This window comes from Myotis myotis, unplaced genomic scaffold (assembly GCF_014108235.1).
Source record: "Myotis myotis isolate mMyoMyo1 unplaced genomic scaffold, mMyoMyo1.p scaffold_m19_p_5, whole genome shotgun sequence".
Taxonomy (NCBI): domain Eukaryota; kingdom Metazoa; phylum Chordata; class Mammalia; order Chiroptera; family Vespertilionidae; genus Myotis; species Myotis myotis.
The window spans coordinates 11589298-11661386 of record NW_023416357.1 but is presented as its reverse complement, the minus strand read 5'-3'; the positions used below and the strand labels follow the sequence as shown (position 1 = coordinate 11661386).

At 40.5% G+C, this 72089-nt stretch overlaps 1 protein-coding gene across 1 annotated transcript; it reads left to right on the top strand.

The window, feature by feature from the left end:
* The first annotated feature begins 19720 nt into the window (after positions 1–19720).
* On the top strand, positions 19721–46831 carry EMB (embigin). Its single transcript, XM_036309625.1, has 9 exons — positions 19721–19955; positions 29499–29588; positions 34739–34925; positions 35142–35230; positions 39286–39413; positions 41679–41958; positions 42750–42783; positions 45759–45813; positions 46392–46831. Exons 1-9 carry the CDS (start codon positions 19847–19849, stop codon positions 46407–46409), a joined length of 990 nt encoding a protein of 329 aa, XP_036165518.1. The 5' UTR covers positions 19721–19846; the 3' UTR covers positions 46410–46831.
* The last annotated feature ends 25258 nt before the right edge of the window (positions 46832–72089 follow it).

The window sequence follows — 72089 nt, the reverse complement described above, 5'->3', positions numbered from 1 at the left end:
CTCAGAGGGCGTGAGCAGCTTTCCCAAGGTGACATAGCTCAGTCGGATCCCAAGTTAGTCTCCCAGCCCTTCTTCCAGGGGACTAGAAGAAGACTGGCCATCCAGCCAGTCTGTTTAAAAAACTAGGGGTTTAACTTCCCACTAGGGAAGAAATACAAATTTCACCACCTCACACCAAAAAAAAAAAAAAAAAAAAAAAAAAAAAAAAAAAAAAAGTGCAAAAAACCTTAACTATAGTTGAAAAAGAGCTGCAGGTGTATTTGAAAATAATGCAAATGTTGTCTCGGGGCGCCATCTAGTGGAAAGGTCATGATGGGTTTCCATTTTCCTAAATATATCAGAATCTCTTCAGCGGTTCTCAACCTGTGGGTTGCGACCCCTTTGGGGGTCGAACGACCCTTTCACAGGGGTCGCCTAAGACCATCGGAAAACACATATATAATTACATATTGTTTACAGTAGCAAAATTACAGCTATGAAGTGGCAACAAAAATAATTGTATGGTTGGGGGTCACCACAACATGAGGAACTGTATTAAACGGTCGCGGCATTAGGAAGGTTGAGAACCACCGTTAGAGAAAGTGACTCCCTGTTTTGTATAAAATCATATAACCGAAAACCTTAACCCAATATTGTTAAAATGATTAAGGGTGAGACTTTTATTCTTAATGTCAAATAAACATAGTCAATAAGCTATGGAAACCGTCTTACTGCATATCATCATCAATAAGAACAAGGGCATTTGCCTAGAACTTTATAATCTCAAAAACAGTATCATGCACCTTCTCTGTATCTATAGAACATTTCCTGATAGTTTCCCCCCTTCTGTCTATAATACCAGATCAAGTTTGCATAACCCACACACGAAGGAGCAGAAACATCATAGTGTGTATCGGAGGAGAGAAATTAAATCTGTAGAAGAGGACCAGGGCCTCAGAGGGATTTAAGGCCTTGCCCACATGGTTGCCACAGCCCACCTGGAACCAGCCCTGCTTTTGGGGGGTTTACGTCCCGTGATGTCCCTCAAATTGAAGCCTAAACGTGCACATTCACAGTCTTTCCACAGTCATCCCACACCAGGGAGCCGAGACACACAACTGCCCCTGTGTCATTTCTGACAATATTTATCCCCATCCATTTCACAATGAATACTCAAACCAATTTGTAAGTGATCGCACTGAAAGGTCCCCGCCCCCGATCTGTGTGTCCAGGTTCGCCCTGCCCAGTCCAACCCCTTTTGACCATTAAGAAGGCAAAGATGCAGGAGAGCGATAACCCGCTGCCATTCCAGCCTGTGCATGTGGCCCTGGTCTTGTGATGGTAGCTGACTTATTTTACTGAGAAACTTCTTTCAAAGAAATTACACAACTGTCTCACTTCCCCTTGAAAATACTGAAGGGGGGAAAATAATCAACCTACAGCTATGTTCTGAAATAAAGGCAGAATTTAGTGGCGCTTGTACACAATGAAGCCGTGCTCTTTTGTCCGAGTCATCCATCTGGAAAAATAGAAACATGATTTAGACCTTCTCTGAGCCTCTCCCTCCACCTGTTCACCTCTGGAAAGTGAATTGAAGCTGGGAAAGGTGCTGCGTTAACAGAGATTGAATCAACGGCCCTGGAGACAGATGCACGTTCTGGAACCGCACAGTGGAAGGGGGACTTGCCAGGGGAACGAGAAACATCGAAATGACCTTGCCACCGTCACAGGCGCCTCTGAGAGTCCGACAAGGCCCACACATGCAATGGTGCTTCGGTAGGAACAACTGTGGATGGGATAGTAACAGAAGCGGCAGTAGTATTCATAATAAATACTAACATATTTAAAAAAATATTTTTGTTGGATTCAGAGAGGAAGGGAGAGGGAGAGAGAGATAGAAACATCAATGATGAGAGAGTCATTGTTCGGCTGCCTCCTGCACACCCCCTACTGGGGATCGAGCCCACAACCCAGGATGATCCCCTTGACTGGAATCGAACCCGTGACCCTTCAGTCCACAGGCTGATGCTCTATCCACTGAGCCAAGCCAGCTAGGGCAATACTCACACATTTTAGAGGCTTATTTTGTATCAGGAATAGATCTAAGCACTTTACATGTGTTAACCCATCTAATGGGCCATCACCAACATTCCTATGTGTTTAGGTGAAAACTCCTACCCGGTTTCTAATATTGATGAAGATGTAATAATTTCCCCCGAAGGTAGATGACGGGATACAGGCTTTCACAGAGTCTGCCTGTCTGAGTCTTGTCCTGGGAAGGCAAACAGACCAAGAGGCGTGTGTATCCTGAGGCTTCGCCCCTGCTGTTACTTAACTAGAGCCTCTAACTCAAAATGCTGTCGGAATGTTTTCAGAGGGGAAGAAAAGAATTAGAAGTGTCACTCTGTATACATCATTAATTTTGTGATTAATCACTGAAGGCATGCTGTGCAACAGGCCTCCTCTTGCTCTGTGGGAGTGGAGGAGTGTGTGTGGCCTCTTCAGAAAAGCCAGACCCAGGGGTGGTGGTGTGAACAGAGTGTGAAGCCATCAAGCCCCAGGAGGTCTCCACGCACTTTAAAGCCAGGTTCGTCGCTGGCTGGGTGTGTTTGGTGGGCGGGGTGGCGGGGGAGATAAATGATGAGTATGGCACTTGTCCTTGGCAATATTTCAACAAAGATCAGTTTTGATTGTATGTATCTGAACATTGAAATTTAAAAGGGTGAGTGCTCAGAAATTAACATGTAATCCATACACACAGAAGTACCATTAGGCATGTTCCCTTCAATTTAAGGTGATTTGAGAGGCACTGGGCAGTCCCCTTTGCAACAAACAGAGCGGCGATGACACTGGCGGTATCTTACAGTCCCCGAAACGGGTCCCAGCTCACACTGCCCACGGGAGACTCAGGAAGGCACATGCCTGCTGTGAGCGATCTCCTTCTCCCTCGATTTCTCTGGGGGGCGGACGGCTCCCCCAGGGATCCTGGGACCCACGTGGCCAAACTGCAAGTTAAGGGAAACAAAACTTTTCGGACCCAACTCCTCTTCCTTAATGTCTGACAGCAGCCTGACGTGATCCCTGCAGCCTCCTCTCCCCCTCGGAGAGGCTGAGGCACTGCACCAAGCTAAACAATGAAGAAGGAGCTTCCCCACCCCACCCCTCACCCCCAAATGAAAAAAAACAGTGAAAACGAAGGAACGACAGTCATATGCTGGACATTCTGCATTCCAGTTTCTGCATTTTAACGTAGTGAATGTACAACAGGTTAAGAAAATGGTAAAATCTAAACATGTTTTTCTTTTCCTTTCATTAAGTAGACATTTTAAGCCTTGAATACAGTTTGAGGGATTATGGGGGTAGGTTAAATTATGTGGAAGAACTAAAAAAACATGCCAAAAGGAGCAGAAATGAAAAGATTCGGGTGGGGGGAGAGGGAGGAAAAAGAGACTAGTTTTAATATGAGATGTCCTTGCTCACAACTGTAAAATGAACGCACATTTCCCTAAATTCTGGAATTGTGATGTTAAAAAGTAACTGTGATAAATAAATCATATGTCAGAGTAGAATTTCAAAATAGATTTCACATTTCTAGGATCACATACACACACACACAAATCCCCTATAAGCATCACCTTAAAATAATTTTTATCAGAAATACAGTTAATTAAAATGAACATTTGATAAAGTAATGGGAACATAATCAGATGCTCTACATGTGTAATTTTAATATACATTCCTTATGGTGCATTTCATATAAGAATGATAAATTATGTTTACATTATTTAAAAAAATGCCAACATGAGTTCACATTCAAGCTGTCCAAGAAAATACAAAATATTTGTAGTCATTATGCTATTTTTATTAAACTGCAATTTCTCAAAGACTTGAGATTTTATGAGTCCTTCATGGAGATTGTTTAAATTTTTAAACTTTCTCATTATCTGATTTTTACAATCTCAAAAGCACATATGTTTACGCATCGATGGTATGCCTACTGCTCTGTGATACAGTGGAATTATGGGATACACACATCATCCATTCCACAATTAGCTTGCTCAGTTTTATTTGTTAGAAAATTGTCCCATTTGTCCATAATTAATTGATACATCAATAAAACATTTTCATCACTTCCCACACATGTACTGAGCATTGAAAATGAAAAGCACATGCAAGCGCATGCACACACACACACACACACACACACACACACACACACACACTCTTTCCTGCCTTTACAGAGTTTGCGGTCTACAGGGGTTTTTAAAGACTTTAAGTTGAACATAAAAATCAAACTTCCTGTGGCATTTTAACTGCTATCCTCTGCAGCAAACCAAACAACGTGTTACCTTCCACATGAGAGTTCTTCAAAAGTCTGACTCCCCAGCGCCTTCCTTCCAGTATCATGAGTGCATCCTCAGATCACATTTTACATTCTCCAAGGCCCTCTTAAAGTGCAAACCACAGGACTGAATGCAGATATTGTCTACCGGAGACAGTGAAGTGGAGTCTGAGAAAACAGACGGGGTGTGATTGTAAAGCAAGGACACATGTCAACTGTCTGTCATCATTTTCAGGCAAGGTGTCTGTGCTGAACTGCATTTTCCGTGACAGCCCTTTTTTCCCTTAGGGGGAGCACTTGGTACATTTGGAGAAGCATCAGCTTCGTGGCTCACTCACAGACCTTGTTTCTGATCTGCTGACTCACCTCCTGGGCGGAAGGCGGGCCCTGCTCTGGCTTGCCCTGCAGCCAAGTTCAGCTTCTCTCACCCCTGGGTCAGGTGTGTGTGTTAATTCTGTGACAAAGAACCCAGAAACTCTGCAGGGTACCCTTGCCACCAACGTCCAAGGCAAAACTGACCTGGATTTCGGTCCATTGTCTGGGGTTCTAGCTCCTGCTTATGGGTCCTGACCTTCCCTTGGTCTCCCCACTGCATGTCCATCCTCCCTGCCTCCCTGCCTAGCGGACTCCATGCCCCAGCCTCAGAAGCAGAGACAACCGCCTCACGGAGACTGCTCCACCTGCCCCCACCATCGCCCGATTCCCTGCGACAAATGAGGTATATTTATCCCCTTGTGGTTCTGCTTCTCTAGTCGAATAGCTACAAGGACTATTTTAATGTCATTTTTCAAATTTAATTTTGAAGTTATTCACACACACACACACACACACACACACACGCTCTGCCACTCCTGCAGCAGAACATGACTGGTCCATTTGATGCTGAAGCCCTGAGCTCCCATTACTCTTGGGCATGCCCCACCCCTTAGGCAGCCACTGTTCGGAATTTTATGCTTATCATCCCTTTGCTTTTGAAAAATAATAAATGGGGATTCAAGAGATGAATTAGGTGGGAAGGGATGTTTTAGGCAGTGGATGCAATAAAGGGTCAGGGCACACTGGGCAAAATTAGTGATAAGCCAGGTTCTGCTAACTTTCCTTGAAGGAATTCACGTTCTAGAAACATAGGTAGGCAAATACACCAACCCTCAGACTGGGCCTTCCGCTGAAGCAGCTCCAGAAGTTTCAACAAAACACCATAAGACAATTACAGTGGGGACCACTGACCCTTGCAAGAAACACTTTTATTTTAAAGGCATAAAATAGGGGCTGTCTTTACTGGTCTCACATCAGTTTTTGGACAGTTTGGTGCAACTTTTACATGAGTTGGATAAACCATCATATTTTTCATTTCAAAAACAAACTCAGACCTAAGATATTTGAATATCTGCTTTGGTCTCTTAAGCCAGAATTTTTGAGACTGGTTTCTTTTTCTTATTAGTTATTCCTTTGTTTCTCTCTTTCATCTTACACCAATGGTTTTGTCTTTGTAGTATTATAATCACAGGGAGGGAGGGAGGTGGGAATGAGGAAGGGAGATGGAGGCAGGAAGGAAGAGAGAGGGAAAAGGTTTATAGATTTTCTTTCCCAGGATTCTGATTCAGTAGATCTGAATAGGACTGTATTGAAAAAATGTATTTTTAGAAACTTCCACAATCGGTGGTGATACACAACTGGGTTTGAGAACCACCATCGAAGGAGTATGATAATGAGCTGATAGACAAATGGACACAGAAACCACAAAACAGTATCTATAACATGAGTCTAATGTAAGCTAGTGATCCACTACTAGAAAATTAGTGACACCTACAGGCAGAATTGCATCAGCAAATGTGTCCTGGTTCCGGTTCACATTTTTCTGCAGTAAATCAACACTAATACATTTTTGGATTTGATCCCTGTGCCACAAACTGACCAATTCCTTGAAAAGGTGTTGCTATCACACTTTCAGTGTTTCTCAATATATAGTTTCATCTGCAATTAGAACAATGTTGAGGCATCACAAGTTTTTTTCAATTATATGTCTACTGATCTATTTCCCTTCTGTATTAATTTGATTGTAGGGTTATAAATTCAATAGTGACATGAGACAAATATTACAACAGGGGCTGCCTGCAAGAAAAAACGAATTGTGGAGACTGAGTGGGGATAGATGGGCGATCTGTCCAAAGGGACTGGAGATGACTCAAAATTAGAAGCCCATCTCCTTCAAGCTCATTTGCACATTGAGAGCCACCTGGAATGCTATTCCAAATTATTCCATAACAAAACATCGGAGATAGGAAAAGCCTAAGAAAACAACTACTACAGAATCTGAAGCCATAAAAAATGTCAATCAATGGTGTCTTGGATAGAATGTAGGATCATTAAAGGAGAACATTATATATTCAAAATCCTGATTTTTAAACCAAACGAACTACAATTGACTGCAATGTTAAAGCTGCACATGGCTGCAATGGTTATATTTTGAGACACCTTTATTATCAGGGGTTTAACATTACTTTCTAGTAAAATACTTTAAAAATTAACTAGTATTGCTGTTTTAGTTTTCAAACTAAAGTGCTTTTTTTTAGTAGATAGCTTGATTTGAGAAAGACAAAGCCTAAAATAAGCTCAGTTTTTATCATAGACTAAGAAAGTTCAAGTTTAGATGAAACAGCCACTTCTATTACGGCAGGACTGTGTTGCTCTTTTAGTACCACTGATCAGTTCACATACAAAAAAGTTCTGACAATTTATCAGTTGTATATATAGATTCATAATATAAAGAGTAATACACATTGAATTTTGCTTTTTCATGAAGAATTTGGACTTTAGTAAAATATTTCTGACTTTTCTAATCACATTTTTGGAGATATAGGTTTATTAAACTGAAAAATTTTGTCACATACATGTAATTGAACTAATATATAACATCGATATAGAGAGATAGATGTATAGGTGTGTGTGTGTGTGTGTGTGTGTGTGTGTGTGTGTGGTACAGAATCCATGCATATTAAGGCCATTTCATGTACTTCCACTCGGAGGCACTACTGGTTTGTTGTTGGAGAAAGTCTCTAAATATTCTTTTCTTCAGACAAAACAGAATAGAAGAAAATACTCTAGACAATAAATTGTAAAAGTGTTTTGGTGATTAATTATAATTCAGATCAATAAAGGGTATTAACTAGATAACTAGAAATAATACTAAAAGCCAACGTCCAATGATGTGAAATTATTGTAATATAACATAATGTTGATGAAATTCCCCATTAGATGGCAGTAGAGAGAAAAATACCATTTTATATTTCAAGTCCATTTGTGTACAGAATATAGCAGTATAGCTATCTGGCGAATGAATATATGTAACACTGAAAGTTAAATATCATAATTTTGATAAAATAATTTTGCATTTACTCTCCTTAAAATTGGTAACAGATATATAAGACACAGAGCCTACTTTATGGAGAGTAATCAGTAATTGCATATATTACACATATGTATACACATTTTCAGTAAATATGTATGCATACATTACACACCACCCACACACATACAACTACACATATTTAGGACCAGACTCTATCTGAAACTTTGGGAGATAAAACTTTTGGAGAAAAAAATGTGTCTATTTCTGTGAAATAAACAGTAGCTCCACCTGCTAACCCAGTCCAGTTCTACCTCTAATGGAAACGTCTGTAAAGTGAGTGGAACAGCTGAAGTTGCGGGAGAAAGCAAATTCAAATGAGGAGCTTCTTCAGAGGGACAGATTGGCAAGCCCGTCTTCTCTCTGCCTTCCTCGTTCCTGTGTGGAGAAGGTGTACCCATCTCCCCATCTCCAGACTTGAGTGGGCAGAGAAGTGAAACTGGAAGACAAGTGTCTAGAATTTCAGCTCCCGGAGGAGAGATGACACCTGATCTCCAAGGACTCCACCTCTGAGGGCTGTGTTGACCAGCACACAGGTAATGTAAGGCCACTAGCGGGCACATCAGTTATTTCAAAAAACTCCAAAAATTGCAAAATACTGTCGCTTTTAAAATGAGATCGAGGTCATTAAAAAGTAATCTTTGCTCTATATTTTAAAGAGCGATTTTGAATCATATTTTAAAGTAAAAATGCCTACTTAACTTTAACGCATTTTCTTTATAGTTTCTAAAGTTTGATTATACTATACAGTCTTTACTAAAAATAAAAAATTCTGTAAAGCTATGACACTGTTTTATAGATAGTACATATAATAATCAACAGAAGATAAATTTTAGCCCTACCAATCTATGAGGAATTGAAATTAGTCTTTCACAATGCATTCTGTTGAAGTTTTGGAGAAAGTTGTATGTGTGTGCGCGCACACACACACACATGTTCACATGTTCACACATATGTTCACATGTTCAGCATATTTAGCTTTATCCATAAATAACTTATTATGTTTTTCTTTACAACCTTGTGACTCATATTTATTTAGGAAAAGAATCAGATATTGAAATACAATGTTAATTTATTGTAGGTACATTATAATCTTGTAAAGATTAATCTACCAAGTAACCTTCATTAATAAACCCTGGATGAAAAAAAAATGCATCACCTTCAAAATGAATGCAAACTGTGAATGGTCATGAGTCACTTATACGGAAAATGACAGAAGGAAAGACAGGCCACCCTCCGTTCCTCCTCCTTTCAGTCCTCCCTCATCAGCAAGCTGAGGGCAGAGTGCTGGGGGGATGTATGTGTGTCAAGAAGCAAAATATAACAGCCGAGTTGCCTTTGTGCAGCATTTCCAGTACTTTGTAAGAACAAAATACATATGCATGTATAAGCTAGGAAATATAAATGGTGTGACTTTGGGGGTCATGCATATGAGTTAAATGTTCTTATATTTATTTGCGTTTTATCTGATATTGCACATTATAAAGATGAATGGTAAAATTCTTAATTATGAAAATGTTTTCTTTAGTTAGAACAACATTAAGTAGCAAATATGTAACTAGTCAAGAAAGGGCCCACGAAGACAAGTCAAACTTCATGGCTCAGTCCTTGCAGTGGAATTTCTTCCTCCTCCTTGAACAAGGGGCCCCGTGTTTGAATTCTGCACCAGGTCCTACATGTGTGGGAGCTCTCTCTCTCTGCCAAGTTTACTCAGGTTCCAGAGAGGACCCTGGGGTGGCAGACAGGCCAGCGACAGTCTTTTCAGGCACTGCAGCTGCTTCTCTGACTACCCTTCCTGACCCCACCACACTGGCAACCCTCTCCAGGGTCCCTGTGCCGGCTTGCTGGGGTCAACTCGCTCAGACTCACACCACTGCCCTGGCTGCCCTGTGTACTTGCTTCTCCAACAAAGGGGCCAGCATTTCTAAAGTGTTTTTTCAAAAGTGTTGCCAAGAAAATAGAGCTCTTTTTCCTTAGCTGTGGAGCCATGCCAGCCACAAAGATGGGAGAAAGTAATTCATCCCCTCAAAGGTCTGGAAGATGCTGAGATCCTACAGCAATGCTCCTCCGTGGACCCCACGAGCTGAAAGGACTAGCTGGTTACTTCTCAGGCTGTCTCTGTGCCATCACTTTGCTGATGGTTCTATAAGTCATTTTTATTTCTGGTGCAAGTGAGAGCTTATGATAGAAGCCACAAGCTGAGACCTATGGTGTTTAGAGCTTAGCAAAGAAAACTGAGAAATGGCAATAGACTCCTTTACCCAGATTTTTAAGACTAAGCCTAATCCATCTATATACTGCCCCAAATGCATTTCATCTCACATTGTTTTCAAGTGGAGTCTTTATCTTTTAGACTGATGTATTGGTGCTCTTTTATTTAAAAAAAATGTTTTTATTGACTTCAGAAAGAGAGGAAGGGAGAGGGGGAGAGAGAAAAACACTGATCAGCTGCCTCCTGCATGCCCCCTACTGGGGATCAAGCCCACAACTTGGGCATGTGTCCTGACCACGAATCGAACTGGTGAAGTCTTGGTGTATGGGACAACATTCAACCACTGAGCTACACCAGCCAGGGCTATTGGTGCTTTTTTAATATTAAGGTTACTAAACCTTTGTAAATGATACACTGCCCATGTTTTCTCCCAATCTGTGTTGTGTTTTTATTTTGTGGTGTCTTTCATCATGTATAATTTTGTTTTTTAATTTTATGCAGCTTTTGAACAATTTTATAGCTGTATCTTTAGAACGCTAATCAATTTGGAATTTATTGTTTAAGAAGATGGGTGAGATGGGGATCTAAATGTATCTATAAAATGGATAACACATTGGCCTCTAATTTATTGGGTTATCTTTCTCTCCTCCACTATTTTAAATATCATATTTGCTGTAAACCAAATTCTCATGAAGATGCGCATCTTCTTTTGTCCATCTTCTTCACTAGACCACTTGCTTTTCCTGTACTAATATAACACATTGTAACTCTTCGGCCTGCATTTCCTTCTGTTTTAGTTAATGTTTGGATTATCTCATTGTTCATGTCCTCCTTCTGCTACCTCTGTTCTATCTTTCTGTTATTTGGATGTTGGGCCTCCTGGACTAATCACTTAATGTTACCTTCTTTCTCTTCTCACAGCCATCTCTTTGTCCTTCTGCTCCACTTTCTCTGAGACCTTTCTCAGCTTGATTTTCTGAAACTTCTTTTGTTTTTTCTATTATGGTTTAACATCTGATCTCCTTTTCTTTCCTAAGTGTTTCTTTTTATAATAGCTTGTCCTTTTTTTTCTTTCATAGATGCAATATCATCTCTTAATCTGAGGATTTTTATGACACATTTCTATTGAAATTTCTTCTCTCTGTAAATTTTTCTTTTACTTATAAATTATATTCCTCTTGTTTTGGTTTCTCTTTCCATATTACATCTTTTCCTTGGGAGTTTGGCCATCTTTACCTGTTTATTCTTGTTTAAAATTGTAGGGATTAAATGTTTAACAGTCTGAGCACATGTATGGAACTTCCTTGACTTGGAGCTTGAGTATTATTTTAAATATGTTTTTAAGGACCCTTGGTCTGATCATATGCACCTGAAAATGTTTTTTCAATCTCCCATCTGGAGAGTAAAGGTGGGGACCCATTAGTAAAGGTCCTCTGCATTTAGCATTCAGAAAGGGTCTGACCTTCCTATTTTCAGTGAAGTAGCCATGCTGCCGGCTCCACGGGGCAGCGCCACCTTGGATAGTCATGCTGAGCCCCGAGGAAGGCCCCACATGTGGTTTAGTTCTCCCCTGCAGTCATCTTGAAATTAGTATTTTTGAACACTAGGCATGCATTTTAATTCTACTTTTGCTCTGGGCCCCACAAATCATGTATCTAGTCCTGGGTGACTACGCCCTCGTGTCTGCAGATCCAAGGCCAAGCAAACCCCTCAGCTTTGCCCTCTCCTGCTTTCTCTGAGTGGGAGAGGGTCATCTCCATGAACATACAATTCAGGTGCGGAGCTAGGGATCCACCTGTTTCTAAACCAGACTTCGCAAAATTCGCTACACCGCCTTTCACTCTCCTTCTCGCTCTCTCCTCAACTAGGTGTGCCTGAATCTAGCTTTCCATGGGCACCATGGAAAATCCAGCTTCTCATAGCATGCTGCTAGCTGATTTTTCCTGCCACCCTGCATGTGGCTGGCCACCCAAACCCAGACTTCCTGTTGATGAGCAACCTTCTACTTCTCCGCCAAAGAGGTTGCTCTTTACCAATACTGTGGTAGAGCCCTTCCCCTGAATGTTAAACTGCACAGTGCATTAGCAACCTTAATGGCCTCTTTAAAGACCCATTCAGTGGGGCACCCTTCCCCCTTCCCCGCTCCCCGCCCCCAGAGCATGAGCATACCTCTCTGTGATGTGGGGATGTAATGGGAGACCTGTGTCTTTCTTTCTGGTGATCACACCTTTTACCCGTCTCACCAGTGAAATCTGTCCCTTAACCCAGTGGTCGGCAAACTGCGGCTCATGAGCCACATGCGGCTCTTTGGCCCCTTGAATGTGGCTCTTCCTAAGCCTTAGGAGTACCCTAATTAAGTTAATAACAATGTAGCTACCTATATAGTTTAAGCTTAAAAAATTTGGCTCTCAAAATAAATTTCAATCGTTGTACTGTTGATATTTGGCTCTGTTGACTAATGAGTTTGCTGACCACTGCCTTAACCCTTCAGAGTGGCTCGGTAGCATTCTTTCTGAGCTCAGTATACAACAAGGTACAGCTCCAAAAGGGACGCATTTGGCACAAAACTGTCTCAAAAAATATATTATTTTTGTGGAAATTAATAATAAAAATAAAAGTAATAGCAACAAAAATCACTACACCGAACACTCACATGTTTTTTTTATAGTTTGCAATACTGCCAAAACTTTTATTTTTTTCTGTACAACAGTGGCAGATATGTATCATTTCCCTATTTTATAGGAAAGGAAGTAGAAACTTGGAGTGATTCAGTGATTATTTTCTTTTTATTTTTTTTATATTTTATTGATTTTTTACAGAGAGGAAGGGAGAGGGATAGTTAGAACCATCGATGAGAGAGAACATTGATCAGCTGCCTCCTGCTCACCCCCCTACTGGGGATGTGCCCGCAACCAAGGTACATGCCCTTGACCAGAATCAAACCTGGAACCCTTGAGTCCGCAGGCCAACGCTCTATCCACTGAGCCAAACCAGTGAGGGCCAGTGATTATTTTCAAGTTCACCGAAAGATTAAGTGGTAATGCTCAAAAATAGAAGCCATTTTTTTTTTTTTTGAAAGAATGGTTAACCTGGCTACATAACAACTAGTTTTCGGTGATAATGTCACAAGACAAAAGGTACCCTGGGATGAGTCTTTACCTAAAACTAAACAGACAGTGACAAATGACGGAAGCAGCTTTGATCCCCCGAGGCCGCTCTCCTTGGCCCGTGGGTGGCCGCCTCCTCTGTGCCCTCACTTGGCCTTTTCTCTGAGCGCCCATCCTCAGTGTCTCTGTCTCTTCTTATAAGGACTCCATTTGGATGAGGTCCAAGATCAGTCATATTAGATTCTGGGTCCACCCAGATGGCCTCATTTAATTGTAATTGCCTCTTTAAAGATCCTATCTTCAAATACAGTCCCATTCTAAGGGGGTTAGAGCTTCCCAGCATATGAATTTTGGGGCCACACAATTCACTCCACAACACCTTTGATCTGGTGAAGGCATCCTTTTCCCTCCCTATCAACTCACCTCCGTGCCAAGTGACAACAGGGCATCCAGATATGGTCTGTTACTCTTTGCCTTTACGTCGAGATGCCCAGGAGTGGACTCAGTGGCAGTGCTGGGGAACCCCAGCACAAGGTCTGAATGCCTTTGAGCCATTTCTAAACTGCACGGCTAACTATAATCTGTCTCTGTACTGAGGGGACTGCAGAACACAAGACTACATTGTAATACATAGATATTGCATATTATCCGCACAGCAAAGATGAGTCATTGAATCAGGAAAAAGAAGGAGAATCCTATGTGGGGACAGAGCACGGGCCCTGGTCCAGTGTGAGGCTTTTATGGACACTAAGGCAGGATACAGAAAGTCCTGGGCCAGCTGCCATCCAAAAAGTCCAAACAGTGGTGCTGGTCCTGGACCTCTGGCTATTATGCTTGCATAGGCCTGGAGGCAGGCATCTCAGGGCTGGGCAGCAGCTTGGTGAGACCCTCCAGAACCCAGGTGCTTTTTCCCTTTTCCTCTGCTACTTTTGGGAAAGTCTGTGGTCACCACATGACTGCACACCCACCACGGCCAGTCCTGGCATTAAGGCTCTGTTCATCATAGAAGGAGTCAAAGAGATGATGCAAAATCTTTCTCTACGGCTCTTTATCTCTTCGGTGAGAGAGATTATTCATAGCAGTTTTGCTCTATTATCTCATTAGCTATGCACCCCCTGGAAACCCCATTGCTAAGGAGAATAAGATTATGCTCATTGGCATAGGCCAGTGGTCGGCAAACCGCGGCTCGCGAGCCACATATGGCTCTTCGGCCCCTTGAGTGTGGCTCTTCCACAAAATACCATGTGCGGGCGCGCACGTACAGTGTGATTGAAACTTCCTGGGCGAGTCTATTTTGAAGAAGTGGCATTAGAAGAAGTGGGAGTGTTGGTCGGTCAGTCAGTCAGTCGACAGGAGATGAGACACAAGCGGCTGTGGGATACGCAGCATGGGGGAGGCGCCAAATATCAACAGTACTTAAACTATATAGGTAGGTTAATAACAATGTACCTAACTATATAGTTTAAGTTTAAAAAATTTGGCTCTCAAAAGAAATTTCAACCGTTGTACTGTTGATATTTGGCTCTGTTGACTAATGAGTTTGCCGACCACTGGCATAGGCCAATTGTGATGTATCTCGGCAGTGGTTCTCAACCTTCTGGCCCTTTAAATACAGTTCCTCATGTTGTGACCCAACCATAAAATTATTTTCGTTGCTACTTCATAACAGTAATGTTGCTACTGTTATGAATCATAATGTAAATTTCTGATATGCAGGATGGTCTTAGGCGACCCCTGTGAAAGGGTCATTCGACCGCCAAAGGGGTCGCGACCCACAGGTTGAGAACCACTGTGACCTAGGGTGTGGTAGAGGACTTCCATCCTTGAGATCAAGGGATCTGCATACGTTGCTGAAATAACTTACTTAATTAAAAATGTCATTGTATATCTTCCAGAGAAGGAGAGCAAATGAGTGTCAGTTGGCCACAGGTCCCAATTGAGAAATACAACAACCTTCCACGTAGCTCTGGAGTTTGTCATCCATTCTTTTTATTATCCAGAGGTGACTAAAGCAGTTTATTCTTTTTCCTTCCATGTCCACTCCTGACCTCGTTCAAGTACAGCATTGTTTTCTTACAATGTGATTAGGATCACATCTGATGACCCCCAGTATTAGTTTTCTATTGCTGCACAACAAATCCCCACAAACTTAGCTGTTCAATATAAATTTGTGATCTCACAGATTCCCTGGGTCAGAACTCCTGGGTCTCACTAGGCTGCAATCAAGATGTTGGCTGGGGCTGCATCTGAGGCTGTGGGGCTACTTCCAAGCTCACTGGTTGTTGGCAGAATTCAGTTCCTTGGGGTTGCAGGACTGATGTGCTCAGTTCCCAGAAGCTGTTCCTCTCCACAGACAGTTCACAACGTGGCTGTTTGTGTCTTCCAAACAAGCATGAGGGCCTCTTTCTCACCAGGAATGTTTCCCTGCAGGTTGCTAAATGGAGTCTCATCAAATGTAACCTAATGGAGGTAGTGACTATGCCAGCTTATTCACAAGCCTGCCCACATTCACGGAAACCAGGGGGTGTGACCAGAGGGGCGGGAAACTTGGGGTCAGTGCAGAATTTTGCCTACTATATATCCCATAACATACATTTGTACCGTTGGCATTTTCTTTGTTCTAATCATCAGTAGAAAGTTCTCACCTTTATTTCTAGCACTTTATATATTACTGTCTGACATAATGCTTTTCTCCAATAATTTTTAAATGACATATTATTTCCAATAAGAGGTAACCTCCATCTCCATTCTCAATCTCACTTTCACACCTTTCCAGGAACCTGTCTGTAACATACTTTTTATTCAATGATAGCATGCATCTTAAAAGAAAATAAATTAAAATTCTATGGTATTATTTTATAAACACGAGTTTATTTTTTAAAAAAAGATTTTCCTTACACTAATTTTCTAAGTAAAAACAACCAGAAGGAAAGGAGGGTGGGGGCAAGTAGAAGATCATAAAGGGGGAATAAATGGTGATGGAAGAAGACTTGACTTAGGGTGGTGAACACAATACAACATACAGATGATATCTTATAGAATTGTATACTTGAAGCCTATATAATTTTATAACCAATGTAACTCCAATAAATTTAATAAAAATATTTTTAAAAACACAGAGCCCACTAAAAGTACTATGTTGAGACACTGCAGGAAATAGAAAGAGTTATAGAATATTTGCAGGTACTGAAAAGAGTAATGTAGTTCAGAAAGCCAATAGAAACACAGAAGTTGAACACCAATAAAATATTTAAATGGAAATGTAAGCCAAGAAAGAAGGCCAAGTTACAAGCCTATAAATTAATTATTAATTGTCAAATTAATCCTAGGGAGTTCAGAGGAGGCTGCTTGGGTTATATTTTTATGGTAACTTAAACTACCCCCAAATGTAGTGGCTTAACACAACAGTGGTGCTGTTACCCCTCACAACTGAGTGGGCCAGGGGTTCAGGAGGGGTGCAGTCAGGCAATCTCCCACCCTAAGGACCATCACCTGGACCCTGCCAGGTTCCCAGCTGGGCCCGGCCTTGTCTGCAGGCTTCCGGAAGGGCGCCACATGAATCTAGCTGACAGGGGTGGGCAAACTTTTTGACTCGAGGGCCACAATGGGTTCTTAAACTGGACCGGAGGGCCGGAACAAAAGCATGGATGGAATGTTTGTGTGAACTAATATAAATTCAAAGTAAACATCATTACATAAAAGGGTATGGTCTTTTTTTTTTTAGTTTTATTCATTTCAAACAGGCCGGATCCGGCCCGCGGGCCGTAGTTTGCCCACGGCTGAATTCTAGCACCTTGTTCTGCCTCGGTTAGCCTCTTTCCCCACATCTCACGGTCCTGGCCCTGCATGTGGTTTGAGCTTCTCATGGCAGGGTACTCTCATTTCTTTCCTGACAGCTGCCGGGTAAGAGTGAGGGGAAAGGAAGTAGACACTCTTGTGGTCTGGATCCGGAAACTCACACAGGGTTAGTTACCTAGGCAATATCCAATAGGTCACAGAACCCACGCACCTGCACAGAAGAAACCGGACCCTCCTTCTTCCTCCGCAGTCCGCGATGAGGAGAGGGTCAAGGCGTTCATGGCTATGTTTAGTTCACCATGGAGGGAAAGGTCAACTTGGACCAGAAAGGTCAGAAAAAAAACCGCACAGGGAAAGATGGTTTGAAAGGGTATTGAGCGTTTGAAAAAAGAGAGTGAGAATAAGATCGCACATATCAATCAATATCTAAATTTAACCAGTAACAGGGGGAGCAAGACTTTCAACTGCTTAGCAAGACAGGAATTCTATTTCAACTTGTTTTGCTCTAACAACAAAAGTGACAGTGGGGCCGAAACCGGTTTGGCTCAGTGGATAGAGCGTCGGCCTGCGGACTGAGAGGTCCCGGGTTCGATTCCGGTCGGGGGCATGTACCTGGGTTGTGGGCACATCCCCGGTGGGGGATGTGCAGGAGGCAGCTGATCGATGTTTCTCTCTCATCGATGTTTCTAACTCTTTCTATCTCTCTCCCTTCCTCTCTGTGAAAAATCAATAAAATATATTTAAAAAAAAAAAAAGTGACAGTGGGAATTAGCCTCAACTTGGGCAAGTCACTCCTTCCTGTTCATAAACAGGCTAATTCAACTGAAGACATAATTTTCTTTTACATGAAGTCAGCTTATTTGAAAAAAGGTGAGTTTGAGCTTACGGATATTATAGGACTAACTGGGGAAGGTCGGTCAGAGCTCACTGACTCTCCGAAGGTGATGGGAGCGCTCAGTCAGTGCTGTGACGGATGCGGGGCAGCAGCACGGGCCCTGGCTCAGCAGCCCATGACCTGGCACTTCGGGTTCAGAAAGTGGGCCGAGGTGAGAGGGCCGTCCTGTTAGCCATATACTCCTTCCGGGTCTCTCATAAGGCTTTGTCAGAAAGGCTCAGTCCTTAGAACCATAACTTCTGGCTGAGAAGAGGCTGTCTTAGATTTGTAGATTGAAGGTCAACAGCTCTCAAGATTAATATTCACTGTGTGTGTGTGTGTGTGTGTGTGTGTGTGTGTGTGAGTGTGAGAGAGAGAGAGAGAGAGAGAGAGAGAGAGAGAGAGAGAGCACTCAACATAGTACACATAGCCTACTTGCCTCCTTTGAACACCACCTGGCACGTGGTAGACATTTAATATTGGTTAATGAACCGTATTGCTCATATTCTCTCAACACCAATTTAAACAATGTATATTCTTCCTCCCGGTTTTGCCTATATAATATTATACCAGAAACAGGAGACGCTCTTAGCAACACCCACCAATTAAAAATTAAGCACTCCTGCCTGAAGTGAGCACAGCTCTGGTTTAGCATGTCAAGTTTTAAAATGTATATATAACATTTTCATCTAACCCTCTATTTTTTGGACACAGATATATTTTGAATTTTTAATATGAAACCTGACGTCCAAAAACAAAGGAGGAGAAAACAAAACACATGAGATATACTAAAAACAACAGCAACAACAACAAAACAATAAGACATCTTTTTTTTTTTAATTGATTTCAGGGAGGAAGGGAAAGGGGGAGAGAGATAGAAACTTCAATGATGAGAGAAAATCATTGATTGGCTGTCTCCTGCATGCCCCCTATTGGGGATCAAGCCAGCAACGTGGGCATGTGCCCTTGACTGGAATCGAACCCGGGACCCCCTGGAGGCCAACACTCTATCCACTGAGCCAAACCAGCTAGGGCAAAACCCACATATTTTAATGTTAGAGAAGCCTGGGAAACCATCAGGTCTTATTCGTCTTTTATATTATAATGGAGATTCCTCCTCTCTAAAGCCCTAGGGTTTAGTTGTTTCCTTTTATCTGGTCGAGAGCACTGAAAATTCCAAGCTCCAGCCTTGCTGAGTAAATAGCATCCTAACCGGGTCCGGTCCCAAGCAGGCCCACGGCTCTGCATGGGTTACAGGAGGGATTTTCAGAAGTTTTTGTTTCCAGAGCTCTGGGTGGCTCCTCAAATCTGCTAGGCTTGGCAAACAAAAGGAAAAGAAAAACAGACACACGTTAGGGCCTTGGCACGCCCTCTGGAGAGAACCGTCAAGCCTCCAGGGCCTGGAGGGGCGGCTGTGTGCCACTGGTGCTCCGAGCAAAGAAAGAGGAGTCCAGGACGCAGGCAGCTGGCTGTGCCTCTCCCAGCACAGACCTAAGTCCCCCTAATACCCCACAGGTGCGGGGGGCAGAACGGTGTTCTCACACTCTCATCCGTCCCATCGATGGATGTAAACACGGGAACCTACTTCAAATGAAGTGCAAATAGTCTGCAGACATTATAAGGAATATATTACACTATAATATTACATATACTACACATACGTATACAGGCATATATACATGCGTATATGTACATACATAATTTCAACGTCTCCCCCAGGAGATGGGTCCGGACATCCCCTGCCCCACATCTTGAGCAAGTTCGCTCCCCCTCCCAGACCTGCCAGGTCCCACAGGGTAGAGGCTGGCCGGGCTGCACTGGGCAGTGGCCACCGCACATCCGAGTGCGCCTGCTGCAATCGGGCTGCGGGCTGTGAGTCACATGTAGATGGAGGCCCTGCGCAGTTATGGATCTGCGGGCCTGGTGAGAGGCCCTCGGGGGAGGGGAGGAGGGCAGGGCACTGGGCAGGGCACCGGGCCGGCCCCTCCCACTCCGCCTTTTCTTGCGCTTCCTGCCCCCGGACTGGCGTTGGGCGCTGGGCCACTGGCGAGTGTGCGCAGGTGCTCCGGGCACCTACGGCCGCCAAGGGACCTGCCTTGGCGAGGACCGAGGGAGACCCCGGGGCACCATGTGCGCCCTCCCCGGCCTGCCGGGGCCCAGGGCGCCGCCCCAGCCGCTGCTCCTCCTGTGCCTCCTGGCGGCGGGGTGCCCGAGCTCCGCGGATGACCATCCCCCAGGTGTGAGGGGTGCAGGACCGGGAGGGGCGGAGGGCGCGGAAAGGGGGTGCAGGACCGGGAGGGGCGGGGGCGCAGGAAGGGGCGGGGGAGGTGTGCATGGCCCGTGCGCGCACCGGGCACTGGGTGGGAAGGGGCGCGAGGATGCTGGGGATGCAGGTGGACAGTGAGGGCCGCGCCTTCCATTGGCCAAGCGGGTTATCTAAGCTGGAGGAGGGGACGGGGGCGGGTAGGGGACCTCCCGTCCAGGGCGTGAATCTGGAACCCACAGCGCCTGCGAGTGGGGGCGGTGGGAGGAGGGCAGTGTCTCCATGTTTCGGAGAAGAGGGCGGGTGGGCAGGCACAGGCAGGGACTGGCTTCTGGGAAAGTGCGGTCTGTATTCTGAAAGCCACATTCACCCAGGCCAACTCCCTGCACTTGAATGCATAGTAAGGCGGAGATAGCACCTACTCTCTTCCAGCAGGCGGGTTGGCTTTGAGGGTGCGAAACAGCAATGCAGCAACAACCAAACAATCAAACAAAGCCACACGACTGAGAGGGAGGGAGGGAGGGGGAGGGGGAGAGAAGAAGAGAGGAGAAGAGGGCGAGAGGGGGAGAGGGAGACTGTCTTTGACACCATGGTCTTTGAAAGTGAAGTTTTATGTTTGGTTATTTTGTTAAAGACAAATCGAAAGAGGTATTTGTGGGCAAAATATTATCAAAACCAAGGCCAAATTTGCCATCTTTAGCTTCACCTGTTTAGAATTACTTTTTAGTTGAAAAGCATTCCACCTAACCTGTTTTCTAATGCCCGCTCACTCCTGTTATAAGTGTCAGTGTTAGCGGCCACTTAGGATAACAGACCACCCCTCTAGCTGGCAAATACTGCCCATCAGTTCACTGAAATCGGAGTATTATGCTACACAAGTTTTCAGCTTTCCGTAGGAATTCATTTTTATGGGCTTATAGCAGATTTTTCATCAGATACTTGGAAGATGGAAAGTTAATCAAAGGACATGATTCTTCTTTTTTTTTTTTTTTTTTTTTTTTTTTTTTAATAAAGGTCCTTTCAAAGGCCCAGTTGTTCACAACTTGGACACAACATTTTGGGCTGCTTCAGTTTCGAAATGTCCTTGCCCCGCATCTCTTTTCCATTCACACCAAGCATAAAGGACTGTCCAGGCTATTTCATCCCTGCCTCTCTCCTAACCACCCCCCCCCACGCCCCCCAGCTTTCCTTGGTTCTCCATCCCTGCATCACCCTTCATTCACCCCAGAACACTGGGTTACTCCTGGAACTTTGCTGCGGGATTTGGCTGTTTGTTGGAATTTCCAGGGAACTTATTGGTAAAAGTGCTCCCTGGATTCTGCCCTCAAAAATTCGGATTCAGGCCTAGCCAGTTTGCCTCAGTGGTGGAGTGTCAGCCTACAGACTGAAGGGTCCAGGGTTCGATTCTGGTCAGGGGCACATACCTCAGTTGCAACCTCGATCCTGAGACAACCAATAGATGTCTGTCTCTCTCACATCAATGTTTCTCTCTTTGTCTCCCCCACCCCTTTCCACTCAATGGAAAAATCAATGGAAAATATCCTCATGTGAGGATTAACCAATAAATAAATAAATAAACATTCGGATTCGGTTGGCCTGGGACTCAGCCTGGACACCTGGAGTTTTTAAATTCCTCCATGTATTTAATCACGTGATCCCGAGCAGGTGGAAACCCTGGGCTTTACAGGGATATGTTATCCTCAGGAGTGCACTGCTGGGCAGTTAGTTATTCTCTTGGCACCAAGGAGCCCAGGTTTAACCTCACATGCAGAGGGGACTTCTAAAGAGAAACAAGCAGGCAAAAAACAACCGTGGAATACATTAGCAAATAAAGTGTATGCATGTATGGCAAACATCTGTGTATGTACAGTGTCAATGTTGTCCTTTCAGCTTCTCTTACGGCAAAATTATGCCACAGAAAAGGCATGCAGTTAGCATCTAATTTTAAGGAAGAATTAAAAGTTGTCAGGCAACTTCATCTTGTTTTATAGATTCTGCATTGATCTCGATGAGATTCAGTTTCCTGTTTGCTAAAGGACAGTGTGAAGTTTCCTGCCATTTTTTTTTTTAATCGAGATGCTTAGAACTACTTATGTACAGCTGTTCTATAAACCAAAGACTTTTGGCTAAATTTTAATGTTAAAAATGGTTATACTTTTTCCTATTAACTGTGTAACAACTGTGTGCCTTGCATAACTGCATTATGCAGTTTATAACACTGTGTGTTGGCTTTTATTGACCCTGACTTTGAGATGAGGAAATTGGAACTTAGTGAAGTTAAATCATTGCCAAAGCACACTTAATTAATTAAGTAGTAGAGCAGGAAACTTAGCATTGTTCAGCCCAATTCCAAAGCTTGTTTTCCTAAACAGAGACTCGGTTGTGGCTCTGGGGTGACTGGGTGTGTCTAGGAAAGATTGGAACCACCAACAGAGAGCACAGTGTGTGAATCTAGATGCTCCTCTTGAGCTTGCTGACACAGTGCAAGTCCTAGAATAAAGTTAGGCACAAGGATTCATCCTAACTTGTAGACTGTTTCAGTTCAATAAGAAATGTAAAATGCCTTTGTAAGGGAGAAGTATGATTTGAATAGTAATATTCAGAAATCATTGTTATTACTATTACATGGAACAAATTAAGAGAATGGGTCCTGTTTACCCTTTGAAAAATGTTTTCAGGGGAGTAATTTGAAATGATCACTTTTAACTTCAAGAGTTAGATGGCCTATATGCTTCTTCCATCAACCCCCTGCTTCCTTCCTATATGCTCCCCTCCCCCACCCCAACCCAAGCAACTGCTTAGTAGTAAATATTTGTTGGAATAAATATTATTCGAGTACCTAGATGTGCTGACATTGCGTAAGTCTGTATCTGTGTAGAAAACTTTACCAGTTTTTAACCTTTCAAGGTGTTTAAAGTGTTTAAAGGAACATGTGAATTGGAATCATATCTTTAACAGGGTTGTATCTGATGCATCAAAATGTTGACCCTAAATTTATCATCACATTAAACATTATATGAACATTTTTTAAAATCCTCACCCAAGGATCTGTTTATAGATTTCTAGAGAGAGGAAGTGAAAGAGAGATGAGAGAGAAACTTCAATCTGTTGCCTCCCATACCTACCCCAACCATGGATCAAATCAGCAACCTGGGTATATGCCCTGACCGAGAATGGAATCTGCACCACAACCTTTTTTAAAGAATTAATTTAACTGTCGTCTTTTCCTCTTCCTGGTCTTCTGCCCCGCCTCCTATCCTCTTCTTCCTTCCCTTCCCAAAATGCTGCCCTTCCTGTAGCTGTGCAGAGGGGAAATGCAGAAAGTATCCTCCCTTGTTGGACTGTAGGAGCCAAAGGGGCCCAGATCAGGGAATTAGAGGCCTAGCCCAGTCAGGATGGTGTCCAGGTAGGAGAGCAGCCTCAGGTGGTGTGTTAGGGTCTGAACACAGTAGGGTGGATGATCTCACAGAGAATGGCCTGGAACTGAGCAGTGACCAGGGCTTTTTGCAAGCCCAGCTGACACATGTTTCTGGCCCTGATCGGGATGAAGGTGAAGAGGCAGGAGAGCAGGCAGGACCTCTTTGGGGCCTGGCGTGGTAGTAGAAGATTAGTTACATGTAGGGGATGGATGGATCACATGAGTAAAGCTAGTAAGGAGAATAGGACCAGACTTTTCACTAGAAGAGAAGGAAATATACAGATCATTCATCATAGAAGTGTACAGTTGAAATGTACATAATTTTATTCACCAATGTCACCCCAATAAATTGAATAAAACATTTTTAAGAAAGAAAAAGGAAACTAGAATGAACCTTGGGTTGTAATTTGTAGCATTAGTATGAATTCATAACTTTAAACATCTATTTCACTCATGTCTACATCTGTATAAGTAAATACATAGATATGAATGTGTGTATAACTCTAGGTATGATGCATATGTTGTGTATTTAAATGCAGATATATTTTATATCCACTTTATACCTATAGTATGCATGTGTATAAATGACCATGCATGTATTCTTAGTTCTGTCCTCTGAGATGGAGTGGAGATTTCCCAATAGCGATAACCATACTTAGCACTGGAGTCGAAATACCATTCTTTACTAACAGTAGCTAGGGCTTCTTGGAGAAATGGCTGATTTCAGGACTGGGGTGGGGAAAATATAAGATGAGCCTGGAACATCTTGTGCCAGAAACAATGAAGTGCTCAAGGCATGATGGGTCATGCCAAAAGGATACAGGACCAGAGGGAAGGGGCTCCCACTGGACAAAGCTGGGCCAAACTGGGCATCAAAATAAATAGTAATACTAATGGACTAGTACCATTAGTACCCACTGAGTAATGCCCATTGAATAATATGGGTATTCATGAGTACATACGGATATAAATTAAATGAATTAAGTAAAAGTTTGATGAATATTACATAGTTTCAAAGTCACATCACACAAAATGCTTACTGATGAAAGGAGAAAAAATACATTTATAGTAGAGAAGCCTGCCAGATACGGCTTTAATCAAATGATCAAAGTGAAAATTATCAGTAAAGAGAGAAGTAAAAATGGCGTGCCATCCGACAGGATGCAAGGAGAAGAACACGGTCACCCCTGAGATATTCCTGCCAGAGAAGCTGCCTCTGAATCTAATCACATTACAAAGCAGCTCTCCTGTTCCTCTCACAAGCATCAAGGTCGTAAAAGGTCAGGAGAGACTGAAGTGTCCAAAGTGAAGGAAAACAGAAGGACATGACAACTGATGGCAACACATCAGCTGAGCTGGAACCTTTTGTTAAAAAGTACATTTCAACAAAAGGACTTCTGTTGAAACTCAGATGAGGTGTGGCATGAGGGAGTGCACACATGCTTGTTTCTCTGTTTTCACAGCAGAATTGGGAAGATGTGAGGTAGATCCTCTGTGGAAAATATGCAGTAATGTCTTAGAGGGGAATGGGCCATCAGGGCACCATTGTTTCACCAACTTGTTTTCAAATGTTCAGGGGAAATGTTCACTCTGCACTTGAAACTTCTCTGTTAGTTCCAGATTATTTGAAAAGAAGCCAAAAGAATTTCAGCTCTTTCTGAGAAAGTTTAACATTAAACCATAGGGAATAATTGAGAAATGGTCATAAGTGTATGTAATTAGGTACATTTTCCAAAGGAGTGTTTGTTCTCAAACAGCAGCAGGTTATGTGTTAAGGCAGTTTGTCCTAAACTGTCATCTATTGAAGTTACTTCTGTACAGCTGCCTCACATATTTCATAACATTATGTGAACCATAACAAGAAACAATTTAGGACACACACAATGATATAGAAGAAAAACCTCACAATGCTTTGTTAAAAATAAACTCTCCATTTTAATAATAGTCACTGTTCACACATAACAAAATGACTCAAATAATGCATTGCTCCCATAGAAAGAATAGATGCTGTCTTTAAAAATGGTGTTATTCTTTTAATTGAAAATTATTTTTCTGGCATTTTTAAAGTTATTGTGTCCATGTCATTACTAATGTATCCCTACTCCCAAGATCAAATCTTTTTTTTACAGCTTTATAATTACATGAGAGGCCCAGTGCATGAAATTTGTGCACTGGTAGGGTCCCTAGCGGATGCTGGCTGGGGCCTCCCTCCCTTCCCCCAACCTGCTCCACCCCCTGGTCGAATGCCCGGATGAACTCCCAGTGGAGGGGACAATTTGAATACTACACTTTTATTATATAGGATAATCCCAAGATCCTGAAAGAGAATTTAGATGTAATATTGGATTGATCTCGAAGCCTGAAGTGCTTCTGTGATGGAGCCAAGAGCCTGAGCTAGCTAGTAGCCAGGGCCGGCTTCCTGTTTTGCATTTCAAAACTCCATCCAGCAATTGGGGCTTCTTCTTAAGTGGTCACCAAAATAGACCCTTTCTGGAGGGAGGTGTGGGGAGCTGCCTGCACTCTGCTTGGCTCTGCCCCTCAGCTGTGGCCTGGCTGCTGGGGGCAGGGCTCATGTGCAGTTGGGTAGAGGAGGCTGCCGCTGGAGAGGAGGAGGGCATGGCCAGGCCTCACAAAGGTTCTGCTAGGGGTGGACTACTTTGAAGACCAAGAAGCACCAGCCCCTTTCTGTTCCAGTTCTAAATGAATGTTTAGTTTTGAGGAGAGGAGAAAAGGCAAAGAAGGATTGCAAGAAATGTCACAACTTACTAGCAAAATCTCTGCATCTAAACGATGCAGAACAGGAACTCAGGGCCACAGGGCCATGGATGATGACAGAAAACCACACTGTTGAAGAATCAGGGTGGAGGATGTACCCTTTTGGAAGTGAGGGTTCCACAGCCTTGGCATTTTGGACTGGATAATTGTTGTGAGGGACTGTCCCTGTAACAGCATCCCGATGCAATGGGCAAGCCGTGTACCACAAAAAGAAATGGTCAAGCCCTGACCCTTGGTACCTGTGAAGGGGACCGTATTTGAGAGTCTGGTCTTTGCAGAGGTAATCGAGGTAAATTGAGGTCACTCTGAATTAGTATGAGTCCTCACCCTATGACTGTGGTCTTTGTAAAGGAGGGAGATGGGAGATTTGGATACAGAGACACCGCCACAGAGAGAAGAAGGCCGTGTAAAGACCACAGAGGGAAGACGGCTGTGTAAAGATGGAGCCAATCATGGGAATGATACAGCTCCAGCCACTGCCCCTGCAGAGGAAGGAAAACAAACCTTTCATTTCTGCCACAACTATCAGATGTTGGCATTTTTGTTACCACCTGGGAAATAATGCCCCGTGGACAATTTCCAGCAATGACTAGGAAATGGGAGCGTATCATAACTGGAGGAGTGCTTGCAAGTTCTTGGCACCATCACTCAATATTATATAACTTTGCTCACCCTTCTTTCTCCATGAAGTGAAACCCCAAGTAACAAGTCAGTAGTGGAACTTGGGTTAGGATACAGAATTCCTGCTTCTCCATTTTGTATTTCTTTTTGTGACAACCTAATCCTTTTAGGGAAGTTTTTAAGCCACGTCTGCCTGCATTTCCTGCCAGTTTCCTTCAAATACCAGAATCTGCTAATCAGCTTCCTGCCAACTGAAAGCAATAGGTTTACTGTTCTCCCTGCTTTGCTTAAAAAAGACCTCTGCTGAACAAAGAGCTCCTTGATTTTACTAGTCTAACACCTTCTACAGGTGGCCCTGCTCTTGCACTTGGGATGTTTGTATATGTTGCCTCTTAAAGGGATTTCCCCAAGACAAAAATCACAACAGTCATGCATATTCTTTTGCACTTGGGGCTTGTTCAAGCCTGATCAACATGAATGCTTTAAAGGGAACAGGACGTCAGGAGGCAGGTGAAAGCTGGTTTATAGACATCGGATTGTACTTTTGTCACATGATCTGGCAATTGGAAGTGGTCAGGATGGCTAGTATATTCTGGAACTACCCAAACTTTCCTATTCTCAAAGCTTGGTTTTTCCTTTTCCTTCTCTTCCTTCAACTTCTCTACACTTAGATTTTGCCCAGCCCAAGCCTAGACTCCTCTCTCTCCTTGTTCTAACTCAGGACCTAGGTGAGCCCTTCCATCCAGGTCCTGGTGAGAACCACAGCCTCGGAGCTCATCTCCTTATCTCCTCATCGTTAGTCCTCCCACGCCCTCCCCCCCAACCCCGCCACTGCACCGCCACAGTCCCTTGAAGATGTAGATCAGACTTCCCACTCTGTAGCTCCCACTTGTATGAAACATGCAGGCTGGTTACAGTCAGTACTACCAATGAGGGCTAGTCTTACGCCCTAATGACAATCTGACACACACTGAGGTCTACACTGATGTTGCTATGATTCATGCAACCTCTTGGAACCCAGCTCACTGAGCTTCACGCTCATCAGCGTCAAGCATGTGTCAGGTGCTCGCTACAGTCATTTACGTCAAACAAGAAGAATGACAACAATTTTTTTTCAGCTTCTGTCACTTATTGTTGCTTACAGGGTAAATAATAATAATAATAATAATAATAATAATAATAATAATAATAATAAATGACATCAGGCCTTCTGGAAAGGATGCTGCTTCAGGGATAAGGAGTGTGTGAACCCCTGTCTACTGTTCTGCCTGGGCTGGGTGGAGAAAGCAAGGAGGCAGAGCTAGAGCCCGTGCTGTGCAATCTCCCTGGGGCCGATGCTGGAGTAGATCAGTTCCTTCCTTCCCACCCCATCTGCCTGGACCTTCCTGAGATATTTTCTCTTTCCCAACATCTCTTGGTGCACTAGGCCCAAGAAGGAAAAGAAGCATTTTCATTAGGAAAAGACAGCCTTTGGGCAACAAGGATGTGCGCATGTGTGTCTGAGAGGCAGAGAGAATGATGAATATTAAATGTGGGTGGAGGAAAGGTCTTGTATTTCTGGCAGCCCAGTGAGACCCTCAGGTATCTTCTCCTACATAATCACTGCCAGAAGGGAGTATGATTTATGGCTTTCATTCGTTAAGGATGATTTGATGGGAAAGTGCATTCCACATTCCAAAGCTGCAGGAGAAGGGACCACGCCTTCAGAACACCCTGTACCAGGAGAATTAGGTTCTGCTGGGTAGATATTTTTTCCTTAGGCAATATTGTAAACGCTATGTGCAAGCTGCAGCGACAAAAGCAACTGCTCACTTTGATACCATTTCTCATACAGAGAAGAAAGGGAAATAACTGGAAATTAATTTTGAGCGAAGGACAAAAAAGTGAAGCAAAACCAGCCAGGGTTAATGTAAACTGAATGAAGTTTAAGGAATGCAGCCAAACTGACAATAATAAGCCTTTACTTTTCTTCTCTGAGTTGTTTGATGGAGTTGGAGTAGTTTTCAGAGGAGGTCAGGTCTGGGGCCCCGATGTCAGAGAAACAGTAGCCAGTGTAAGAAAGGAAGTTCCAGGCCAGTGAGAGAGGCTGAAATGCAAAACTTGTTTCTGTGCTAAACGTTTTCAAAAGAAGATGCAAACGACAGAGAAAAGTTGATTTCGAGGAGGCCCCTGCACTGGAGCCGCAGCTGGAGAGGAAGAGAGCTGGACTCACTGGACATCGCAGCGTCCTCTGTCCCTGGGCCCAGTGTCCCCGTGCTCAGTGCTCTCTGTGTTCCTGCTAATGCCCCTGATTAGGGCCATCCTGTGCTTCCTGTTCTCTCATCTTCTCTGCCTACGCATGCCTTGCTTTTTCCTTCCACTCTTATCTAATCCCTCAATGTCTTCATTTATATTTTATAAAGAAACTACAAATTGTAGGATAACAAAATTAAAGTTATTTTTAAAGCCACTTGGTGTAAATCAATAGGTATTTTTCATTTAAAAAAATAAAGACCGTAGAAACAATTGAAAATTTGATCACACTTAATAGCCCGATATATTTCTGAATATCTGTGGAGCATATAAAGCTAATCAGATCTTCCTGAAAACATTATTTTTCATGACTAGTATATTACCTGTTAGCTGTTAGCTGTTGGAAACTGGCTTTTAGATAGTCACTTAATCTTGATAAGAATATATAATCACCTGTTCTTTTTCTCACAGCTTCACCTTTTACAAGTCTACCTGCTCGAGAAGAAATGCTGGCCAGATACTCCAACCTTTCCTTGGAGAGTCACAACCTATCCCTGACTGGTAAATCTATCATATTTCATATTTCTTTTCTTTAAATATGTATGTTTTTTAAAATTGATTTTAGAGAGAGAGGAAAGGAGAGGAAGAGATAGAAACATTGATGAGAGAGAAACATCAATCACCCACCTCTTGCACCCTCCCCCCCTTATTGGGGATTGCATAGAAGCTCAGGCATGTGCCCTGACTAGGAATCAAACCAGTGACCTCTTGGTGCACAGGAGGACACACAACCTACTGAGCAACACAGGCCAGGTTCATATTTCTAATAATACAATGAGGAAATAAGCTTTTATTTTTCATTAAGCCACTGCATTTTATCTTGTGAAGTTCTAATCCATGCCCGTGGTCTGCTGGGAGAAACACACCAGGCCCTTATACCAGTGGTTGGCAAACTGCGGCCCCTTGAGTGTGGCTCTTCCACAAAATACCACGTGCGGGCGCGCACATACAGAGCGATTGAAACTTCGTGGCCACACTCAAGGGGCCAAAGATCCTCATGTGCCTTGCGGACCGCAGTTTGCCAACCACTGCCTTATACAATCACAGTATCTGTACAGTATATATAGTACCGTATAGCAGAATGGGGATTCTGCCATGAGGATGCTGGGCTCTGGGTGCAAGGAAGAGGCAGCTTGTCTAGACATGGGAGCTGAGAAAGGCTCTCCGGAAAAGGGACACTGGGAGGAGAGGAGAGTACCTGGCTTGCAGGTACTCTGATACAGTTCTTGCTGGTGTATCCATTCAAATCACTCTGCACTGAGAGGAGAACTCAGGTATCTTGTGAAAGACCTTTTAGCAGCTCATTTGAAGATGCCCCAGGGAGCCCATGACAATGCAGGAGAAAAATGAGTAAAGAATTCTGGGCTAAAACTCAGCTCTGCTTCCCCTTTTCATGTTTTTTTTGGGTTTGACCACCAGTGTTTCAAAGCAATCTTAGAGTTCTTTAAATGAGTAAGAAGCATTATCTGTTTAAGTAACAATATTAAAAGTTCAAGTAGCATTTAAAATACTTTAAACCTGTTCAGTGAGTCAATAACGAGTTTTATCCAATTATATGTCTTCTCATCTGAAAAACTGTTCCTGTACTTTTGTTTATCAGGAAAGGTGAGCTTTTTCCTCCCCAATCTGATTCCAAAGGGATGTTTGCACTGCACTTTATCATAGAACATTTTTATGACATTGTGCAACTTCTGTTTGCCCCCAAATATCCCCATTCCAATATTTAGGATGTATTCTTACTTGCTTTTTTACTGTTTGCATGTTCTACTGGTGAGTTTCCCCGTTGGGATGAAATGTTTAAGGGAATTCATGTGAATAATACGTTTGCCAATCCTTTGACCAGCCCGAGGATGTTGGCAGCATCACACCCTTCAGCTTCCAGTCCAGCAGGCAACTGGGGAAGGAAGGTGCTTGGGGCGAGAGCAAGCATTGACTTTTTAGTTGATGCTGGGCTGGTTATTTACTTACTTAACCTGTTCGGAGGGCTTAACTCCTAACTACTCTTTCATTCTGCAACTTCTATTAAAACCAGTATCCCAACTGTTACGAAGGCATCAAGTGTTCACAGTACATTGCTTGCTTACCTTCACGTTGGCCTGATGAGCTTGAGTCAGGCAGTTTTCTCTTTTTCATAGGCCCCTGAACTTGGGCTTGCCCAGGTCTGAGCAATCACTAAGTGCATGACAGCCCAGTCATGTTGTGTGCTTCCCCCACTAGTTTGTCCAATGTCCTCTCAAAATCTCCTGCTAGCGGGCTTTCCCTCCCTATGAGAAAGGCCTATTTGTTTTGATTTTGAGATGCTTGCAGATCCAACGTCGGGAGCATGCTCATAGTGCAATAGACTTTTTGAATCTAGTTTTTCCTTATTTAAGTCCAGATTTGTTTTTATTTGACAAAGCATTTGACATTCATTTTGAAACACTGGTTGTCAAGACAACGACATTTACATGCAGGTTGTTGTTCTGTTGCCTTCTCATCAGAAAGTTGGGTTGTAGGAACTGTCTTTTGTGAAATACAGAATTCTAATCTGAAGATGAATTTATGGTGACTAGGAACCTTAGGTTTATTCTCACTGCTATCACTGGGATTTTTAACCCACTTTATAAATGGAATATTTGCAACAATATTGATTACTCAGGTTCGTCTGTATATGGTGCTTACAACAGTTACTTTCAATATTATTTTCTTTTTCTTTTGGGCCATTTTATAAGTTGGTGTCTCTTTTAGAATAAAGTTTTTCTTATAAGGAAATTCAGATGCAATACATTAGTTGCAAATTTTGGACCAACATGACAATCATCCTCTTTCACTGAATCTGTAGATTAATTTGGGGATAATTAATGTTTTTATGATATTGTGTTGTATTCCCACCTGTGATTTAGATTTGCATTTGAGATCTATTATTTTTTTAAAATATATATTTTTTTAAATTGTATTTAAAGTGTACATGTTTAACATGATGATTTTATATATATAGATAGATAGATAGATAGATAGATAGATAGATAGATACTAGAGGCCCAGTGCATGAAATCATGTACTGTGGGGGTGGGGGTGGGGGTAGTTGGACATCTTTAGCACTGCCATGGAGGTGGGAGAGGCTCCTGCCACCGCCGCTGCGCAAGCCAGCCTTGAGCCCCACTTCTGGCTGAGCAGTGCTCCCCTTGTTAGACCACACTGACCACCAGGAGCAGCTCCTGCATTGAGCATCTGCCCCCTGGTGGTCAGTGCATGTCATAGCGACCAGTCATTCCACTTTTCAGTCAATTTGCATATTAGCCTTTTATTATATAGGATAGTGAGATGATACCATAGTCAAGCTAATTAACATATCACCTTCTCACAGTTATTTCTGTGTGTGATGAATGAACCTGAAATCTACTCTTAGATTTCAGTAAAATATTATCAAGTATATTAATGAATATAGTCTTCATGCCTGTACATTAGCTCTCAAATCTTAATTCATCCTACATAATTGCAACCTTGTACATTTGACCAACATCTCATTTCCCCTGCTCCCATCGTCCCTGGTAACCAACTTTCTACTCTTTGCTTCTAGAAGTTCAACTTTTTTTTTTTTTTTAAGATTTTACAAGTAAGTGAAATCATACAGTGTTTATCTTTGTCTGGCTTATTTCGCTTAACATAATGTCTTCCAGTTTCATCCATGTCATTGTAAAAGGCAGGATTTCCTTCTTTGTCATAGCTGAATAATATTCCACTTTATGTATACCACAACTTCTTTGTTCATTCTATTGATGAACACGTGGGTTGTTTTGCTATGTTGGCTGTTGTGACTACACAGCAGCAAGCATGACAATGCATATATCTCATTGAGATCTGATTTCATCCCCTTTAGCTAGGTGCCCAGAAATGGGATTGTTGGATAATATGGAAGTTCTATTTTTTTTTATTTTTTGAGGAATCTCCATACTGTTTTCCAAATGGCTGCACCAAATGACATTCCCACCAACAGTGTACAAGTGTTCCCTTTCCTCCACATCCTCACCAATGCTTGTTATCTCGTATCTTTTTTATAATAGCCATCCTATCAGGTGTGATGTCTCCACTGTGGTTTTGACTTGCATGTCCCTGATGATCAGTGATGTTGAGGACCCCGTCATGTATTGGTTGGCCATTTGTAATTCTTTTCTTGAGGAATGTCTATTCAGGTTATTTGCTCATTTTAAAATCGAGATGTTTTATTGCTATTATTGAGTTGTATTTATTTATTTATTTATTTATTTATTTATTTATTTATTATTATTATTTTTTAATCCTCACTCGAGGATATTTTTCCATTGATTTTTAGAGATAGTGGAAGAGAGACAGAAACACAGAGAGAAATAGCAATGAGAAAGGCACATTGATTGGTTGCCTCCTGCAATAGCCCTGACCAGGGCCCAAGCCAGGGAGGAGCCTGCAACCGAGGCATGTGCCCTTGACTGGAATCAGACCCAGGACCCTTAGGTCCGCAGTCTGATGCTCTATTCACAGAGCCAAACTGTCTAGGGCTGCTACTGAGTTTCACATGTTGTAGTGCACTTAACTATTTTTAATAAGAGTTCCTGATTTAAACCATGTCCTATGTAATAAATTTTAAGAGGCTTTCTAAATTTTTTACTTTTTTGTAATAGGTCAAAGTAGACTTTTATTTCAAGTGAAATGATACCCAATTGTACCCCTTAAGGTCTAACTTGTCATTTTTTCAAAGATCACAATTTGCTTAAAGGTCCATACACTTTAAAATTTTTAATGATAAAAATAAGACTATTTAGGCAGATGTAAATTACTATGATTTTAAGAACAGCCTTTAAAAAAAATATAGTTCAGATACTGAGCAAATGGGTAAAAGTCCTGGAAATGTACATGCCATGGCTGCTTTTGTAACACTCTAAGAAAGCAGAACTACGTTACTGCAGTTGTGGAGTTCTGGGGAAGCTTATACATTGTGCACCAAGTTCAATGGACATATTAGTGTGTTGGCTAACCACAAAGTATTTTAGACTTAGAGGTAAAACTCTTTCTAAGTGTTTTATGCTTGTGCTTTGCTGATAGGAAAGCAAGCAAACTGTAGAAGCACCTGAAAGTATATGAAACAGGACACCACTCACAGGTTGCTTCCTCCTCTACCCTTCACAGCTACAGATTTTAAGGAGATTAAGATCACAGCCTATCCCTAGCCAACTTGGCTCAGTGGATAGAGCGTCAGCCTGTGGACTGAAGAGTCCCAGGTTTGATTCCAGCCAAGGGCACATGCCTGGGTTGTGGGCTCGATCCCCAGTAGGGGACGTTCAGGAGGTAGCCGATCAATGATTCTCTCTCATCATTGATGTTTCTATTTCTCTCCTTCTCCCTTCCTCTCTGAAATCAATAAAGAAATATATTTTTTTAAAAGAAGATCACAGCCTAAGGCTTTTGCAATTATGTTAATGTTTTAACACAGCTTTTCCTCAACAGTGCCTATGAAAGAGAATAACAAAAGGAACCACATAGGTGTTAACAGAGAAATAATTCCTGAAAGGAATGTCTGATGAGGAAATGGTCTTAGTAGAGCACTACTGTTGATTTAAACTGTTTTTTATATTGGATTTCCCCTCTATGTAGCTTTTACAATATCATTTGGTTTTGTTTTCTTTTGTGGCTAATAGAATATTCCAATGTTGCAGTAGAAAAAAATATCACTTTGCAAAGACCTTCTAATGTAGAACTCACGTGCCAGTACACAACATCTGGGGATCTGAATTCAGTAAACGTGACTTGGAGAAAAGATGATGAACTTATTGAGAATAATTATCTCATCAATGCAACAGGAAACATTCTGTATACCCAATACATGTGAGTACACTAAGTTTTAAGCTGGTTGGTTACATAAAATTACTAGTTAAATTCTAAATATTTTTGTGACTGGCATTTTTTCCCCATTGTTTTCACTTGAATGTTATTACAATTTTTTTTTCTTTTTTAAAATTTTGATTAATGGCTAAGTCTTTTCATTTTCATTGAAAGTATTTAGAGAACTAAGCTCATATTAATAACTTAAATTATCTTTAGGTTTACCATCATTGATAGCAAACAAATGGGAAGTTATTCTTGTTTCTTCCAAGAGGAAAAGGAACAAAGGGGTACATTTAATTTCAAAGGTCAGTACTAATAATTTATAGAGTTATAACTTCAGTGCTCTATTCTGAGACTACTACATCCCCCAATTTTTATATTACTACAATACTAAACATAATGCAGCTGAAAGAAAATTATATGCTTTCCATTGAGTCATAAGTGGCAATCTTTAAAATAGTGCTTCCCAGTGTAGGATTTGTATTTCCCAACCCACTTCCACTTGGCTTCCCTGCCCTAGTTTAAAGCACAGGATTTAGTTAGAAAGACCAGGCTGCCAAGTTCTTTGTAAATCACAGCAGTCTCTTGAACCTATCTATCCATCTATCTTAAATCAACCAATCTATCATTCATCCATCCTTCCATCCATCGCTCTAAACTCAGAGCTTTCATAGTAGCCCTCCAGGTAACTGAGTCACTGTACGCTTAGACTGTGAAACTGTGTGTCCATCAGTGGCTCTAGGACTTGGAAATTTAAGGATACATAAAATTTAAAAATACTATGAAGATGCACACAGGGTTGCCTGGTTTTGATCTCATCAAGTAAGGACAACCTCAGAATATAACCCACAGCTTTCCCTGTGGGAATGGACAAATCAAAGTATTTTACTCTTTCTATCATTAAACCAAAACTTTAAAGGTCTCAAACTCATAATAAAGATTAGCCATTCAAGCTGGATAATTATCTTCATGAAAAACCCCACATTCTGTGATAGATTAGTGAACGCAATGTCCATGCTGCTATTTCGGAAACTCCGTCTGTCACCACATTAACTATTTGGGGCTTTGCTTCACAATAATTTCCCAGGATACATGAGAAATCATTCTCAAGTATGGCTAGCTGCCCTGACAAAATGTGGATACTGTTCCCAAGGCCCCATCAGTAGTGGAATGGCCTGCTTCATCATTACCGGGATTTAAGATGGTTCACTCCTGTATTCCTCCTTGTATTCCCTCTGTACTCACTGACTCATTTCCTTCATGTGGTTCTATAAATGTTCTTTCTTGGTAAATATAATAAATTCTTATGTTTATGCAAATCGGTCTCTGCAAAGGCAGAAACTATTATCATCCTTTGATTATTTTGATCATATACATTCTCTTTTAACTTTCCTTAATTTGCCTAATTTAACTTAGTGAAGGATAAACTACAGTTCCTTTCATTATTCCTTTCCTTCTTTTTCATTTTCCTTTCCTTTTGTCCCCCCCCCCACTTTTTTTCCTCCCTCATTCCACAATGAGTTAAGAGTATTGAATACCTGTACACACACATGCTCATGCACACACAGTCCTTGTAAACATTGTATTGAGCCTCTTTAAAATAAGTAAAGAAGACCTGTGGGTCTTAAGAAGATACTCATCAAATCTTGAGACTTGATGTGATTCTAAGAAATACAACTTTAAAAATTGCTTCTCCTCTTTTAAATGGCTATTTTCTGCATACTAGTTATGCCTATTGAGAAAGTTTAAATATTAAATAAACTGCATTTTTTCTCATTAGCTCTCTTATAAGAAAGTCCCTAAGCTATTACTTGAAGTGATCATTCTTACCTCTGATGTGAAGATTAGCAAGGGCATTTTACCTTTCCATATACCAACAGGTTTAATGTCAGGTGGTCTTGAAGAAGGCTTCTTGATTTCCTATCTATTTTGAGAGAACGAAGCTGATGGAGTATCAACACTAAGCCTAGATCTGAAATCAAGTGCTTGAGGAATGAAATCAGCACTGAATATTTAGAATCTTTGAAAAATAGTTTTCTTGAAGCAGTTTAGCTCAGTTTATTAGAGATTTTTTTGTTTTTATTTTACAAATATATCTTTATTGACTTCAGAGAGAGAAAGAGAGAGGGAGATAGAAATAGAAACATCAGCCCTAACCGGTTTGGCTCAGTGGATGGAGCATCGGCCTGCGGACTGAAGGGTCCTGGGTTTGATTCCAGTCAAGGGCATGTACCTTGGTTGCGGGCACATCCCCAGTGGGAGGTGTGCAGGAGGCAGCTGATCAATGTTTCTCTCTTATCAATGTTTCCAACTCTCTATCCCTCTCCCTCTCTGTAAAAAATCAATAAAATGTATATATTTTTAAAAGGAAATAGAAACATCAATGATGGGAAAGAATCATTGATCAGCTGCCTCCTGCAAGACTCACACTGGGGATGAGCCCACAACCTGACTTGGAATTGAACTGTGACCTCCTGGTTCATAGGTCAGAACTCAACCACTGAGACACACCAGCTGTGCAGTTTATTATTTTTGAATGCCCACTTAACATTAATGTGACTTTTTAGCATGTACTATATCATGAAGATATTTATAAAAATAAGTTGAGCCCTTCTAGATCTTTTTTTGGTGAAATAATAATTCTTTGTAATTCCTCTAAGTTAATGTTGTTTAGAGAAATAATTTTATTTAATTACACTTTAAAGATGTGTGGCTTCTGCAGAACAACTAATATTATAGTTATTTAATTAGATCTATAAGGCTTATAGAATGGTATATATTTCTATCGATGCCTTATTATGCTTTCTGCAGATGGATTGCTTATGACTTTTCTTAAGAATAAGGATTATCTTTCCTTAGCAGCACTATAGTTGAGTGTGGATGAAAAGCCTGCTTTATTCTCTATTTTAAGTTGAGACCAAAAAAATTCTTCTGTTGACTACATGAGTCAGCTATAGTGCATGAGTCTGAGTTCTCAGAATAATTCATCAGCACAGTTCCTGCTTCTGCCTTTATGAGAGCTGGTTGATTAATTACTACAAGATTATAAAAGGGCCCACATCACTGATTAGTACAATGCAAAAGCTCTGCTGACTTCGTGGTCTGGCTAGTGATGCCAGTTACAGGGGCAACAGCAAATGTCGCAATTACTTTTCACCCTGGAAAGATGAGTGATGGTATAAAAAAAAGACCAGAGATCGGTCTGAAGCAGCAACTTCACCATCTTTAAACATGGCTTCTTCCAATCCCAAGACTCTCATGTGCCCTAGAGTTTATCCAAAGTTCCAAAAGGTCATTCAGACACATTGGAATACCGTATCCCTGCCCTTGTAGTCATAAATATTTCCAAATGTAAGCAGCATCCCAGAACCATGTGTGATCTCCAGAGCAGTTCTAACAAGTTATGTTCCCTGAGAGTAGTACATTTTATAATTTAGGTCCACACGGCTGGTATCAGCCACGTAAAGCATGGCAGAGCCGTGGTCACTGTCATCTTGACCATTAATCCAGAGGACAGTAGAAAAGAAAACCAACAGAAGAGATGAAAAGAAAGCAGAATTTTGGTTTTGTTCCCCTCTGGTGTCACTGTCACTTACCTACAGTCTATACCCTGACCTTCACACTTACTTGAGATAGTCTAATAGCCCAACAGGGTGTCCCACCCCCAAACTTCATAAAATACCCAAGATTTTCTTGAAAAGCCCCTCTCAGCTAGCAGCTGTGCTTCCCAGGCCTGTACCTCTTAAACACTTACTGGAAAAGGGTATCTTCTACCGTGTTTCCCCAAAACATTGCTTTTCTTCCACTTTGCTTCCTAGCCTGAGTAAACGTCAGTGTTTTGATCATATTTCACCACATAGCTTCCTGCTGAATCATGACCTAACCTGTTTCCAGAAAGAGCATGCTGAGATTGCGACTTAGAGGAGATATCGGAGAGATCAGCCAGCTGGGGAGGCAGAAAGGCCCTGGACTGGTGCCCAGCACAACCAGCTTCAAAGTAGCCTTCAGAACAGCGTGCGTTTAAGGCGAGCCCAGCCTGGCTCTAGAAGTACCTGCATCACAGCCGCGTTGTTAAAATGCAGTGCCTACCACGTGCACGCTGTGCCTCACCAGGTGATACCCAGGTGTAGCTCCCTGCCCTCCATGGGTTGGAAGGAAACTGTGGCTTCAGAAAAGAATCCCTGTTTTAGCCACACTCAGATCTCTACTTCATCTGCAAGGCTTTCGTGGAGGCTCCTCCTACAGCAGGTTGATCTTTCTCATGTTAATGAGAAAAAATGAAAGAAACTTACTTCAACTTAAATACATTCTCCCTACTCAAACTCTTTCAGTAATCTACGTTTCTCTACATTTTTCTTAGTCCCCGAACTTCATGGAAAAAACAAACCAGTGATCACTTATGTGGGGGATTCAACTGTATTTATATGTAAATGCCAAGAGTGTGTTCCTTTAAATTGGACCTGGTACAGTATGAATGGGAGTGTACAGGTAAGGTCGTATTTCTTTAATTTGAAGAAAACAAATAAAAATTTTATTTTATAATAAGATTATAATAGACTTAGAATTGCAAGGACTATTTATATGTCTGCTATCTTTTTCTGTAGTATGTGTTCATAAAGAAAGAACAGTGATAAAGAGAGTTGTCATTTGACGTTTTTAGCTTGTTACATTACACATTGGAAGATACTCTTAAATGTTCCATTATCTGTTTTTTGTTTTTTACATTTAGCAATCTATTTAAATTCTTTGAATAAAGTTATAATTCACTTTTACTTGACGACTTTATAAATAACCCCAACAACAACATGAAAATAACTTTTCATGAAAATAACTGGAAAAAAGGCTGTCTTCCTTTCCTGCTGCTGTCTCCCTCCAGACACACTTGTGATAGGAGGCAGTACAACTGCACCATCTCAGAAAAGAATGACAACTTGGTCCTTTGAACTTAGGTTCTTCCAGTAACTGGCCTTGGCTTCTTTTGGCCTCCCAGAGGCTTAAGGGAAGCCAAGTGCTTAAAATTCCTATTAAGGAATTAATGGGTACTCAAAGATCTGATTTGGAAAAAAACAAACAAACCATAAAACACACTTGAGTATTCAAGAAATCTTTTTGGCTCTTTCTTCCTCCAAGATAGCCTCTAATAGCATGGAAATGTAGGAAATGATCCCATTGCCTGCTGCTAATGGTCACAGAAATTCAATTCTGTAAAGGCAAGCTGTAATTCTAGAAGGAACAGTATGAGACAGTGTACACCTTAACTGAAACAGTAAGTTCCGTCTTTGACAAAGTTGATGCTATCATAGACTGTTGAAGGAGAACAGGGAGAGTGACTGATTCTATGAGAACCTTAGTTTGATTTTTCAAAGAAACAGCTCCCATCCACCTAGGAGTAGACAAACCATTAACATTTCTGCTTCTCTTCTTATTGATTAGGAAAGGCAATCATTTTGTATATGTAAATAATTTTTTAAAAACATGTAAATATGTAAAAATTATAATTGTGATATTGGAAATGTCCAGTCTAATTTATTTATGCACATGTGACACTGATGAAAATACCCTAAATCTAATTATATTAAACTTCTAGAAGGTAGTCTGTGCAGCTCTCCATTTGCTATACTCATTTTCTCTTATAATTTGGCCCTAAGCATGGGTCAGATTAAGAAGTGAGAAAAGTGCAGGGAAGAAGGTGCAGGGAAGAAGGTGCAGGTCAAAACTTTAGGTCAAGTGTTTTTTTTCAAAGTGTGGGCCAACCCTCTGCATCAGAATACCCTGGGATGCCTGTTACTCTACACAACCCTCAGATTCGTCAGCTCCGAGTTAGAGAAGACACATGGGTAACAGCATCACAGGCAGTGCTGCGCCCAGGGAGCAGGCTACTATAATTTTGGGGGCACATAATAAACTCACAGAGAGTGCTTCATCAGATAACCTCTGGGAATATTTGTATGCAGGTGAGCATATATTGAGCAGTGCAAGTGAATGACAGAGCAGTGAAGGAATTAAATACTAGTAGCCTGAGAATAAAATTGAATTTAAATGGATTAAATAAATAAGCCCCCAAATAGCCTAGCGTGACTCTTGAGTGGCTGGGAAAATCCAGTGAATATCAGAAGAGAGAGAGAGAGAGAGAGAGAGAGAGAGAGAGAGAGAGAGAGAGAGAGAGAGAGACTGATTGATTCAGGTATGAAAGGACAGAGAGTGCCCACACCACCACGTACACCAGCCTCACCAGGGATGTCCACCCATCCTTCCACATCATCTTTCAGGACAGAAGATTTCATCTCCAGTCGCTGTCAGAGGAACTCCCAATCTCCAGAGCCAGTGATCTTCCTTTATAGGAACGATCAGATTTAGCGGCTTCATTCATTTAATAGTTGGTTGAATGTATTCCTGTGCTTGAGAAGGGAAAGTTCTTTGAACAGCTAGTCGGGAATTAGAATGTGAAATCCAGCTGGCTGTTAATTCTCATATAATATTTACCCATGATGACCCGTGTGCTGTGGTTTCATTCAGTGGTAAGTACTGACAGCAAAGTATACTTCTCCTTTGCTTGTTACCTCTTGGAGATCAAACTCTGGTGAGATGAGCTGTTACTAGTACGTATAACTTCTCACAAGTTTTAACATGCCTTTCTCTGGTAAGTGGTTCTCTTGGCCTTATCTTATAGCTTTTGCTCAAAACTAGATCATTTAGAACATGTCTCTTGCATGCAATATGATAGGAATGGATTTTAATGTCTCCTTATATTAGGTTCCTCTTGATGTTCAAATGAGCGATAAGTATGTGATCAGTGGAACAAATGCTAATGAAACAAGGCTCAAGATAATGCACCTTTCAGAGGAAGATCAGGGAGCTTACTGGTGCCATGCAATATTCCAATTAGGCGAGAGTGAAGACCACATTGAACTTGTCGTGCTGACTTATTTGGTGCCCCTCAAACCATTTCTTGCAATAGCTGCTGAGGTTGTTCTTTTAGTGGCTATTATTCTGCTTTGTGAAGTGTACACCAAAAAGAAAAAGAACCGCCCAGGTAGGAGTTATTTTTTTAGATAACGTTCTCAAGTTATGACTTAACATATTACAGGGGCTTCAGAGTTTTGGGGAAACATCTAGTTTTTGTTACCTGGAATGATATTTATGTTAAAATCAATGGTGACAGTGAGCTATGAGCTTGTATTGATGATCTTCCTGTTTCAATTTACTAAACTATTGTAGTACTAAAATATATCTTTTCCACCATTTTCTTTGGTGTTACTGGTACCTACGTATCAATTAGGTAGTATGTGCTTTGGTCCTGGAATATTGGGAAATTCTGTGATAGCACAATAGAAAAGATTTCAAAGACAAATAATTGCTTTTTCATTTAGATAACTCACTTAAAATATTTGATCAAACATTTTAGAGTTCTCATATAGAGACTAGGTCCTGTCAGTTTCCTAGTTTTGTAGCCTATACCTGATGGATTATGGGTTGAGAAACCAATGTTCTTCCCGTAAGATAATTTATCTTAAATTTTGTATTCTCTCTTGATTTTGTACTAAACCTTTAATAACTTAAATAAATTTGTAATTAATCTATCAATCAGTCCTGTTTTGAGAATTTGAAGCTCTAGTCTAGACTATGCTTGATAGAAATTTTAGGTACAAGAGGAGGACAGGATGGAGGTGCGGCTGCCTAAGGGCGCTCATCTCTCTTTCATTCCAAAGAGGGGACATAGCACAGTGCATTCTTAGCTGGGGGTGGGGGGGTTGAATTAAACATACATGCTCCATAAGAATAATAAACCAATCTTAATATGCATATTCTTCTTTTGTCACACAGATGATGGGAAAGAATTTGACCAAATTGAACAGCTGTAAGTAGTATTTTTTTATAAATTTTCACTTGAGTGAAATACAGATAAATATGAAATAGAATAAATGCTTACAGTTAGGCGAAAATCACGTGTATATTATGTATGCTACTCGCCGTATGTGTCCGTGTTGTAGTGACCATCTGGAGTTTGCCTGCCAACATTGGAATCCTGTTTTCTCCTGGAAAAGTGGGTTTGGTGGTAGTACCTACAACATAGGGCTGTTGGGTTAAATGATATGCTATGTGTAAAAGGGCCTAGTGTGGGCTATGAACACCTAGCGTGGGTGTTCAGTGACCATAAGGAAGTATTATTTGTGTGAAGCACTGATTCTCAAACCCGGCTATATTTTTGATCACTTAGGATGGATGCTCCTTAAAAATGCAGTTACTCAGACCTTACTGGATCTCCGAATCAGAACCTCTGGGATTGGTGCCTAGGCTTCCGTCTTTCTTTAACATGTCAATCACTGATGCTGATTCCCTGTCGGGTGGAAAATGACTGGCCTGGGATTCTGTCAGTCACTATTTTGAAAGCACACAAATTGTGCGCTAGTTCTCATACAGCTCACTTTGTGGAGAGTTGAGCAGGCGGAGGGTTGGGGAGGAGGTTACCAGGGGTACAGTTTTCTGTGCTAAAGCTGGGAGCTTCAAGTTCCTCCAAACCAGATAACTGAGTGTAGAGTCCAGTGACGGAGGAGGCCAAGATTGGGATTAAAATCTTTAGCAACTTCGTTTTATAACTGGAAGCTAGTACCTCTTACTCCCCTCATCGTTTTCATCCATCCCCCTCCCCACTGGCAACCATCAGTTTGTTCTCTGTCTCTATGAGTCTGTTTCTTCATTGGTTTTCGTTTTTTGTTTTTTTAGACTCCACATTTAAGTGAAATCATATGGTATTTGTCTTTCTCTGTCTGATTTATTTCACTTAACATAATACCCTCTAGGTCCATACATAATCCACAGGATGTAATGTACAGCATAGGGAAAGTAGTCAACAATATTGTAATAATTTTGTATGATGATAGATGACTACTAGACTTATTGTGGTGGTCACATTGCAAGGTATGTAAATGTTGAATCACTATGTTGAGACTATTATAATATTGTATGCCAACGATACTTCAAAAAAGATCTCAGTAACAGAGCCAAGGACTGGGGACCAGAAAATAAGACCAGATGAAAGCAGCCAAGAGAAACCTAAGAAATTGGAGGCCTGAGCAAATGTTACCAACAAAAAATTGCCTTTAAAGTTTATCTTTATCAGTCAACAGGAGCTCTGAGGTGTGAGTGCAGTAGCCACTCTTAAAGAATGGGGCAGGTTATACGGCTATCATTCAGATATTTGTAGATGCTATGCAAAATAGTTATTTTAATCAATTCACATGTGGAAGATAAAATAAACCAATACATATGAGCTTATAAATTAAGGGCATAAAATCATTATATCAGGAGTCCCATAATCATAGATAGGAATACAACGGTGTTGCCTTAGAATCACAGACTCTCGTGGCTGGGAGAAAATTAATTGTCCCTCGTTCTGGAGAACTTAAACATCTTACTTATACTAATTTGAACTTTGCATCTTTCCGGCTCCCATGTATGGAATCTCTTTCTTATACTTAAAGTCATATACAATTCATGACAGATATTTGAAACATTACAACCTTGCCCAATTCTTTGGTTCCCCCAGCTCAGTCTCCCCAGTGTTTCCACCCATTCCCTTGCAGTGACAGTAGGAAGCTGCTGGGGTCTCAGCACATTCTGGTTGGCATAGGACACTCTGAAAGGATGGTGTCAGAACCCATGGAACCGACGACCAATTCTTCATAATTTAATTTTCGCTTATGTAGCCTACCCTATTGAAAAAAATACTTTAAAAGTATTTTTTCTAGAATATCTTGGCAATGTCAAATTGATTCAGTCTCTAGTGCAATGCATTAACTTCCTGCCCTTTGAAAACTTGGATATTGTACATCATTTTCTCCATCCCATACTGCTCCACGGAGATCACTGACAGCATTTTATTTTCCTCATCTTTAGGTTATAGCTGTAGCTTTAGATTTCATTCCAGTGTCAGGGGCACTTGAAGTCATTTAGACCTACCTTTTCCCAATGCTCTTTTAGAATGTATTAGCTAGGAGATACATTTTTCTTGACAGAGAACAAATATTATGTATCAATATATTTTATGTATAATGTGTATATATATGTGTATGTTCACTTAGATGCCAGTTATTCACAGTGTATTGGTGAAAATGATTTTTTAGAATAGTATAAACATGCAACATCAAAACAGGCTAGTTTTAGTGCTCATTCACATAGTCCAATGAGGAGCGCACTCAGCATCTAATCCACTCAGATATTTAATCCACACAATCTCACTTAACTGTCCTTGCCCCCAGATTTCAACATAATTGATTTGATGGTTGAATTTATTCTCTGGTATTAATGGCTTGATGAGCTCAAAGCTTCCTAAAAGACCTAGAAGGGGATTCATTACACACCCTTGTTATATAGTTTAGCCACTCTTGTCTTCAGAATCTGAAGCCCAGACATGTATTCTTGCTCTGATGCATTTTGGGTAGATAAAAAACCATGTTCATCCTCTAATTCAGTGCAATAAACTTGTCAAAGTACAGCCCCTATAACTCATATATTGGCTGAGCTCCTGATTGGCTATCACCTTGCATTTGTCAAAACAACACATACATTACAGCCATCTACCCAAGCCCCCACACATGCTTAGGGAGAAGCAATTCTCCCTCTGAATAAAATAGACAGGCCTTTGCCACTGTCACCTGCCGCAACATAATCAATGACATAAAAAATTAACATTATGAGTAAAACATTTTTAAGAGTAAATTCTGTCTGTACTTACTGTTCACATTAACCTGATAGTCATGATGTAGATGGTTACTGACTTAATTTTATGTAGTGTAAACATCTAGTGACTTTCTTTCTTTATTTTCAATACAGGAAATCAGATGATAGCAATGGTATAGAAAATAATGTCCCCAGGTACAGAAAAAATGTAAGTTACTTCTAAATGCTATTCCAAATAAAAGGTAAAATCCAATAGACATAGGCTGTCTATTAACCCAGCTACTTTTTAAAAAAAGTTTCATTAAAGACCTAGTCAATCACAATGTGCGTGGGTCTGCTTGTTTACAATATTATGGGAGAAAACAGAGTTATACAAAAATAAATGACATATTTTTCCCACCAGGGAACCAATATAAAAGTAAAGCTATTGTACTGCCTACATATATGTGTGTGTGTTTCTTTTGTCACCATGGGCTACTTTCTTTTACAACTCTTCATGTAGTCTTATTTTTTTTCCTGTCTCAATTTTTCTGGATTGTCCTATTTTATTCTGACACATTCCATCTTTTTGGTTAATATTAGCTTATTTTCTTTACTGATTAGAATAAAAATTTTCATAGTTTGTCAGTATTTTTCTCCTGAGTAGTGAGAATAGGAACTGCCGGGTTTGGCAATAGGTTGGATCACCCCTTCCCAGCAAGTTTTGCTTTGCTGAAGTGATGATAAGCCATTATAGAGTAACCAGGACATGCTAATTAAGTTTCATTATGTTTTTATTTAACTCAGGAATCTGTGAGCCAATGAATGAGAAGCCTCATGCCAAGACTCATGGGAAGATGTACAAAGAGTTTGTATTTCTGCCTTATTTATGCTTCCTGTTAAGAACATCGGAGTTTTTATTTTTAAAAGAATAAAAAGTTTAAGCAACATATTCAGTAATAGCTTTGTAAATAACAGATACTATCTCAGATCTAAAGATATTTTCAATCTGCAATTTGTTTACATAAAAGCAAAGTAAGTTGTATTAAATATGTTCTTTGAGCTATAACCCAGGATAATTAATCTTATCCTGGTCCTCCAGGGACACACAGAACAGACACCAGCTAATGTCACTCAAGACCTGTTCATAACCAAAGAATTCATTTAAAAGGAAGCCTTTGCCATTTGTCTTGAAAAGTATTTTCCCCCAATCGTGCTTACTATGTATAAAACTATTTGTAATGATATTCGTCTGACGTTCATCCTTCTTTCATATTGAAAAAAAAAGTATGTCTTTACTAGAAAATGAATACTTTCTGCCTTTGCTATTGATGGTTACTTGCTACAATCACCACAGGAAAAACATAATTTTCCTCCAGAATTATCAGTTGAAGGTCAGTAAATAAAACTGCACTTGCCCCAAAGCTCTGTCCCCACAAAAGCACATTTCCCAATCTTTATTCCACCCATCCCTGCCACTGTCCTACACCAGGCTCAAGTGGCTCTTAGTCCTTACGTAGAACACTTTCTGTAAAGCCACAGATGTTGGGGTTTCATAAGTCCCATCGAGTACTGACGCTGTAGCGTGCAGGGCCATAGAGCCATAGTGCAGTACTGCTACCAGGATGCTTTGTGGTGCACAGTTCCCTGGGAGCTTTGGCTTCATACCTGGTTTTCTGTTGTCCATGGCTGGCTAAACATCTAAAAATACAACCCTCGTCTTTTGTCTGAGACTGGGAAGTGCACAGCACTTCTGTGATGTTGCAAATGCCTCAGGCCTCTTCTTCCAAAATAGACTTAGTTTCCATTGCGTATGTAACTGAGATAGTATTACGAAATCACTCTAACCAATCAAGTGAAATCTCCACAGACATGACAATTTGTCAATGGCTTCGAATAGAATGTTAAAACTCTACTATAGAATACTGGGTTGGGCTGAAGACAGTAACATGAAACTTCCTTGCTGGTGGTGGGTCCACTGTCCCACTGCGCAGAGTGATCAGAACAGTCAGAGGCAAAGAGGGAAGTTTGGGATGGTGGCAAGAGAACCCACAATTCTTGGTGGCAAGGGGATTTGAATTTGGAGAGGAGGAGTTCAATGAGTTAAAAAAAAAACTTTATGGAAACTTATACTATGTGCTGGCTGAGAGAACTATAATAAAATTCTGAGAGTGAAATCTATATTTTATATGGCATCCTAACTAATGTTTAAAATATTACTAGTATGAGAAATATACATAAAGTAATAACTTGGACTTTCTCATTATTCTGTTGTAGTAGTATTTTGTGTAGAGCATGTTAATGCAGCATACAAGTTTTGTTGAACAAGAGAATATATCCCTTAAATCAGTGGTTCTCCACCTTCCTAATGCCGCGACCCTTTAATACAGTTCCTCATGTTGTGGTGACCCCCAATTTCATTGTTACAAATTGAACATAATTAAAGCATAGTGATTAATCACAGAAACAATATGTAATTATATGTGTTTTCCAATGGCCTTAGGCGACCCCTGTGAAAGGGTCTTTTGACCCCCAAAGGGGTCGTGACCCACAGGTTGAGAACCGCTGCCTTAAATAATGACAGCTATTATTTTATTCTTGAACCATAAGCCATGCTTTTCCTTCATTTATTAATTTGATAACAATCTTGGGTGATATCTACATGATAACAGAGAGCCAATCAGTTCACTTAATTAATCTAAACAATTTGAATTCAGTGGGAAATTAGACCTGTTATTTGACTGAGTCCAATTCAAAACAGTATTTATGTGCCTGGGTATGTAGAAACCAAAAACAGTTTGCAGCTCATCCTAACATTTTACTACTACTATTAGGCTAAAATACATTTCAAGCAAGACAAATTGCTGCCCCAAGGTAAAATGATCTGAAATAGTTATATAGTGAATTGAATTTTTAAGTGGCAGTGCTTGCTATTTTTCTAAGCAATGATACTTTATTTCAGTAACTTTAAGCAGAAAAAGTACTCAGAAAATTAAAGTTGAAGTCTGGCTTTTCAGAGTCTCTCTGAAGGACTTTCTAAAAATTCCTTCGCCAATGTTAGATTAAAAATGAAATGCTTCCATTAACTAACTTCGTGGAGATAATAAATGGATGAACTCATAATGACCAATTGTAAACTGAAAATACTCAGTGAGCAGAAAAGCTGAACTAGGAAAACCTCTGCACATTTATGTATTAGATGGAAAATTCTTTTAATCGCTCCAGTTACCAGGGGTTTGCAGTATACTAAGTAGCTTTAATGTCTTAAAATGCTCAGATACTTTCATATGAGCTTGTACTCTAATGTAAGCCTTCTCCTTCGTAGTCTTCCTCTTTTTCTCAGTATCCAGTTACTTAGGGCAAAACCTAGAACTAATTGTATATTTTCTCCCCCTCCCCTGTTAACTAAAATATGTGAGTCATGAATCTTTCTTCCCTTTTCTTTCTAACAGCACATTAAGCCCAGATTGCCTCCCTACCTCACTCTATCCAGCTGCAACAGCTAAAGTCTTGATTTTCCTACCTCATTCTCAGCCTCTATTCATCCATTTTTTGCATAGCTGCCAAAATGATCTTTCTAAAACACAGCTCTCACTATGTGGCAGCTTCTATATCAAACCGCTGCAGGCTCACCTTTGCCATTTATTAATATTGCTGTTTTCCAACTTCCTAATCTCTCTCCAATGTCTTGACTTAGCTTTTACATAAAAAGATTTGGTTCAGAGTTCTTGAAAGTGGCCGTGTAGGCAAATGTGGTACTTGAATCCTCCCACAACCATATCAAAACTACAACAAAACTACTGAACACCCAGTATTCAGAACCGCCTGAAATCTACCTGAAAGGATGTCGTACAGCTAAGACCATAAACAAGAAGCCACGTGGAGACTGACAGGAGGGGCAGAGACATGGAACCAGCTGGTCCCACACCCATGTGTGGTGGATAAAAATCAAGAGGTGCCCCTGAGGAGCTAGTGACCTCAGCCTCACACCAGGCATCCCAGCCCAGGGTTCCAGAGCCAAGAAGGGAAGTCCCCATAACTTCTGGCTGTAAATACCAGCAGAAATTGAGGCTGAGTGAGACATAAGGCTGGTGGAGCCCGGGCAATTCATCTTCAAGTGCCTGAGCACAGAACAATTCTGACTCACTCCCTCTGACCTCTGGCACTAGGATAGCAGCTTGGAAATCACCAGGGACACCAGGGGAAGAGCTGAATTGTCTGGCATCATGGCAAGAGTTGGGCGAGTAGGGCAGCTTTCTGCCAGACATAAGTGCTGGCGGAGGCCACTGTTCCTTTTCTGAGACTCCAGCCCCACCCCACAGAGCTGGCAGGCAAAATTAATACTAAATATCTTAACAGAGATAAGCAAGCTTGTATAACTTTAAGTTTTGCTTCTATTACTTTGAAAAACACATAGTAATAAAATAAAAAGTCCTGTTCCTCTATTTTTCCATGGACAGTACAAATCTTAATCTTATCCTTTCCTTTTGTTGAGCTAATGTATAGATTTTCATTAAATATAAAAAGTTGGAGCACTGTACTCCTTTGCGTGGTACTGCTGGCCAGTGTTAATATTTGTGCCCACTCCACTGGGTTTCTCATTCCTCCTCACCATCAATACCTTATAGTATCTTAGAATATCGAGGAATCCAATTCAAAATTTAATCTTAAACGAAGCAATTTTTTTTAGAAAGTGTTAATTTTTTAGTTTCGATCACTGAAAGGTTGTCTTTAAATCAAATTCATCAAAATAAAGAAATGTCAGTTCTGCCCCCTTATTCCCTGGGCCTTCATCTTTGAGGCATTTAGATTTATACAGAATGATTTACTGAATGTCTACTATACTTATTTGTAAAAAATGAACAATTCTAATTGAACAAGCTATGCAATGAATTAGGGACTTACTGGTATCAGCATTGTTCATCTTTAGGTGGGAATAAACTCAATATATGTTCAACTATTAATTAAAAGGCACAGTGCCCTAGCTGGTATGGCTCAGTGGATAGAGCATCGGCCTGCGGACTGAAGGGTCCCGAGTTCGATTCCAGTCAACGGCACATGCCTGGGTTGCAGGCTCAGTCCCCAGTAGGGGTCGTGCAGGAGGCAGCTGATCAATGATTCTCTCTCATCATTGATTTTTTTTTCTCTCTCTCTCTCCCTTCCTCTCTGAAATCAATAAAAACATATTAAAAAAAAAAAAGTCACAGTGACCTACCTAAGCATGCTCTGATTCTGCTATTCATTGAATAAATGAAAAATAAAGAAATGACTCAATTATTTTGGAATCTTAAATTATACATAGTTATGCAATATCTATTTTGATTTTGATTAATTAACTGTGAATTTATTCTACTCTAGTATAGATTAGAACACTGAATTCTCTGTGCATTTCCCGCATATGATATTTAGGAATGAAGGTCAGTTCCATGCCCTGTTTTTTTTAACTGAGTCCTTTATTGAGGATATATAAAATTATTAAATAATAACTAACATGTCTTGAGTGCTTAGCATGTGACCAGCACTGTGCTAAATGTTTTGAAATGTGTTATCTCATTTAACCTCTACATCATCTTATGCATAGGAACTATTATCACCTACTTTTACATAGATGAGGAAATTGAAGCTTTAAGAGATTAAGCCCTAGCCAGTTTGGCTCAATGGATAGAGCGTTGACCTGCGCACTCAAGGATCCCAGGTTCCATTCCAGTCAAGGGCACATGCCCAGGATGTGGGTTCAATCCCCAGTGGGGAGCATGCAGGAGCCAGCCAATCAGTGATTTTCTCTCATCACTGATGTTTCTATCTTTCTCTCCCTCTTCCTTCCTCCCTGAAATTAATAAAAATATATTTTAAAAAGGTGTTTGGAGCTGGGACTGAAATCCAAGGAGGCCTCCTCAAGGGTCTAGGTTTAACAACCACGCTGAAGAGCTTTGGCTTGCTACTTACGTTTCTTAGAAAATGAGGCCCTTGTCTATCAACTATTTTTTTAAGTATGTTTTTTTTTTATAGATTTTTTTAAAGGAGAGAATGAGAATGAGAATGAGAATGAATGAGAGAGAACCACTGATCAGCTGCCTCTTGAACACCCCCTACTGGGGTTGAAGCCCACAACCCCCACAACCCCGGGCATGTGCCCTGACCAGGAATCAAACTAGCAACCTCTTAGTGCACAGGGCGATGCTCATCTAACGGAGCCACACTGGCCAGGGCTCAACTATCTTTTTTATGTACTTTTTAAAAAAGTCAGTTAAAAAAGTTCCATAATCTTATCCTTAAGGCTCCTAGGACCTATGCTGTGACATATTCATGCCCCTGCAGTGGGCTGGGGATCAAAACACTGTTGTTTATTTTGGGAGTCTTTCCCACCGCCCCAATTTTACTTCTCAATAGCTAATGTTACCATAAAATGGATCTCCCAAATCCTGAGAATGAAAGAAGGTGCTATCTGTAATTTTACCAGGACCAGAGACAGGAAACAGACTGGGTGGTCTCATTTCCAGCCTGCAGGGAAGAGCTAAGTGTTTTACTGATGTTCTGGCCCAGGCACAGCAGTCACATCAGCAGCGTTAAGTGTGGATGATAAACATAAGTTCACTTATTTCAGGGAAAGAACTATCATTATCGAATGGCATGTCATTCTCACCACTGAGAAGTGTCTATAATGAGGTAATTTTGATTTAGGTAATTAAAGGTTTATTACTTTCCAAAAATAATTTAAAATTTATTAGCATTCAAAAGTATGATTTAAAAGTGGTAAGAGAAACTAGGAAAGGAAGCCATATTTTTTGATTGCCTATTAAGTGAACTGGACAATTCTTTGGAGTTGTTTATTTTCATGGTTAATGTGCCTTGATAATAGTATGTGTGATTCTCAATGAATCAGAAATGCCTGATTATGCCTTTGCAATAAAATTTACTTATGAAATCAGTGACCGCTCATTAATAATGTTGTCAAAATTACTTTTAATCACATGATTAACCTGTAACATCTATATTTCTTACTCTCTCATTTCCCAAGTGGGAAAATGTTAGGGAAATTTGTTTAGGATATTGGCTAAAATCTCCATATTACTTTGATGTGTTATTTATTATCTTTAAGAATTTTTGTTCATAAAAAGTAATTCTGTTATTTAATTTGTGATTTATTTCAGAAAATAACTTAGCTTAAATTCTTATTTTTCTAAAATTCATTTAATAAACAAGTGAATATAAAATTTATTACATATATAATGGACTATAATGAGATTAAATGTAAAAAAATCACAAAATATGTTTATATTAATTACTTATCTCTTAAGATGTAAATTTGATCATAAACTTTACTGTTTTTTTTAAATAATCATGGATTTATTATGACATAGTTCCTAATTATAATGTTGTCTTTTTTTAGCATATGTGTTTAAGTTATCACTAATGCCATTCTGTATTATGTACATAACAGAGAAAATGTCTGTATTGGAACATTTTAAAAAAACTTTTTGTTGCATATAATTCAAAGAATACATCTAATATGAAATTAAATTCAATAAATTTGGGATGGGTCAGTGGTTGAATATCAACCTATGAAACAGGAGGTCATGGTTGGATTCCCGGTCAGGGTACATGCCGGGGTTGCAGGCTCAATCCCCAGTGTGGGGTGTGCAGAAGGCAGCCGATCAATGATTCTCTCTCATCAGTAATGTTTCTATCACTCTCCCTCTCCCTTTCTCTCTGAAATCAATAAAATATATTTTAAAAAAACAATAAATTTACTCTGAATTAAAAATTTAAGTGAGTATTAGAAAATACATTTTCAATTTAAAAATATTTAAATAATGGTTAAAGTGAATTTAAACGCATAGATAATATAAAATACTAATTTTCTTCTTTGATTATACTCAAAGGAAATTCAAGCTTTTTAAAACAATTCACCCTTCTCAAGCCAACAAAACAGTGTGTCTAGAACTGGGACTGTATTTTGACACATCAAACAGGAAGTCAGAAAGGAATTTTCAAAACATACCAAACAACATATTATAGGACATTCTAGGAAGCTTAATAATTTAAGAAAAGGAAATAAAAGACTCACAGATTGGAAAGGAAGATAGAAATCTGTACCTATTTGCATATGACATGGTCAATAAAACATCCTAAGGAATATACCAAAAACTCCTAGAACTGATAAATGAATTCATTCATGTCTTAAGATCCAAGTAGAACATATACAAAATAATTGCATTTTTATATAAAGCAATGACCACATGAAAACTGAACTTAAGAATAAGATACCATGTATAATCTCTCAAGAAAAATAAAAATAAAACTCTTAGGTATAAATCTAACAAGATATGCACAAGTTACTACTATGCTGAAAACGACAAAACACTAATGAAAGAAATCAGAGCTCTAAATAAATATACATCCCATGTTCATGATTGGAAGATGACAAAGTATAGAGATGTCAATACTCCCCAAAGTGATATACAGATTTAATGCAATTATTATAAAAATCCCAGCAAGATTTTTTCTAAAGATAAAAGTTAGATGATTCTAAAATTTATTTGGAAAAATGAAGAAATATAGTAACTAAAATCATTTGAAAAATCAAAATGAAGTAAGAGGAATAACTCATAAATACAGACAACAGTATGGTGATTACCAGAGGGAAAGGGGGAATCAATGGTGATGGAAGGAGGCTTGACTTGGGGTGGTGAACACACAATACAATATACAGATAATGTGTTATAGAATTGTATACTGAAACCTACATAATTTTATTAACCAATGCCACCCCAATAAATTCAATAAAAAGAAAAAAAAGGATGTACCACATTAAAAGAGATTGAGAATGTCTACTTCCTTTAATTTTTGTTTATAAAAAGATGTCCAGAATATATAAAAGTAGAAGAATATTTAAAGAAAAAAGATTTATCATACAGCTACCTTAACCCAGGCTGTGTGGTACTAGCAGATGGATAGATATCCAGAACAATAAAACAGTAAAGAACTCAGAAATAGCTCCATGGAATTACTGCCAAAGAGTCTTTTCAACAACTGTTGCTGGATGAACTGGATACCCCAAAAGATGAACCTGATCTTAAATCTCACATATTTTACAAAAAGTATATCAAAATGGATCACAGATTTACTTATAAAGCTTAAAAATATAAATATTTCACACCCATGTTCATAGCAGCACTATTTACAATAGCCAAGAGATGAAAACAACCCAAAGGCCCATATAACAGATGAGTGGATAAACAAAATGTAGTACATATATTCACACAATGGCATATTATTCAGCTTTAAAAAGGGACATTCTGCCCCATGCCTACAACATGGATGCACCTAGGGGGACAGTATACTACGTGAAATACACCGGTCACCAAAGGAAAGCACCCTAGGATTCCTTCTGTGAGGTGTCTAAAGCAGTCAAGCCTGGAGGAGGTGGAGGAAGGAAGCTGTTGTTTGGTAAGCATAAAGTTTGCAAGATGAAATGTTCTGGGGATTTGTTTTACAATAATGTGAATATATTTAACACACTGAACCCTATACTTAAAAATGGTTAAAATAGTCAATTTTTTTTTTACCATGATAAAAAGTGATAGGATAGCCCTGGCTGGTTGCTCAATGGTTAAAGCATTAGCCTGAGGACATAAGGGTTGTGGGTTTGATTCCCGGTCAAGGGCATGTACCTTGACGAGGGGCACAGACCTGGGTTATCTTTGGGACCTAGGGCTTGGTGTCTAGGCATGACATCAAAAGAACAATTCTTAAAAGAAAAAGAAAAGATAAATTATACTTTATTAAAACTAAAAACTTTTAATCTGCAAAAGACCTTAAGAGGATAAAAAGATTAACTACACACTGGAAACAAATATTTGCAAACCACATACCTGACAAAGGACTCATTTAATATATAAAGAACCTCAAAATTGAACAGTAATAACAAAATAAATAATCCAGCTAGAAAATGAGCAAGAGACGCAAAGAGACACTTCATCAGAGAGGATATATATAGATGGCAAAGAAGCACATACCAAGATGCTCAACATCACTAGCCATTTAGGAAATTCAAATTAAGGTCACTATGAGCTATCACTACATATTTATGAGAATAACTCAAATAAACAATCTTGACATTACCAAATGCACAGGAACAAGATTTCCCATACGTTTCTTATGGAAATGTACAGACACTCTGAAAGAGAATAGAGCAGTTTTTTTTTTAATAATAAACATACTTTCCACATGGCCCAGCAAGCACATGCCTAAGCATTTATATCAGATAAATGAAATTTTATGTCTACACAAAAAGCATGATTATATATAGCTTCACTTATAATAGTTAACAATTGGAAGCAACAAAAATGTCTTACATTAGTGACTATTTAAACAAATTATGCTGCATCCATATCATGGAATATTACTCAGCAATAAAAAGAAACAAGCTATTGATACATGCAACAATTTCGATGGATTTCAAGGACATTGTGCTGAGTGAAAAAAGCTCATTTCAAAAGGCATGATTACAATTATAGGTCATTCTAAGAATGACAAGACTATAGAGATGAACAACAAATCAGTATCTGCAAGGGGTTAGGGATACTGGGAGGAGGAGGGGATAATGTGACTATATTAAGAGAGCATTAGGGAGAACTTTGTGATAATGGGTTAGTTTTATATCTTAGTGGTTACATCAATCTATATACAGGTTTATAGCCATAACACAAATAAATAATATAATTAATAAATAATATAATTATTAAATAATAATAATATAATAAACTGTAAACCTACTTTTGCCCAGCTGAATATGGTAAAGGACAGGGAACCATAAATACACATTATACCAATGTCAATTTCTTTTTCTGCTATTGTACTATAATTCCTTCAGTTGTAACCACTGGGAGAAATGGGGTTAGGGTAAATGGGACCTCTCTGTTGCACCTTTGCAATTTCCTAGGAAACAATTAAGGAATGTAAGCATTAAATGATTAGAATTAGAAAAGTAGAAGGTAGAGATTTTTTTTTTACTTTTTAATTATAAGTTCAGGTAGAAAATCAAACAAAAAGGTCAGCTAAAACCATTAGTAATAAAGGAAAGAATGGCCCGTGAGCGCAGATTCTAACGTTTTAGCCGACAATCCTTGCCAGAAAAAAAGTATGAGTTTCCATTTGCCTGGTGTACCTTTGTCCGTTCCTTTGTTTTTAACCTTTCTGAGTTTGGGTGTGCTCCTATATACATCATATAGTTGAAATACTCTTCAAAAAAAAGCACACATGCCGTATACTTTCACAGGAAAATTACAAAAGCCTTCAAAAACAAAATGATCCCAATGATACACAAATTGTTCCAGAACATATAAAACGGAAAAACATCTTAATTCTTTTTTAGATGTAACAATGATACCGAAACCTGAGATCATTACAATAAAAGAAAATTATAGAATGCCACATATGAATATAATTGCAAAGATATTAAAAATATTAGTGACCAGAAAATAATACCACATTAATAAAATAATGCACTGCACACAAATGAAATTTATTCCAGGAATTCAAAGTGGGCTCAATGTTTTTAAAATGTATTAACATGAAAGATCCAGCAATCTTACTGCTAGGAATTAACTCTGAAGACACAGTTCCAAGAATATAAACAACTTATATGCTGAAATTTGCAAATTGCAACATGGTTCATAATTGCAAAGTATTAGAAACAATCCAAAAGACCCTGGCCCAGGTGATTGGTTAATAAACTACTTTGGTGTGTGCTCATAGAGTGAACAAGTGAAGATACTGATAGCAATCAGATTCCGCTCTCTGTGTTGCAGAGAGGGATTAGAGTGAATACCGTGCTAGGTCCCCAAATCCCCTTTAGGCCTGAGGGAATTTTTCTCCTGGCTCTGGGGAATGCTGCTGGCTCACAACCCTCAGCTGGGAATTACCCTGGGCTAAAGAGAGCTGCCTAGCATGTTACAGAATGTATGCTCCAAAAATACAGTATACCACACGCTGTTATAGAACGATTTGATTCTCCGTTTAAATAACGTGCCTGAAAAATGTTAAACCAGGGAATTTGCAATCTAGGACCCATGGGCCACATCCAGACCACCATCTGTTTCTGCAGGAAAAACATTATGGGGCCATAGGTGATACAGTGGGCAGTTAGGCAGGCAGGGGCAGAGGAGGAAGGCTCGCCAGGTACAGAGGTCATCCAGGGCAGAAAGCTCCTGGTGCCTAGCAATGGGCAATTGTAGGGTGGGACCTCACCCCCAGGGTGACCTTTCCTCCCCTAGCATATCGCTGGTCTTGCATTTTAGACCCCCTGACCTTCCATAGTGCTGGTCATAAGGTATAATGATCTTAACTGGTCATCGCCCCAGGGAGGAATAAAGCAGCAGGAGAAGTTCCTCTGATGGGCAAGTGCCCTGTAGAAGTCAAGATGGCCCAGGGGGAAGTGCTTCTACTATGAGGCATGGGCACATCCTGGGAAGAGCATCCCTTACATTCTGGGTAAGGGGTACAGAACCCGGGAAGATCTAGGAAATGGACTGGGTAGGAGGAGGATCCAGTGCCAGCCCCAACAGGTTGGGAAGCTGATTGGTTACTTTGAAGAAGTGCCCAGTCCTTCCCAAGCCCGAGATCATTTGATCCCAGCGTAACAAAGAAGTGGCCAGTAACACGCCCTTGCCCGACTGGCCTATTCTCTCCAAGGAAGCCATGTGGCCCTAGCAGCTGCCTGGCACCTGGGGCAGATGGCACAGGTCAGGGCACAACGCCAGAGTGCAGCCAACAACACAGGCTACGCTAGCCAGAGGAGGACAGAGACATGGACTGAACCAAGGGCACAAAATGTATGGATGCTGGGCCTACTTCTAGACCCAATGAAGACAAGGCTGAACTATTTTCACAGAGGGCGGGACAGAGATGAGCCATTGGGAGCCTGGGGGCAGGCAGCCTTCTATTTTCACCCAAATAAATCTTACACCTAGACCACATCCCCCCACAGGTGCGTCTCCCAGAATACTTTCCTTACAACTCCGTGAAAGAACCTCATTTCCACAGGTAACACTTTGAAGAGTTTTTGCTATCAGCACTCATTTTTACTTCTATGAGCGGTATGTTTTTTTGTAGGTATCCCAAAGCTAATTTAACCAGTCTCCTGTGGGTGAAACAGTTGTGGGTTTTTTTGTTTATTTGTTTGTTTTGTTTTGTTTTGTTTTTGTGGGGTTTTCTTTGTATTTGGTGCTTTCTCATTGTGATTTGTTTGTTTATACAATTATAAAAATGCTAAAATGAAATTCTTATACATATACTTTTGATATAATTTGTGTATCTATGTAAAGAGTAAAATCCTGATAGTGGGATTGCTAGATAAAACTTTAAAATATAATGAAACAATCCTCTGTAAAAGTGGAACTATTATATACTCAACAATGAATGGGGTGTTCTTTCTCCATACTCCTACTAGCAATGAAATCCTTAATGTCTCACATTTAAAGGTAAACATCGAGGAAGTACAGTGCTGTTATAATGGCTCCTCCCATATGAAATAAATATACATAGTGAAATAAATATAAAGTGAAGAATATGAATAAATAGAATTAAGAAATAAGCATATATTTACTTATTATTTATTACTATATTATGATGCATAAGAATGCTATTTATTCCTTATTTGATAGTTATGAGGTTGAAATTTACAAAACTATAGAGTTCAAGAAACTTGTTAATTGAGTAGAATTAAAAAAGATAGACTGAAGTTGATTATTGTGCAAAGTTATCATTACCTGACTATTAAGCTCATTGGTAACAACTCCTAATAATTTTTTTCCCCTAAAATTAGGTGGCTCAAATATCAGAGAAAATGTATATTGGTGTCTATAGGTGTTATTTTTATAATTGCTTACATTTGTTTGCTAGAGTCGAATGGCCAGGGATTTGAAACGTATCTCAATGACCTCCACCTTTTTTCCTGTTAGTTCTTATTGTTAGGTAATGGTCCTGTCGGGTATTTTGGATTTTTCTCAGGAATATCACGTTCACATTCACCACAGGCTAACAATGCAAGACTACAGCAGCATAAAGAACCTGGTGTAGGGTTAGTTAGCACTACAGCTGTTTTCACAAAGATCCTCCTCTTTTTGGCAGTCCCACAGCCTTGGGTCTGAGAGACATTTATTCTCCACCAAAATGAAGGCTTTTGTGGATTTGGGGCCAATGAAATGAATTTATATAATGAACTTCCAATTACTTTATATATATTCAAACTTAGGTTGTGAACTTTTCTTTATGTTGAATAGAGTGACACAATAAGAATGTACCTCTAAAGGGGTTTGTAAAAGCTTATCATAGGCATGGAAAAGCTGGCTTCTTATCTGATTTAGAAAGGTCAGACATTGTCTTTGCTTAAGGAACCAGATACTTTCCTAGGATTCCTTCCCCTTCCTTGATTCTGTGACTTTGTGATACAACTGGTTTGACTCACAATGGCTGCTGTTATTTTTCTCAATGACCTCCTGATTTTTTGCAGAGTTAGAGTTAGGGATTTACTGACATGACGATTGTTCTCCCTCAATCTATAGAAAAATCAAGTGTCACCCATACAGGGTGAGCTTGGAATGATTCACACAGTCCTGGGCTGTTTGGTTGGGACACCCAGGGATTGCCACAGAACACAGGCTCCCGGACAGCTGTGCGCATACTGTGGCTCAGTGGTCACTTAGTCATTCTTGAAAAAAAGTTAGGTCAATATAGTGACCTGTTTGGAAAACTACATTTAGTAAGTATAAAGGATTGTTCTTTATTTTGATATTATGCCTTTCCTGCTACAATTATCTTTTATATTATGAAATGATGGTTAGAAAAAGTAGTTGCTTTAAACAAATTGTTATTGGCAAAATTAAAAGTTCGCAACCCTAAGTATCTCTATATATAAAACCCAAATATGCAAATAGACCAAACGGCAGAACAACTAAACTGAACACCAGTCACTATGATGTGCACTGACCACCAGGCTCCACCTCCCCCTGCTCCTGAGGGGCGATCAGGGACGGCAGCTGCCACTCACACCTGCTGCTGGCGCCGGGCACCAGTCCCAATCAGTTGGCGCCATCAGTGGGTGCGAGCGGCAGCTGCAGGCCCCAATTGTCCCTTGGGGCTTCTCCACCTACCCCTGATCCTGAGGGGTGATTGGGGCAGCAGCCACTGCTTGCACCCAATGACAGTGTTGGTCTCGCTCACACCTGCTGCTGGCACCAGCCCCAATAGCTGCACGCCATCAGCGGTGCTAGTGGAGCCAGCACCATCAGCAAGTGGGAGTGGCAGCGGTGGGAGCAGGGCTGTGTCAGGAGGGGCCAGGCACTGAGGATGGGGCAAGACCCACCCCCACGCCCACCACAGCCTCGCGAGGTGCATGAATTCGTGCACTGGGCCCCTAGTGAATATATAGAAATTAATTGGAAGTTCATAATGGGGTCTGCAAGATCTGAGTAGTAAATATAAGATGTAAGGATAACTAGAGTCACAGAGGTGCTATTGTTTTGACAATATGTTATGTAGCTGCAAACAGAGCTGAGTATGGATCTATTGAATCTACTCTTCAAATGGCCAATGTGGTCTAGCAACAAAATCAGCAAACGCACAGCTATGGGACAAGGAAGAAAAAGACTTCCACAGACCCTGTCCCAGGTGCCTGTGTGTGTGTGTACCTGTGAATTCTTTAGCAAGGATCGATTGGAAGTTGACACCAGAACTTTTGGGACAACCCAGCAGGCAATCTGGGAGCTCAGATGCTGTGGTCATCACTAGGGACAGTGATCATCGTGGTGCTGATCTGGCCTAGCGAGCTGCAAAGTACCACCCCTACAACTATGAGAGCGGACAGGTGATGTATTGCAATAGGTTCCCAGAACTTTAGACTTGGAAAGGATATGAAAAACTTATAATTCATTGTCTGCATTTTAAGAATAAGAAAATTGTATCTATATCTTGTCATAAGCATTATGTATACTCTAAAACAGGGGTCCTCAAACTTTTTAAACAGGGGGCCAGTTCACTGTCCCACAGACCGTTGGAGGGCAGGACTATAGTTTAAAAAAGAACTATGAACAAATTCCTCTGCACACTGCACATATCTTATTTTGAAGTAAAAAAACAAAATGGGAACAAATACAATACTTGTATTTGCATGTGGCCCACGGGCCGTAGTTTGAGGACCCCTGCTCTAAAATATAGATATTATAGATACATTTAAGAAATTTTCCTATGGTTACAAGTCTAGAGAGTGACAACAGTCAGACTTGAGTTTAGGTTGTCTAACTCTAATATTGATTTTGTTTATTGTACTATACCAGTTATAATATTTTCCAGAATGAACATGTAAGACAAAAGAACAAACATTTCCGTTAAACTTACTAGTGATAAATACAAAATTATTAATGGTTAATGCTCTAGAAATTAAATTAGCAGTACATTTGGATTCCTTTAAGTACATAATGCAAAACTCACCATTTATTTACTCAATATTTATTCAAAACTCACGAAATATTTATTAAAACCTTATCAACTGTCAGGAAGACAAAGATAAAATCAAGAATCTCATAGTATAAAATGTATTCCAACCAAAAAGAATGATAATTTGAAATAATTAATTACCTTATTTATTATTATTTTTAATCCTCACCCGAGGAGATGTTTATTTATTTTAGAGAGAGGGGAATGGAGAGAGGGATATAAGGAGAAAGGGAGGGAGAGAGAGAGTCAGGGATGTAAGAGAGAAAACACTGATCGGCTACTTCCTGTATGTGCCTGACCAGGGATCACATTAGCCACCTAGGTATGTGCCCTGACCAGGAATTGAACCAATCACTTTTTAGAGCTTGGGACGATGCTGCAATCAACTGAACTACATCATTCAGAGATAATTACTTTAATAAAATTTAAGTAACACTGGGTTTTAAATCTTTCTTAACACTTCTTTTTGAGATATTGACTCATCATTTGATTTTAAGAGTAAACAATTAAGAAAAAACAAATTTATTAAGGAAAGTGAAAGGCTTAATAAATCACTAATGATTTTTACCTCATAAGGAAGCACTGAGACCCAATTATTGTTTTGAAAACTGAAATTAAAATTTAAATTTTATGATAATAATTGTTCAGTTTTTCAGATAGCCAGCAGGTGGCTGTCTCATACTACCTATGCAACATTGCAAAGGCGTACTGGGCAAGCAGCTGGAGTTCAGAGATAGTCAATAAAATAAATTGCATATAAGGAAAAAAAATACATAATACTATTCTAGAAGTTAGGAGAAGAACATGTAAAATATATTTATAGATAAGAACTATTAATTCCCTGATTATGAGATGTCAAAGTCTGGGAAGTTATTTGGCATTCACAGTTGAGATTTAAAAAATCATACTGTTTGAATTAAACACGAGGCAAACATTTATGCATACATATGAAAATTATTTCATAGCACTGTTAACTGGAAAATAGTAGTAAATGGCTATTATTACATATATATCTGTATATATTTACATGAATGGCTATGATGATATATATATATGTGTGTGTGTGTGTGTGTGTATATATATATATATATATATATATATATATATATATATATATGCAAGGATCACGGTTTTAAAAAATGCTTACTGGTTATAAGGCATGACATTGTTAAAAGTGATTGTTTATGGATGGTGCAGTGTGTTTAAATGTTCTACTTTTCTGCAGAATGGCTGATTCGTGATTGTTTTACTTTAGGACAAATTCATCTTCCTATTGCCGCTATTCCCCAGCTCTCCACTGTTGGGAGCCATTGCATTATAGTCTCAAGGGTCTCTTTAGTTGGTGTGATTTTTATATGCTTTTTACGTTATTTACATCTTCTTAGCAGTACCTCAGGGAAGTAGTTCCCAGCTCCCAATTCCTCGTGTCTTTCCAGTGGAATTTCCATGTCGTGTAGGGCCCCTTGCCTAACGAAAGAATGCACTGTAGGCCTGCTTGACACTAAGTTAGCTGGGCACCACTAAAACTATTTAGGAAGGTGCTGCCTGTGAAATGTGAGGCAGGCTGAAGCCTGGGCCGTAGTTTTCAACTATTTCAATCTCATTACTGCACTCTGCCTGGAAATTAACATAAGTATGGTACCATCAAGGTTCTGCTGTTGCTCTTTGTTCATCTGCTCGCTTGCTTTCTGATGGGAGCTGATCGGCTATGTCTGTGTGCTCTGGAGTGACAGATAATGTGCTGTATATCACTAGATGGGCAGGGCGATTGTGCCTCCCGATTCCTTGCTAGAGTGCACTTTCATATCTGCAAATGAGGATATACGGATGTGCACAGTACAGCATTCAAGAATACATTTCCCTAACTTCTTATATGAAGAGTGCTGATTTTGGAAATAACAGGACAGGTTATTTTTTTTATAGGAGAAACCTTGGGTAAAAGTACTGTCTGTTCTTTTTACCTTCCAGAAATGTTTGTCTAACAGTCATTTGTGTATTCCCTAACATTAAAAAAAATGACAGTAAATGTTATATTGTTGCCATCAATGACTCAAAGTCTTTATTTTTTAAGGTGCTAAATAAAGCTGGCCATTCATCAAAAATGTAATTTTCAAAGTCTCTTAATTGTAAGATCATACTGAAAGGCTTCTATTTTAATACCTTCAGTTTCAAACACTAAAAATTACTACCTTATTCAAGCAACCATCAGCTGTCTAGACATGGTTTTTAGTCTCCTATGGACACGTGGAATCAGTGCAGCCTTTATATACACAATTCCATTGAGTGCATGTTCCATTTTCTTTCAAGATCATTTTGTGTGTGTGTGTGTGTGTGTTTGCTTTTTGTGGAGATTAAATGTCCCTTTTTTGAATTTTAATCATGGATTTGAACTAATGTGAAAGTAACACAAAAATATTCTGAAAGACTTAATAATTATTTCAAATATTTAAAATTTACCTAAAATTAAAATACCAACAACACTTTAAAACATTTTTGTACAGTATATTTTATCCAAATACTTTTGATGACAAATGGTTCTATGGGAAAAGAATTTCTTAAGAATGGTCAGTGAAGAGAGCAAGACAAAACAAAAGAAAAGAAAAACAAGAGAAGGGAAATACTTATTTCATGAAGGTTGACCAACTTGTCAAGCCCATGTTTCAAGATTCTCATGAAAGTGCACAGAGCAAACAGACCCTTGGGAGTTTACAGCCCACACAAAAAGCAGCTCAAGCATAGAACCATCAAAAAGAATAGTGTGTGTGTGACAACAGGCCAGGACTATCTGTTGTCAGCCAAGAACCACAAATTCAACGAATATTTTCATATAGTGCATTATTCATTTCTTCTGAATACCCATGGCTAGACTCTTAAGACTTTCTATGACTTGACCGTATTTATTAGTTGTTTTTATTTCTACTCACAGGGTTAGATCTTACAGAGTTTTCCTTCCTTCCTTCCTTTTTTTTTTTTTTGAGGATAGGGTTTGTGCGATGGCACTGGCATTTATTTTTTGAAAAGAACTTATCAAGCAACCAATAATCCTGAGACATGCAGAATGCCTGCTCTTTCCCCAGGAAGGCCACTGTATTGATTCTACTTGATTTCTACTTCCATAAGTTGTTCTTCGATTGCTGAATAAACATAAAATATTCACAGGAAGTGCCTAACTAGACAGATAATAACTCAGTTTTGAGACTCTACACTAAATGTTTAGACACTTTTTTGTGAAATAAAGAATCTGGTCTTCATTAGCATGTACCTATAATCACCTATAGTCATCTGACCGAGCCCTCTGTCTTTAACTCTATTTAAGAACCATTTCTGAGATGTTATGGAGACTTCTCTGCCACCATTGTCTTAACTACCTTAAGTTCCCTTCCCCAAGGACTGTGAATCTTTGGCCTGATTTTATCTTCTCTGCTTTGTATTCCCTAACAGCCGTGCTTCAATTATTATTCTCTATTGTTGTAGTTTGGATGCAATTCCTGTAGGCAGTATCTGTTGAGAGAAGTAAGCATTCATTTACATACAAAAAATGATTCCTCCACACCACAGGCTTGTTTCCAGAAAGGATAGTACATGCTCATTCCCCACTCCTCCTTCCATTCCTTTAATTTTTCCCACACTTATAGTTTGGTCATACGGAATCAGGGTCACAGTGAGAAGAACATGCATTTTGATTGCAAAGAGTAGCCCTAACTAATTTAAGCAGTAGTGATTTCTCCTTAGATTGTGGCCCAGGCCTGGCCAGTACTAAGCACTTAATACATGTTTGAATGAATAACTACATAAACTTCGGATGAGCAGCTAATTAGTCCATGAGGGAATTGAAACTGTAACCTTACTTCTATCATTATAAGCCTCTATATTCAAATGCCATTATCCAGATCTTATGTATTTCATAAGCAAGCTTTCAGCACCAACAGTTTCAATGAGTTATTTCCCAGATAGCATGTTTATTTTTTTCTTTTTACCACATATAAATAAAAATGTAGAAACACCTTAAAATCAAAATTGAGCTCAGACAAGATAAGTAACCATGCCTCAGGGAGAAAGCCAACCACAGACAGTGTCACTATGCAGGGACAGTCCTGTCCTTGAGAGAGGCATCGGAGTGAGCTCAATCACTGCAAACCTCTGTTTATTTGCTCCTAATTTTAAGCCACAAAGTTGTCAAGTGTGCTTGTCTGTGCTGCCTTGTGTTTACCTGCTTTAATCTCCCTTCTTCCACCACAGCAACAACAGTGGGAAAATTCCCAGACTGACATACAGAAGGCGCCCAGCAGCTGGATTTACCACATTACGTACCTGAAAACACCTTCTAAACGAAATATAAAAATGTATACACATCTGTATAAATCTGTACATTTTAGGGGGACACCCATAGTATGGACAGCCTTCTTACTATCCATAAATCACAAGTTTCTCAATAACCCGTCCCTCCCAGGAAAGCAATCATGCTGACAATTGGACAAAAGCACCTTATCCATTATTTATTGCACCTGGGCAGAATAAACCACCACAGGCACTTAAAACTCTTAAGAGTGAAGGTTCCTTTCAGTTCTAATGTTTTATGATTCTAAGGCAAAACAATACTAGTAGTCTTGAATGGTTGAAGTAGTAAGAGCCATAACTGCTTAGTGAGCCTTTTCTGTGTGTCAGATGCTGCTAAGTAACACGTCTTATTTCATTCTGAGGAAATGTCTCCGCGGAAGGCAGTGCTCAGGCTGCACAGGCCGGTGGGAAAGGGCGGCTTCCTGAGGCTGAGCCTCGCCCCAGCTCTCCGAGAAGAAACAGTAGAACTGGGCTTCAAACCCAGGCAGTTTGACCCTAAGACCCAAGTTTCAGGTACTTTATACTATAACCAAAACATTAAAAGCTCTTGTTTGCTCCTATGAAATTTCCCCTGAAAAAAAAAAGTGATATATATCAAGTGTGTAGATTCAATAGAAATTCTAAAGATACTATTTCTGGGCTGAGAGAAGATTATAACTTCTTCACAGACTCCACTTTCCCTGTCAAACCCTGGAAACCTGAGCCAAAAAAATGGAAAGGTGAGAAAAGGAACTACTGATAAATTTACCAACACTACCCACATAAGGTAAATAGCAGAATTTAATGAAAAATAGCACACACACACAACAAACAAACAAGCAAATACCAAAACTCTCAGTAAAGCCATTTTATAAAAAGCCAGCCTTGCATTATAGATTTCATGGAACAATCCTCTTTACAACCGCATATAACAGTGGTTCTCAACCTTCTGGCCCTTTAAACACAGTTCCTCATGTTGTGACCCAACCATAAAATTATTTTTGTTGCCAGTTCATAACTCTAATGTTGCTACTGTTATGAATCGTAATGTAAATATCTGATATGCAGGATGGTCTTAGGTGACCCCTGGGAAAGGGTCCTTTGATCGCCAAAGGGGTCGCGACCCACAGGTTGAGAACTATTGGCATATAAGCCTTGGAGTCATCCCAAGTGAAGGCTATTGAACTTCCATCTGGCCATCCCATACTCATGGGATTTGCTGATTACAGAGAAGCAGGGGCAGCTGCCCTGACTCCCCTATCCCAGGTTCTTACTTTCCTAACCACCTGGTGATGGTTCTCACAGAGAGAGGACAGACTCAGGCCTGTGACTGATGGCCTGTTAGGCCCAGGCACCCTTTCTCCACTCTTAGGGTATTTCTCTTAACTGCCACTCCCAGATCTGGAACGAAACACGGAAATTTCATTTTGAAGTACTGGTTATGTTATCCTAGCTGTTTCTCCCTGCGCTGAGGTGACTAGTAGACCAAGGACACAGACTTGGGCTGCTAGGTGTGTGCCGGGTCGGGTGCTATAATTACTCCAAAGTGAGTAACTAGATTATTAAATTAAATGTAAATAGATAAACCAGGGAATTTTTTGATGGGGTGGGGGTTAGAGAAACTTATAAGGGTGTTTGTTGGTGCTGCTGCAGCTGCTTCTGCTGCTGCTATGCCTACGAAACTCCTTAAAATAATCGTATTGATTCTATTAATTACAATGATGATGAATAAGGAAATAATTGTGTGCTATTTACTTTTACATAGATGTATAATTTATGATAGCCTATATTAGATATCTACATTATAATTTATATATAAATTCATATTTATAATAATGATAACAATTGTAATTATTTTGGCTAGACACCTCAGGATCCCCCATCCCTCTAGAATAATTCTCAGCATGTTAGACGCCGGTGGGCCACGGCCCCTGTCACCAGGAAGAAGATACCCCTCCTCTCTGCCTCCATGTCCTGCCCTCCCGCCCTTGCCCACCACATCTGCTCAATCTTAGAGACCATGTAAAGCAGTTTCTTACAACCACATTACCCAGTAATCTGACCTCGTGACCTGGCACCTCCTTGCTAGAAGCCAAGTGCCAAACAGGGCCAACCAACAGCTGGTGACCAGGCTTTTCGGCGGCTCTACCCACACTGTCATTCCGGGGGCTGGTTCATGCCACCTACCAAGCAAACCCGACTCCTCCAAACTTCCCCACCCAACCATCAGGGTCACGGTGTCCTGGTGACTGGACCAGACCTGGGCCAGGGGGGAGGCGGGAGGGACTCAGTCCCAGCACAGGTGCTGCGGGGACTCCGCAGGCGTGGCGGGCAGTGCACAATACACGTGGCCACCGTGGGGAGGCCAGAGGCGGGCCCAGCGCCCCAGGACGCAGAAGAGGTGTGTGCCAGGGGCAAGGGCACAGCAGCTTAGACTCACGGTTACATCCTCCAGGGCTGCGATCCTCTGGGCGGTGCGGACGACGGAAGGTTCTCCGGCGGGGCCCTGAAGAGCTGGGCCTGGCGTGGGGTCAGGGGCTCCGGGGCGGCGCACATGCCAGGCCTTCAGGTGCCTTCGGGAAGGCGGCGGTGGGAGGGGCCCCCAGGGGGGCAGGGAGGGAGGATGGACTGGGATGTTATGGCTTCAGGGCTGCTCAGAGCCTGGCAGAGGTAGCTACTCCCCCCTCGGAGGCGGGGTCTCCGGGACCCCGGGGAATCTCCGGGATCGGTGGCATCCCTGGAGGAGTCAGGCTGGCTGGCACCCGGTGCCTGGCGCTGGAGCCCCTCGCCCTGGGCTCACACCCGTTCCTGTTGCCGATGCCTTGCCCCTGCCTGTCCCAGTCTCGGTGCTGCAGGGCTTTGTTGGGGGGACTCTGGTCCGAAGGCTGTGCGGGCCCCGCCCAAAGCTGGAGGGGATCGTGCACCAGACCCAAGACCACCAGCCCGCAGCCCATCTCCCAGGCCGCCTGCTCCTCCGGGCGCTGAGGTGACTACTACACCAACGACAGGTGAATTAATACTTCCATAAATAGTTTCTTTCTGATTGCTGTTTAGGGGTTCTTAGGATAGATTCCTCAAAGTGGGATCGCTGGGTCAAACAATAGTTCCATTTTTAATGTTTTGAGTAAATTCCATCCTCTCTTCCACAGTGGCTGCACCAGTCTGCATTCCCACCAGCAGTGCACCAGCGTCCCTTCCCTTTTCGCCACAGCCTCACCAGCACCTGTGGCTTGTTGATTTATTGATGGTGGCCATCCTGACAGGTGTGAGGTGATCCCTCCTTGTCATTTAATTTGCATCTCTCAGGTGATTAGTGACCTTGAGCATTTTTTCACATGTCTATTGACCATCTGTATGTCCTCTTTAGAAAAGTGCCTGTTCAGGTCCTGTGCCCATTTTTTTAAATTGGCTTATTTGTCTTCCTTTTGTTGAGTTGTATGAGTTCTTTATATATTTTGGAAATTAACTCTTTGTCATTGGCAAATATGCTTTCCCATATAGTGGGCTCTCCCTTTTCATTTTGGTGATGGTTTATTTTGTTGTGCAGAAGTTTTTTAAATTCAATAATAATATATATTATATATGTTATATATAATATAGTATCTTACATATGATATACTAAATATTTTTATGTATTTATATATTATATATTATTTATAAATGTTTTTAGCCATTTTTAGGTGGTCAGGTATTGGTTTGTTATTTATTTCAGTATTTTTATTTAGACATTTATTATATAAATGAAGTGAAAAAAAATTCTTTCTAATAATGTCAGGAAAGAGCAACTACTGTACATTGTGATTTATATTTCATAATTGGGTATAGAATGTTATATTTCCTTTGATTGGGTACAGAATGTTCTAGCACAAAGAAAAGCAAAGATATTATCAACATAAAGCATTATTCTGGAAAGCAGTTGGGATTCCACTCCTGGTTTGCCACTGACTAGCTCTAGGACTGAATAATTTCCATTTAATAGTTGTATTTTCTGACCAAGGTCCAATTTTGGGTAGAGAGATACCAAATTTTATTGGCCAATCTGGGGCCATCTATGCACCCATTGGTCAGAGGACATTGTGTTACTGAACTAAAGGGGTCTTTTTGCCGTGGGCATCAAAGCCCAATAAGACACACACAGGATTTTGCAGCAAAGAAATTATTAGTTTATTTTCAGAAAGTGGCCCACACTAGAGACACAGGTGAGCTAAAGCTCAGACCTGGCTCCTGCTGGCTTTTCAGAAATGGGTTATATAGGGGGGAAATCCTCAATCATGGTGATGACGGTTGTTAGGGTGGTAGTCTCTACTGATTGGTGGGTGCTAGGGGAGGGGATCATTAGTCATTGCTTCTGATCCTGACATCAGCTATGGCATATGGCACTGCTTGTCTGGTTTTGCTGCTTTTCTGGGCCCAGAGCTGAAACACACCTGAGGCCTCGATGTTATCTCTACTTGAACCAACACTCTGCCTGAGGAGTCAGCAGAGGCTTTGTTCCTAAGAATATTTGATACTGATCAGAACCTCATTTTCCTGAGGGCTTAACGATTAAGGGTGTGGACGTGCAAGGGAGAAGGAGGCAGGTGAGTCAGCTGCAGGATGAGGCCAGTTTCAACCAAAAGGAGAAAATGTCACCTTGAAGAAATGACATTTTTACAGGGCTACAAATGGGTCCTCTTAATTTATAGTCTTACCAAGAGTGCACCCTGTAGGGAAGGATTATACCCTTAAGGCAAAATGAGATACCATTACCAGAAGGACTCCCAGGTGGGCAGACAATAAGAAGGATTTCCACTTAGGCTGGCCAGTAGTGTCCTAACAGCCTTAGTTTCCTAATGTCCTAAAAATTGGTTTATTCTATTTACTGGTACTTTATGGCTGCTATTTTTTAAAAATATATTTTTATTGATTTCAGAGAGGAATTGTGAGTGAAAAAGAGAGAAACATCCGTGATGAGAGAGAATCATTGATAGGCTGCCTACTGGGGATTGAGCCGCAACCCGTGCCCTGACAGGAATAGAACCCCAGGCCCTTCAGTCTACAGGCTGACGCTCTATCCACTGAGCTAAACCAGCTAGGGCAATGGCTGCTATTTTTCATTTAGAAGTTGCTAGAAACTTCTCCAAGTTCAATCTTTCTTCTTAGATGAAAATAAGCAAGGTCAGTTTTTCAAATGGTACATAATATATTGCATTTGTGTTGTACATTCCTCCCCACCCACCCCTTTTATTAAGATAAACTAGGGCACAATAAAATTTTCAAGAATTTGAGCAAATATTGATTTGAATCAGGCAGTATCAAACCGGAAGTGGTGAGGAGCGCTCTGCCACAGGACCTAAGGGAAAGCTTTTATTTTATAGAGAAGATATGGAAGCACAGTAAGGAAATTATTTGCTTGGTTGTAGCTTAAGCGGTTGCTTTATTTGGAAAAGCCTAGTTGGTTGTGATTGGTTGCTCTTACATTTTGTTTTCTTAGATTCGCTTGTATTTATAGGAATTGGCTGTGACTTGGTAGATTTTGGTTTACTTGTGTAGGCACTAACACATTAGAGCCACCTAATTCTAATAGCCTCTTTGTTTAATTACTTAACACTTTTTAACAACTGAAGAAATAATGAGATGGAAAAGGATAGGTAGAAGGATCTTTAAATAATTCTATCCAGGAATTCATTCAGGCTATGTGATGCACTGGAA

Coding starts and splice junctions, on each gene's coding strand:
- EMB (XM_036309625.1), top strand. CDS start 19,847: ATGTGCGCCCTCCCCGGCCTGCCGGGGCCCAGGGCGCCGCCCCAGCCG. Junction 19,956..29,498: donor CGCGGATGACCATCCCCCAG/GTGTGAGGGGTG, acceptor TTTTTCTCACAG/CTTCACCTTTTACAAGTCTA. Junction 35,231..39,285: donor GGGTACATTTAATTTCAAAG/GTCAGTACTAAT, acceptor CATTTTTCTTAG/TCCCCGAACTTCATGGAAAA.